Source organism: Haliotis asinina, chromosome 11 (genome assembly GCF_037392515.1).
Source record: "Haliotis asinina isolate JCU_RB_2024 chromosome 11, JCU_Hal_asi_v2, whole genome shotgun sequence".
Taxonomy (NCBI): domain Eukaryota; kingdom Metazoa; phylum Mollusca; class Gastropoda; order Lepetellida; family Haliotidae; genus Haliotis; species Haliotis asinina.
Genome location: NC_090290.1, coordinates 45,933,099 through 46,000,580, shown reverse-complemented (window position 1 = coordinate 46,000,580; position 67,482 = coordinate 45,933,099). Strand labels below are relative to the sequence as shown.

The window sequence follows — 67,482 nt, the reverse complement described above, 5'->3', positions numbered from 1 at the left end:
CGAAATGAGTATGTATGTAGAGGACCAACATGTGCCTCAGCTGACTTTACCTAGAGACCAGCAGTCAGGGATGGTATTCCCATCCAGGATAACAACCTTCGTTTGTTTTGGAAGCTCAACCACTATTGCATAAAAGTAAACGTTACCATCATTCCCTTTGGTGCCAGAATAGTACTACTATATCATCAGATGAATTACTGTGCTACCTGAAAGGCTAACAAATATAACATTAAACATAAACACAAAACAAAAATCATGTGTTGCAAAATATTGGTATATTGTCATTTTCCCCTGACCGGGCATTACCCAAACACTGACATTAGGATAAATGTAATACGGGACGTTTACTGTTTCAAGTGTATTTACACCTCTAACCAATTACAGACATTTTCAATAAATTCCCGGGTTATACAAACATAAACACAACGGTCACAATACGGAACAATTCTGGCGGACAAATGATACGTACATTACAAAGGTTGGTCATAGTGAGTGAGTTAATATTTATCGTCACATCAGCAATAATTCAGCCCTATTCGTGACGAAAATAATTAATTATCAATAAAGATCAATAACATTAGAAGCTACAAAACTGTTGCCGCTGAACAGTAAAACTACTTTTGTACCAAGTACAAGAAATGCAACTTATACTGTAATGCAAGACAATGCAATATGAAAGTATACTGTAATGCGAGACAATACAATATGAAAGTATACTGTAATGCAAAACAATACAATATGAAAGTATGCTTGAAGTCCCATAGGTTCATTGCTTAAAGTTCGTCTCTTGCACGACGAAGACCTTGGTCAACTGCCACATGCTGCCAAACATATTTTACGGGTCAGTGAGTCCCACGGCTCACACTGACCCATGGAGAAATCACTCATGCGGGGTTAGACAATCCATGTCTAATCAGGTAAATTACTTTTGCTACCTCATGGCCCCTGAATGGATTTGCGTCATCCCTTCAACGGCTGGCGATTGTAAGAAATATTAGCCAAAATTAAAAGAACAAGAATTCTACGTTTATACACCGTAATCGAAAGATTTGGGACTTACGTACACGCTTACGTACACACATGGACAATATGCTTATTTCCTACTTGGCTATAAATAGGACTGCACGGTATTTCCGGTATATCACAATGCGCTTTTTAAACGATACGTATTGCAATATTTGTTCAGAGAAGCGGGGTACTGGGTAAAGAGTATATAGTTTTTAGTGATCACGTTTGTGGTATGAGTTAAAATCTGTGCAGACTTGTATTCACAACATATGTTTTCCTTCATATTGTAATACTATAAATTGTATTGAAAGAAGAAAATAGAATATCTGCCTATGCAATTTTGAGATTACTGTTATCAGAACCAAAGCTAATATATTTTAGGGACCTATAATGCCGAAATGAGGACTGACATGCACAGTGAGTTTCACACTGTCAAACGCTTAAGTTCCTAATATGTCACAATATATTGCGATACAATATATTAGCCAATACACACCCCTAGTTAGGAAATACTGTTCCTTCCGTGCTGACAACTTTACACCTGAAGAGGAACACCTTATTTGTGGATAAACAACTTCTTTATTGCGACATGCGACGTTTCTGGGCTGCGCCTAACACCGTTATCAAGCAGGTCTTTGTTGTCTATCCATAAAATCAAGTGTTCTTCTTCATCATACCAGTTTCTATATGTCGCTTAAACAAACAAACGCTACACGTGTTAATGATATTCAAATGATTAGTGACATCCGATAGTGTGGATACAGGTGGTAGATGTTCTGATTATTCACTTATTTCAGCTATGAGAAGAACTCATTTAAACACCTGTTACGTGATGATTCTCATGTTAAAACAACCGCAAAACAAAGCTATGTGAGGTAAGTAGAAATTGTATTCAAATTACATGTCAACACAATGTTTCGTAAGTCCGCAAACATTCAAAGTAAATTTGAAATAACTTCCAGGTTTTTAATCGTAGAATAAGTGTCTTTTTATTGTATGGCTAGATTTCTGAGGGGGATGATGTCAATCCATGGTCCCTAGTATGGTGATCTACCTGCAGGTGTTAGCAATCTATAAGCCCATTTATATATTGTGTTGTCCTCTATTGATAAATTGTTTTAGGTATAGTTACTAGTTTTACATTCTTTACTGCGATATTCTGGTTGTCTTACTGCCCTTTGTTGACAGGTTTTTATACTACACATGTATTCCATTTCAGTGTTTTGTTCCCGTAACGATATGGCTGACATATTGCCGATGTGACGTTAAATATTAACTCACTCACTCAACACAATGTTTACATGTCACCACAATTCAATTCAACAGAATCAGAAATGAATGACAAAACACAGTTGTTGTACAAATTAATGGCAAGATAATATACAATCACTGATTAACTATGAAAAAGGAAATACCCACCTTACTGCACCGGTGCTCAAGCTCCTAAACAAACCTGCACAACACAGGCTGCATGCAACAAGAGATTTACAATGAGATGGCAAAGTTGCCGGAATTTCTGTCTCGAACTATTTGAGTCATACTACAAGCTTGTATGTTTCAGTTATGAACGAGATCAGTGTCTGAGAAAACGTAATGAACCAGTCACACTGCATGTTTAACGCTTAATCCAGGTCTGATTTGATGATGTGTGCCTGGTATGTAAGATGCACGTGGCAGCACCATGTGAAGGTTAGGTTTACAAAAAAAATAGAACATCAAAGGATACGTACACACCGAAAGGAGTGACTGAGTGAATGAGCTTATTTTACGCCGCTTTCAGCGGACGCCAGATATGGGCTTTACCAATTTGCATGAGTGGGTAGTCGAAACCCTGCTCTCTGGCGTGAAGGATGAACGCTTTAGTCACAATGCTGCCCCACCACCACACGATAAGACATTTGGTGTTTATCACTGATATGTTTTACAGACTAGATTTGTCACAGGTGCTTCACTTGATATCGGTAAATGTAAGAACCACAAACTCTAACAGATTTGTCGATAAATTTTATTGAATACTCGTTATCACCAGTCTGATCTATATTACATAGCAATACTAATATTTGTGAAAAGTACACAAGACATGGAATTGCTCTTGATGTACAGCTGCAGTTGTTAGAGCATTGTTCTTTCATGTGGGTATTGCCGGATACGTTGTGTTTCAATACAAGACTTCATTTCAAGGAACTGTTTCATATGTGTGGGAAAACACACACCTTTTGCAATTACGGAAATGCATTTTGTGAACATTCATTTGTCGTATTTGCATTTGTTGTTTGCATGGCTGTGAATTGATTGAAGATGTGCAGTAAAACTGAAACTAAAATAACTCCGTATTAGAAGGACGCCCTTTTTGTTTTATAACAAAGTTGCATACAAGAGCATTTGTTAAAACTATTATTCTGTATTAAATAATTATCAAACATTATCAAATGCAGTTACTTCTGTGTTCTTTCGGTAGATGTCAGGACCTTGCATGGATTGCACCAAATCTGAAACACATTTGGAATTCTCCCTGTGTGTGTTGACGTACTTTTTCAGTCATATTATCTTATGCTCTGTCAGCTGATATGGACCGAAGCTTGGACAGAATATGTATGTAATGTAAATTGGCATTGGCTTGAACAGCAAGGGTACTATTACTGAACCTTGAACAACACAGAGGGTAACCCAGAAAACTTAATGTAAGCGAAATGCTTGTTGGGTTCTTATATTTGTCCATATAGTCAATGATAGAACATAGAATAATGTTAATGTCATACTATGTGTGTAAACCCAGTCAAAGTGCAAACACGGCAAAACTTTTCAGTTTTGTAATTTTGAATTTTTTCACTATGCTAAATCCAATCCAGTGAGCAACAGCAAGAGCATCGATCTGCGCCGTATCTGTCAACCAAGTCATTAAGCCTGACCCTCTGATCCAGTTAGTCGGCTCTTACGACAAGCATAGGCTACTTAAGATCAATTTTACCCGGAACTTCACATGTTTTGTCGAATAGCGAACCGCGGGTTGTGTTTGTTACAAGAAATAAAGCCCCGCCACACCAGAATTCTTTTTGTGTGGTGTTACTTTGTTGTTGTTTTTTTGTTTTTTGTTTTTGTTTTGCTTTTTTTTTGTTTCATTTGCAGAGGAATGTTTTTGGGTCCAGGATGACATGCACGCTCACACCTCACATAAGTGTAGAAAAAATGGGAGAAGATGCAGAAACTGATATGTAGCAACGGTTAACGTACACATTGCTGACACCATTTACCAATGTAATGCATACCATGATACAACTCAGTTCGCTATAGCCGGTAAGTTCGTTATAGAGAGTTCGTTATTCACGATTTTTTTATATGACAACATATAGTGGTATATTCGGGACTTATAAAACAGTTCGCTATAGCCGTCAGTTCGTTATATCCGTGTTCGTTATAAAAGTATTCTACTGTATTTGGAATGCATGGATATGTGGAGTACCACATGTATGTGTTGCTTTCTTATCAACATTAAATATGGTGCAGAACTGATGCAGGGCCTAATAATAATTTGAAGACTAAAGTACTGTGTTTGGAAATTAGATGAATGCTAGATCAAACTGATAGTCTCAAGATTTCATTTGAAGCCGCACGCGTAGCGTGACGTTGCAAATGATTAAGGCACAGACTATCAATTTGGTTAACATTCATCTAATTTCACTTTATGTTTATCTCCATTCCACAATGACCAATTTTTAAATCGAACTTCCTCGTTCTGCGCAAAACACTGCACAGGACGAGAGGCAAGTTGCAACATAAACTACTGACGAATGTTTATTCAGTGCAGTAATGTAATACCTACATGTAGGGAGTGTGAGTGAGTGAGTTTAGTTTTACACCGCACTCAGCAATATTCCAGCTATATGGCGACAGTCTGTAAATAATCGAGTCTGGACCAGACAATCCAGTGACCAACAACATGAGCATCGATCTGCGCAATTGTGAACCGATGACATGTGTCACCCAAGTCAGCGAGTCTGACCACCCGTTAGCCGCCTCTTACGACAAGCATAATCGCCTTTAATGGCAAGCATGGGTTGCTGAAGGCCTATTCTACCCCGGGAGCTTCACGGGTCACATACCTGTAAGAGATTGGTTATTATAATCCCAACTAGACCGAAACCAATCTATTGGTTTGTGTGCAATGTTACTTAGCCACAATACAATGGAATTGTCTTACGTACTTATTTTCTTGGACGAACAGTGTAGTTGCTGACAGTTATGCAACAGTTTGAAATGGCGGACGAGCTAGCGTTTACATTTTTCGAAATGTTGAAAGTTGAAGTGACAGTGGAAACTACTCGACTGATTGCACCCTGCAAAATAGAAGGACAGTCCCTTTTCTGATCGACCTGCGACCAATAACTCATCCAAGACTCTTGAATTTCATGACCATCGAGTGTTAGCCATGATTTCACGTATGAGCCTCTCCACCCGCATGCGACGAAAGATTTGCAGTGCTGCTCGTGTGCGATTCCTTGGAACATTGACTTCACCATTTGGGACTTGATTGTGGCCAAGTCTTCTTCAAAGTGTGCGAACAAAGCATTGACTGGTTTGCGGGGAGGATGGCACAGACCAAAATTTTGGTGGTTGAGTTTTTTAACGATGCAGCTGGCCAAATGGGATTATGAGTGACATACAGTTGGTGTTTCGTCTGACCGTAACCTATTTCCCATTCTTAGCGGAACCAAACATACAATTTATCAGGTAGGTAAATGTTTACTAATGTTTTGCTGTACATTTTGTATAGGCAGAGATGTATTTTTACAAGGCTTTACCATTTACGTGGTAGATACATTTCTATGTGGTTGTGTATTCTAATTGAGTTTGAATGGTTTTTTAATAGAAGGCACTATGATAGTGAGGATCCTTAATAATTGTGGAAGAAATGTCATATTTGTATTTTGTTTATTTATCTATATTTCTATCACGTCTGTTGATATTAGCCATGTTGGTGGTCAAGCTGAAGTAGTGCGGCAGTGTTGAATCCATGCGCAGTGAAGCGGCTGTGAAATCAGACGCATTTTCAATCCAAAATTGATAGCGTCTAATTTTATAAATTTACCAATAAAATTAGAGCATTTCACGTAGCAATGGTAGAATTAGTACCACTCGATATCTACACCATTCCGGTTGACAGTCGTGAACAAACTTCCTTGTTTACCTCATATGAAGTGTTTTCTTCTGATAATCATTTTGTTTGCTCCTTTGTTTTTAGGCCGCACCCAGTAATACTCGTACATTGCGGTAGTCTGTAAATAACTGAGTCTTGACCAGACAATCTAGTGATCAACATCATGAGCATCGATCTTCATCATTGGGAACAGATGATATGTGTCAACCAAGTCAGTGAGCCTGACCACCAGATCTGTTCGTCGCCTCAACATGTGTTCCTGACGTACCATTCTTCAGGGAAATACTTGTCGTCCTTTCACATCAATATTACCATAACATAAACAAGCAGTGGCGCAAAATGCAATCGGAACCACGTCTGTACCCGTGTGATGTTTTCAAAATGTAGGAGCGTTAGGTATGGCAAATGAAATCCAACATTCCACACTGTACTGCTGTCTTGGTTATTATTTAGAGGATGATATATATGAAAGATTAATTAGAACACCAAATATTACTATTTGGACTTAGATGTTGCATTTTACAAGTTCATGGTATTAGCGAGAAAAAAATATATAACATACATTGTATATATATTAGACAATATATATATGTATGCATAAGCGATCCAAACATTCTAAATATAAGATTTTATTAAAGTGGCTGTTGTGCCACAAAAAGTAAGTCAATGTGTCTTACAAGATATCAATGTCAAATAATTCATCAAATAGATACAACGAATAAGCATTCTGGTAAAAGTTTTGTTGAGGGGTTTGTGAATCTGAAAGGAGAAACAAAGGACAAGAACGTGATTGTTTTGATTGAACCATTAGCCGACACAACATAAGACACGCAAGACAATATATGAATGATCATATGAGTACTGATAACTGCTCAAAACGCTGTAGTATTGATGTCAGTGACAACGTGTTCTAGTCGATTTCACTCACCTAACCATACAGATTGCCTATTAACATTCCAACAAACAGATCACGCCTATTCACGTAATGACGAAGGCGTGGAAACGTGTAGTGGTAAGAGAGATGTTGTACATAAATTCTTCTAAAACACAAGCTTCGGGACGGGACTATCGCTCCAAATGTTTCATGCACACTTACGTCCCTTGGGAGGTCAGAATCTTTGTATTCTTAGCCCAAGACCAGTTATGCGGCTTCAGTCTAGTATACTGGACAAAATACGTTTGGGATATTGGTATTTTTATGATTCATATCTTATCAGTGTGTCAATAAAAAAAATATATCACTGTTAGTGATTTCAAAATTTACGAAACAATTTTGTCCAGTATGGACATGTTAACGTATTCCTGAGATCTGAACGTATACTTGAGATATTAACGTATCCCTAAGAAATGCAAGATATAACTAGAATACCGTTAAAAGATTGGCAATCAAAATAACTCTTTTACTAATTCCTTAACAACATGAAATACTTACAGTAACAACTTCGATACAAATAGGTGGCCTCGAAGGGTGGATAACACAAGCAGAAGTATGATCCATTGGTGTTTACGCATGCACCGGTCGGGCCGTACTGGCCGTACGTAGGGTTGTAGCCGTAGCCACAGATGTACGGGTTGGCGGCACACTCGTCAATATCTGTAGCGAAACAAAACGGACACTTGGGTGTAAAAGGATGTTCACTTGGCTTATAAAACTAACGGTTTATTTTCCCACATACCTCAATAGACGTACCCATACTTTGATCTACTTATTCCTCAAATGGTCAAACATGTCCGGAAAGCGTGATTCTCACGTACCTGATGCGTGAGTTCAAATTTAATATCGCATCGGCAGTATTACAGCCATGCAACGATGAAAACAAGGTAATAATTTTAAAGTATGCGTCGACATAGGACAGTAAAATTAACTAGACAATCACAGATAAATATTTTTTTTAAACTAAAATGAAATCTAAAATACTTTAAGTATAAAGCATGATACAACAGAAAGACAAGCTACAGGTCGCCAACAACTGAAGCTAGAGAACCCGATGAGTATCGAAGTAGATTCCTGAACCAGTTATACCAAGCCTTGAAGGGACAACATATGTTGTGCTCATTGTCTGATACATGGAAATCAGGTTGAAGCTCCTATTCTAAACTAAGGCATGAAATAATTCTGACCCGTGACTCTGTTCTGTGTAAATACAAGATTGATTTACCATTCAGTTGCCTTTATTTTGAATAACCACCCAAACAGAATATAATCTTGAATATCTCATATACCATAATGACTGAAAGAAATCTGAAAGTTAACATGTAAGTTGAAATCAGGGCATTTGTTTATGATAATTTAACACTTTCATTACTGACATCTAAAGGTTTGTGTTCATGTTGTCGATCTACACCACATGATATGGAATAGCAGTGGGTACATACATATAAATATTTAAGGTAAATGTTGTTGATGATCAGTTGATGAGGAACCGGGTTCGTGTACCATTATGGGAAGTCTCTTTCAGGTTGCTCTCAATGATATACCAGTATTGGTTGAATACTGCGAAATGCGCGGTGAAAAAATCCCAAAACATACTCACTCGTCAAGAGTGAATGAGAATGATTTAACGCAGCATGTATATTCCGTTAGTATTCCGTCAGTATCACGGCGGGGGAGACCAGAAATAGGTTTCACACACTGCACCTATATGGGGAATCGAACCTGGGTCTTCTGTGTGACGTGCGGACACACTAATTATACCGCCCCCATGAAGACCGTCTTTGTGACACTACATGAACACGCAGTACCGACACAAGCCTTCCATTAAATAAGTTCTTACGTCCTACTCATTTGAAGGAAGAGGCCTGTCTATCGTCTGCTACTCATTATCTTTTCCAGATCTTTTGAAAGGCGTCTGACGAAACTGCTGTCATCAGATAGAATCTAATTTAGAATCAAGGTTCACCAAACCTTCACAAATACAGTGAACACCAACCTAAACTGTAAAATGGTTAAGGACAACGTTACGCTTTAGATACAAAGCTCTGTAAAGATTATTTGTTCAGAACATTTGTGTCTTCGTTTAAAGCCCAGACATACCATATGAACAACATACATATTCATGTACACGGACACATGTTGTATACCTACCTTGAGCTTGGGTGTGTTGTACATGGATCCCAATCACAAAGACGAGGAGGGCAATCACCAACGGGGTAATGTAGATCTGCATTGTACGAGTTGCAGCACTGAATACTGGGTAGGTATACACAGATCTTATATAGCATGCATCCTGTACATCGAGGGACGCAAACAACTTGCTCTTCGGTTGAACAAAGAAACAAATCGATCAATCTCTAGGGTCACTGTTATAGCTTCTGAAATATACAAATACAAATATGTCCTGAACAAGTGATACCGGAGTGTAAATATGCTTTATGGGATTATGGTGTATGATGATGGTGGTTTGTTTTGATGTTTTTGTATGCCGGAGGCAGCTGCCGTCAAGATATAAACCTACGGTCTCTGGCCGCATACTTGAGATGCACGGCAAACCATCGCCCGTGGCTGATAAGGCTGGACATGTCCAGCATAGCCATGTGTTGATATTGACATGGCTATGCTGGACATGTATATATATATATATTGTTTTGGTGTTTCCTTAGTATAGATATCGTTATTATCCTATGTGGAATCGTTAATCTGTACAAGTTATTAGATCCGTGTTCTCTACAATAGCGTTGACGTCAGCTTTATCTTCATTCTTGCAAATACACACGCACGAGCAATAAGGCAGCCTGAAAGCACTGCAGGACGGTTCCACTGAGCCGGACTTATTTTGCCTGTTTTGGAAATCAAACCAGGCTCTCTATTTTTACAGACGTATGTGTTACCAATGTAGGAAACTCAACATCCATGAATAGACTAAAGAATACAAAAAAGTTGCTGACAAAAGAAACAAACAATATCACAGCAGGGAACACCAGAAATGTGCTTCACACATTCTACCTGTGTGGGAAAGGGAACACGCGTCTTCAGCCTGACGAGCAAACGCTTTAGCCGTTTGACTTCTCCACCACTGTAAGCAACAATGAAGACGGGTCAGACAAAGCATTCTCACATTCATTTAGAAATTACTGCTTAAACTATAACCAGTTGCACAATTTGTTGCACAATAACAAATAGTAACAACGCGGGTTAATACCTCAAAGGTAAGAATATTCCGCTTCACCGGGATAACCTCCACAAACCCAATAACCAAGTCAGTTGTTCACCCGAAAGGAAAGCTCAGTTTGATGCAGATCTCATACGCCAACGGCCTTGGTGCAACTCGTTAATACCAACATAAAAATGGTGGTAAGACAATGTACATAGCGTTGTCGGATCGATCCTGTCCACAAAAAGCCGCAATAAATTACGTCCGTATTGCATCTTTGGTCAGCGGTCAACGTCAGACATTGAATCCATAAGGAGGAATCTAATCCGGATCTTCACCATGACATGCGCTCGTTGTACCACAGGGCCGCCTCAGCATTTTCCATAAACGTTGATGCAAGAAATGAAGTTTCCTTTCACAAATAACACATACAGTATTACACTTACGTTATATATATATAAAACACACATGTTCTTTACCTGTAGTTCATGTCAGACGAGAGATTTATGGGGAATGATATCTTTTTTCGACTGATAAGACGGGTTTCAGGAACGTAAGTGTAATATGTTTTATTTGTGAAAGGAAACTTCTGATTTCATTTAATTATCTCTCTCTTTCTCTGTGTGTGTGCGTGCGTGCGTGCGTGTGTTTCCCAGGTTGTGAGACACATTAATTAATGGTTAAGTGCATATAGATGGTGCTTCCACATCCCTGCAATGAAAGTGGGAACAGCTCTGTTGCTGAGTACTCACAGGAGGCATAGTTCATTATTGAGTTTGTTGAAGAGCCTGTATTGTTTTCAACGAAGAAAATCAATAGATACAGAAATAAAGAAATAGACTATCAAGAATACAGAGCGACCAGGTCGACATCGGTACTTGCTCTCATATAATGGTGATCGAAAAGAGCAGTCAAAGATTGATAAAGACATTTACATAAATTATGGTTACACAGTTATTGCAGTCACATTTTATGATTTACGATGAATTGGTTACATACCCCATCAGTATATCCGTAATAGTAAGAGTTATATCAAACTGGACTAAAATGTTATGTGACATAATGTCATGTACAATAAATACCATGTGACATAATGTCATGTACAATAAATACCATGTGACAAAATGTTATGTACAATATGTATTATTCAAATGTTGCTTTTAATTTTCCGTTGTTATCAAGTTTCGAGGGTATCGTATCATTTGCTTTTTCAGAATCTTATTTGTTACAAAATTACCTTATTACTATAGACTCTGGTTAATTAAGTTTAGACCTTCAAACCATAGGTTGCCCATTAAAAGAAGATGTTGTTACGGGATGGAAAGATGAAGCTGATATATATTATCTGTCTGTGATGAAATCCACATTAAATTAAACTGTCCATTAATAAATGCCCCCAGACATCAGTTTCTTTCCCAGTTGCTGTAAAGCTACAAAATCTATCAAAACAGGGCTTTGTTCATTGTTTTGATTTGATTTGGAAGAATAAAAGAATAAAAAGAGTAAAATCTATTCTGTCAGAAAATGGGGTGAGATGTGTTTTCTTTGCTAATTACCTTCTCAACTGTTTCAAAGCTGTGAGTCCCACAAATGGGAGTTTTCACAAACGGAGGTTGACCATATACATATGCCGACCTTATCTTGTACTTCGTGCAAGTATTTCTTCATCTTGAATAACATTGATGTACGGAAATTACCGATGTTTTGTGAATGCAAATCGATGGAAGTTCGATAAGTCTAAGTCAGTTTTCCTGCAAACAAAATCTAGCGATGGTTAGAACATTATTTGTACCCGTGCTTCTAACAATTCAAAATTGACATTGAGGCGTTCGGAAAGAAAAATACGTTCTTCAATGGTCCCTCGGGGCCAATGGGTTGATGTACCATCAATGTTTGTTTATGTTCACAAGTATAAACATCGAGAGTACATTAGCCAATGACACTTTCGAGACCAGTAAACAAGTTGTAATGTATGTTTTATGATTTATGTCGTGTAATTTAGTCTTATAAGCACAGGCTATGGTAAGCGTGAAAACTGTTTAAATGAGGTTTACATTGAATTTCAAATTTCCATCACATCCCCCCTGACACCTTCTACTTGAAGCTATTTTCTGAAATATAAGAGCAGGTAAGGAAACGTACGTAACAATTAGACAATCAGTAAACGCGTTTAATCGTTTAGTGGTTTACCATCATTTTCAGTCATGATTTACATGCGTGATTTACATGCATGTCAAATAAGCAATAACAATGAGATGTATAACTGAGGTCTACATTCACATTTGTATCGTACCCCCACCGAGGCTTTGTTCTTCAAGCTGAATGAACGTCCTTTTCTACATATTACACTACAATTAATATAGCATTTTATACCTTCTCCAGCATTCTTGGGTGAATCTTAATCTTTGGGGACATGGTGGGCGAGCTGGCTAAAGCGCCAGGCTAGTGATGCAGACAGGTTGAGGTGTCGGGATCGAGCCCACCTGTGATCGGGTGTAAAAATCTTGGAGTCAACTTTGTGTGCACACTCTTTCAGTGTTGTCACAACCCCTAGCGTGCAGTACACAGCCATGTGCACCCCACGAATCCGTTGGTATATGACCAGATATGGCCACATGAATACGTGCATACACCTAGCTGCGGGTACAGCGACGTGCAGCAAACTTTGACAAAGTGCTCTGACTATGTGTCCCAGTCCATCAAGCTGTCAATCGGGTACCTCGTTAGGATGTGAGAGCTACAATAAACTCGGTGCGCCTACTGGCAGCAAGAGTTGTATACTCCCCAGGGAGTTGAGATTGAAATGCGATGTGCTGTTGAGATTGACATCCAGTGAGAAACAAAGAAAATACCAGCGCCTTGAGCATGCACTAGTGCGTGGACATGTGCGCTATATAAATATCCTATATCTAACCTATCCTCGGCCTTTTGACGAACAGGCAAAAATACCCGAGCAATGTAAATGTAAAACATATGCTCACTCAATATCTCATAAGCTGTGGATCATTTATTCACGTGTTTCGATGGTGCCTAGTATATTGAGGTAAGGATATGATACATTATGAGTGAGCTGAAGTACGTGCACTATAGGCTTGTACACAGTACAATATAGTATAGGCTTGTAGGTACCTGTACACTTTCCATAGAAGTCGTGTGTGAGTAATGTGTGATCCCTGACATAGGACGATGCCGCAGTCTGCACAAGGACAGGTAACGAACCGATTGTTACAAAAATCAGGTCGCGCCACAAAGTGCTACTTTCTGTCTTGTGTTACATTCAGGACCTAGTTTTGTGCAATCGGATCTCAATATGTATGGATGTACCCTGACATGCACACACACACGACGGTTCCTGCTCAGGACGTCAACCTTTGTTGAGATGTCACGGTTCAGTTAAGAACAGAGGTCAACGTTCTGTACATTTGACCTTATACAAATCAACAGAGGATAAAAACAGACAAAGAAATAACAGCAAAGTTTTCCGCGGATGGACATCGTGTCCGCAGCGAAATTTCAAAAGGTGGACTTCTTGTCCTTAATGAGTGAGGTTAGGTTTGTGCCGCTCTCAGCAATGTTTCATCTATACACTAGCGGTCTGTAAATAATCAAGTGTGGACCAGACAATGCAATGATCAACAGCATGAGCATCGATCTGCGCAACATTATCCGTTCGATGAATACAATTAATATAATTCTGACAGTGGGTGAATTACTTTATTTGTAGCCTCCACGGGTGCATGGGCATGAAAATACATGCACTTGACGATGTCATACACCTGAGGATAAAAGGTAAATATACATGAGCATACATGATACATATCCATGAACATATACAGTACTAGGTAACTGTATTACATGACAATAAAACAAAGAACTCCCATCTCTGCATGTAACTGACGGTTCCATACATACTCAAGACACAATTGCAAGAGTGGATGTCCTATCAATACTTTCTTAAAAAAGGTCGAAGTCAAACAATTCATCAAAAAGAAACAACGAATAAAGATCCTGGAAGATGTTCTGTTGAGTTGGTTGATAATCTGAAAAAGAAATCGGACATTTTAATTCATGTTCTGCCTTGAATGTCAGCCATAGTTTCAACATGGGAATGAATAATTTCTCCACAAGCGATAACTGTTTAAACTCGTAGCACTGATGACATTATATATAGTTCCTCTCACTTTCATTAACTCAACCAAGCATGAACCGTATCCATCTTTTGGAGATCCAGATCACGATAGTTACAAAGCATATCTTACATAATGTCTCCCTTCCGTATTTACAATACTACAAGGGCAAACAAATAGCAGATACTCTTCAAATATCCATCTTAAAACGTGGCTTACATAATTCTCCTATTCCTTTTATGACACCTGCATTGACTAGTTGGATCATACGCTCTTTTAAATGTGTTACTATAATAGATCATGTGCATATTTACAAACTGGACGTTGTGTCCGTTTCATTTGCCAGAAACGATTGTCATCACACTAAACTGACACGCCGTTATTAAGCGTTCAGAATCGTAAAGCTATTAACTTGCTGAGTCAAATTACGGACATGAAATACTTACAGGAGCAACTTCTATTCAGATGTGTACCCACGAAGGGTGGATAACACACGCAGTAGTATGATCCATTGGTGTTTACGCATGCGCCGGTCGGGCCGTTCTGGCCGTACGTAGGGTTGTAGCCATAGCCACAGATGTACGGGTTGACGACACACTCGTTAATATCTGCAGCGAAACAAAACGGACACCTGGTAGTAGAAGCATATTCGCTCGCCTTAGAAATGTTTATCGTTAAACATTAACCAGTACACGTACCCATAATCTTTACGCGTGAGCTGTCAGTCGACTTACACGTTTAGCATTAGGGCTCAAAACGTATGCTCACGTCATGCCCACGAACCTAAGGATTATGAATGTTCGCAGTTACTACATGGTATAAACCTTCAAGGTACAGGGTCTACTCTAACCTTGGGTGTCTTCTGTTCACTTGAAAGTTCCATTATACTATTCAGTTGATATTATTATTCATAGCATGGTCCCTGGTATGATAATCTACCTTCAGCTGTTGGTGGTGTTTTACATATTTTTTTCAAATAGTGCTATTGGTTCTAACTTTCTACACTATTTTGAGTTGTAACTGAAATATTCTCGTTCTTTTTACTGTCCTTTGTCGACAGGTTGTATAACATACACACATTTTATTTCAATATCAAACATAGTCTCACCACATGGCTGTATTTATGACTATTATTTATAGGGGTAGTGAGATAGCGCTTAAAGAGTTCGCTAATTTCAGGATTCTCAGTGATATCGCGTACCAGACTCACTTGCCAGGGCGATCTATGTGAAGCTACACCTTCTCCAACTTGATGTTGTATACTTACCTTGAGCATGGGTGTGTGGTAGATGTATCACAACCACTAAGACGAGGACAGCAATTACCAACGGGGTTGTGTAGATCTGCATTGTGCAAGGTATGGCAATGAATACTGCAAGATAGGTCTACACAGGTCTTATATAGCATACATCCTGTACCTTGAGGGACGGAAACAACATGAACTTTGGTACAACAAAGAAACAAACAGATCAGTCTCTAAGGTCAATGTTATGGCTTCTGAAATATATAAATACGCACATGTTCTAAACAAGTGACACTGGAATGTAAATATGATTTATGGTATTATTATTATTTACGTATGATGCTGCTGGTCTGATGGTTTTTTTTTTGTTTTTTGCGGAGGGGTTGTGCCCGAGGAAGAAGCCGGCCAAAAATAAACGTACGATCTCTGACCACATACTTGCGAGGCACGGCAAACAATCGGGTGGGCTGATCAGGCCGGACCGGACATTTCCAGCACAGCTTTGTGTTGGTAATGACAAGCATAGTCTTGGAATCTACTCATTGTGGATATCGTCATTACTCTAAGCAGAATCTATATAAACAGTTATTTGATGCATACTCCCAGTTATGTCTAAATGTTGTAACCACCAGGTGATCTGACTGTTTTGCATAGTCTTTCGTCAACAATGAACTACAGTTGACTATTTTGATGTTGATGTTGTTGTCTAGGTGATGATATGTAATCATATTTGGAACTATATGTTTTTCGTTAAAAATTATTACTCAAACTGGCAAATAAAGAATCATCAGTCAATTTGTAAAGTGACTGAAATATTTACGTTTGCTTTGAATATGACCGTACCATTTATACAATAATACATGCCTGTATTAAAGTGCCGTTTGCTTTTCCTTATATTAATAATTTAGTGATGCAATTTTATATTTCAATAATGATTTTTTATGTGCCATCTAATCGAATAAGCGCAGAAAATGTTAAAGGTTCCAACTGAGCTCTGTGATTGGCATTTTTGAAGTTGATGACCAGTACAGTATAATAAAGTACAGTTCTTAATGGATAACAAGTTCTTTATTTATATAATATGATGCGACCTTTCGGAGATTCTTCTTAACGTTGTGAAACATGAGTGAAGTACTACGGCACAGCACGAATTTAAATACATGAACAGGGATAAAGTAATACCAAGAAGTAGGTTTCAGTCAGGGGGATTAACAACAACAACGGATGGTGGTACTGATATTGTGACAATAAGAGAAAGTCAATGGTAATAGAGACGTGCTGTGTTGTGGTACTTTACTCATGCTTGACATAAAGGAACGTCGCATCATGCCATAATAAAGAAGTTGTTATCCATATAGAATTGTACTCCATCATTGCCAGCTGAGGTTTACTTTCACATTTCTAGTGTATGACCTCTGAGATGGTCTTCTTGCCTTTTCTAAAATATAACGACACAATTTCCATGGCATTTTGGATCCTCTCAAGCAGCCATAAGTTAAAGTGAAGGTTTTCTCAGCCGTTTCTTTATTTTCGTATTATACACATGATACTTAAGCTTTAGCCTGGTAAATTAATTTCAGCATAAGGCGTTGATAAGAGGGTGGGTGATTTCAAACAGTCGGTGTGTCATTAAATAAGGAACAACTGAAAAGATATTCAGCGCATTAATACTAGATACAAACATAAACATTATTATAAAAACAATATCCAGATAATTTCAAATGTAAAGAGGTTGCTTATAAGACAAACATAAATAATGTAAATTTTCCTGAATTTACCTGAATTACTCGATTGACAGTCGGATGTGTTTTATATCAGTAACCGAATAATTTGTCCAATTATCGCAAACCGATTTCAATAATCTTATTACTGATATTTCATAAGTATCTGACTTTACTTTCGTACAGTTGTATCGGCAAATATCCGCGCGACGACAAATTATAAACTAATTCTGCAAAAAAATAATCGAAAGCGTTCGTCGTAAACAAATCATATTTTCGATGTCATCACAGGTCTTACTGAAAAGGCACTATTACGTATATTTAACCGTGTCATGTCATGAAATTAGCTGAATAACATTACATGACTTATAAACATTCATGAGTGCCAATTTCAAGTGTTATGGTTCATTATTGTTTGTACAAACCCGTAAAAAGCCGGTGTTAGATCGTGTTACACGTACGAAAAACAAAAACTGGCGCGCTTCGTTCAACTTCTACATAAAATATAGTTATATTGGTCTGACGAAAGTATACAGAACTCTTCTAAGTAAGACATGGCGAAAGAGAGAGAATTTCTCATTCTACATGTGTTTCATTTATCATTTTCCGTTTAGTATGACGAGAGACAGACGAAAATTAAAATCGTGAAACTTGTTTTCTAGTAAGTGCAAAGGTCACCGGATGTGATACCACAGACAGGGATTGCCTGATGAAATTCATTCGTTATTGAATATCAACAGAAAAGTTGAAGATATTTCGTCTGGCAAACCCAAATTTAGCACGAATAACTGTTTGAAATGATTAGTAAGAGCTCGTAGCAATTTCTTGGTGTATTTTGTACTATATAATTCGCACACAGCCGAACCAGTTTGACGTTGTGTGCTCCCATGACCCGGAAATAGACGTCGATCAACACTGCAGATGCAAGTTTTTCAGTATCTTTTATTTGAATTTTTGTTCATATCAAGCACATTACTTTGTTGTCCACTGAATATCAAGATAACAAAGATATAATTGTGATGCATGTTGATCCTAGTTTATTCTTTTTTTTCTTCACATGCTCCCACACAAAAACGTTTAACAAACATCATTCTCAACAACAGGTGCGCGGATATGGGCGTGGTATTTGTGTTTCATGCTTTTCTTTTTGTGACGATGTAGTGTAGTAGCAACTGCAGTATACATGTTTTATAAACTAAAATATATTTTCAGTTCTAAGATGCTTCGGTAAAAGATCAAAGGCGCCGACAATACAATCAGACGATAATGTGCACTTTTTGCATTACGTCACAATGTGTTGACGTCGCTGCGCCATTCCAGTCATAATCGAACGTTTTTTGTATTACGTCACAATGTTACCGACGTCACGATGGATGTCGGTTGCCATCGCCTCGTACAGCCTCCCACAGTAAACTGCTTCGTCGCATCCCGTTTCATGTTTTGCACTTGCATCAAACAGCTAACTTCACCGGTGGAAACATTACGTTTATGTTTTCCAAAGGACAGAATGTCTCATAGTTCGACTCAAAACTTTACAGAGACACGGTAATGTTTGCAATGTATACATTCCCACAATGCAATCGTTGAATGTCACATGACTAGTCAGCTTCAGCTGAATGTACTGATCTAAACTTTCGTTGGTAGAAGAAATGAGACGGTCATTTTGCCATGTATGGTTTAAGAGAATCACAGATGTAATTAAAATGATCTAGTGAACATATTTAACCCGAACATAAACGCAAGCGTCCTTGTGCTATAACTATATTAGTTCAGGGCGAAAGTGTGCTTCATTACAAAATATATGGTGGGAGAACGAACTGTATTTCTTAACTATAGTTTCACATGAAATCGGGGGTCATTGGATAAATATTGCCTTCAGATTACATGAATGCAAAAATTATATGTCTCACTGCAGAACAAGTTGAATTACGTTCATAATTTTATGCAATAAATGAACGTTCTTCCTGAATAATTATGATAGATTTGTCAATGCTTTATGTTTCATAACTTGTTACAACTTTAAACCTTTTCATATATTTTCATATGCCAATTGATATCAATAATATCACAATAATATTCTCTCCCAAATAGTCATGGGCAAAGACACTCAGGATCTATCGATGCATTAGTAATATGTAAATCAACAAATTTTAATTAATGTCTTTCAGTGATGTGGAAAACTGACAATTTTACACAATTCTTTAATCAAATACAAATGGGTTATGAGCTATTTTTGTTTTCAACAATACCTCTTTGTTTGGTGAATTATTTTGAATCACACATGACTAATGTCATTTAAGTTGTTGCAGCAACAGTATATTTATCACAAAATGTTATCATTTGATAACAAAAGGAAACCATGTACATGTAATAGGTTATATTGTCTCTGGTGAAAGTAAACAGGTCTCATATTTTGTAAATAGAAATTATTCTACCTTATTGTCTTTTCCTCGGTTTAGGAGCAATGCCACAATATGAAATCAGTCTATTGAACTTTCAAGGATTGTTTCTGTTTGCTGAAGTGTCTGATGATGATATACGCCAATTATTTAGTGTTCAATAGCCTAAACCATCATAAAACAAGAAATGTCAAGAACAGTCTTCTTTGAATAACAAAATGCCAACGACTGAGCAGTCTTTCGTTTAAGATCTGGAAGCATTTGATATATATGTCTTTGCCATATACATATGGCAATGAAAAAAATCCAAATTGAAATCTTAATGAAATAGCTCTAAACTGGACAACAAAAAACACTCACTGCAGAACTCTACTTGTCCCTGGTGCCACCGTACATGATTACCGTGATGCCACAGACTAACATAGGTTGCACCACGTGCTCAAAAATTAATTATCTGTCACTTGTAGTTTTGATATTCCACACTCAAACCATCACTACAACAAAATTATTCTAGGTCGGGTATGATAATTTCATATTACTTCATGAATTTGCATCACAAGAAAAAAAGGAGTCTGTCTTTCAATCACTGACATGACACGATTTGTTTATACAAATATGCACACATGTCAAACAATTTGATCTGAAACAATACCTGCATTATCGTAGGTAGAATTAACTCCGAAAGCTCTGCTGTTTGGAGTAACAGGATAATTTCAATTTTGCTCCAAATTCGTAAACAAAAGATTTGATGTTTAGCTGTTTAATGTCTAAAATAAATACTGATTCACAAAGACGATGACAGTTGTTTTCTGAGCAGTCATTATTTTTTATGAAATAGATTTGCGTTACATTCTCACACTAGCTCGTTCGTTCGTTTCTGCGAAAGGAAAAAATATTTCATTCATGTCATCTTCAATCATCAAAACTGTACATCTTGTGACGATATACACAGAACAATATATTGTTATTGTTACGACACACTGACAATTTATAAGTCAGAACATTCTTTGAAAAAAATAGACCGCGAAAATCATCGACTTTGGATTTTCTAAACTAAAGATCAACACATCGACGGTTAACTTGAGGACAAATACTACCACACAAGCAACAAATGACAACTGCTATTGAACACAACCGACAGTAAATAATTGAGGATGACTGACAGGTAATTCTGGTGTATAGTATGGATCTTACGGGAATTTGAATCAATTTAGAAAATGTATCAGTGGTCGTTTTCCAACTAGTTTATGTTTTACCACCACGAGTACCATGCCGTGTATGCGCGTCCGGTTTCATCAAGGGTGGGTACAATTACAAATATTGTGATATTGTTTCGTGATCTACATTAGATAGGTATTGAGTCGTTTTCTTTCAATGTATATGAGTCCAGATTCTGCTTATGAAAGCGTATTTTCAAACATCCTTCGTGTCTTGTCACTTAGAAAAACCGCAAGGTTGGCCACGCCTTTTCGGGTCACCCACGGCTGTCAACATTGTGAATGTTGGAAGGCTTATCAAACAAAATCAAAATAAACTCGCTAAATATGGCACTTCCTGTGCAGAGACAATAACATTTACCTATTCACACCATGTATTTAATTCCAGATAAAATAGCTGGATATATAAAAAAGATGGCACATTTCCCACGGCATCACGATGCATGTGGACTTGTTTGCCGCCGTTGCCATGATCGTTCTTGTTCGTCCAGTCGATGATGTAACATTGAGATTGGTTTTGTTTATATTAAATTATTAGAGAAAAGTATTTTTAGAAAATTGGAAACTTGTGAGCTTTCTCTTTGTCAAAGAACAAAAATATTGATTAAACTATCAAAACATATTTCATTATGAAGCAAATATTAGACTGGGTACCACTCGACGGGGTGTGCTTGAAAGTCAACAATGGCCATCATTGCCGAGAAATTTGGCGATCACATTTTTAATTAGCAGGCATTTCGTTTTAAGGTACATATACATGTTGAAGATTACGTATTTATAAAGTTGAGAATTAGTGCATTCCATACACAATTCATATGATATTATTGCAAATATTGCAAGTTTTATTTGGAGATGTAATTATCCTGCACTCCCGTCGAATGGGCTCAACAGTAGCATTGACAGGATTAATTAAGCACCACCAAGGCCCCAATCTCAAGGCTATTAAAACAGATCTTAGCACAAAACGTTTAGTTACAAATACCCGTGCAATACAATGTAACACGAGTGCCTAGCAAAATGTCCCAAATTTGTTTGTTTGCTTATTCACACTATGCCACCAAACACATCTTGTATAAATATTAACATGATTAATTATGCAATATTTGCAGTATACACACTAGGTTTCGTCACAGATCACATATCACATGTCCATAATGATTGTGTGTGAATCATGTGTGTCCTTGCACATTCAGTATGATCCTGAAACATTACGACAGTGCCTTAAACACACAAGAAGAAAGATGAGATTTTGACTTAATTCTGACATGGCCCTCTAGGGAGGTAAAGCTACACTGGATGTGACAATACCGGCCTCTCCACATGGTCGGGTAACGAACCGGACAGTATTTGCTATAAGCAATAAGGCCGAGGCATAACGTGTGCTTTTATTTTCTCTTGTGTTACACTGAGTAAGGATTAAGTTCGGGGGCAATAGGATCTTAGAAGGATCTACGCAGACATGAACATACACGACGGTCGCCAGTATAGAAACATATATTGGAGACGATGTTGAAACCGATACGTCTATCACAAAGATTTCTCACAACGTTAACGACAGCTACATAATTGTATGTGTTACAGTGATATCTACAAAGCGCTTTCCATGTGCAAACAAAATTCTCTTCCAAATGCTGAGCCATTTGTTGATTCGGAGCAAAATCTCGAATATCTGTGAACAATAAATTAGGAGATCAGATACTAAATGAAAGTACTCATATACTTCCTTGAGAAAATAAGTTTCTCTCTTCTGGCGTACGACTGCATGGGCCTGAGTTGAAAACCAGCAGCGACCGGAAACTCGTCATACCAGCCAATATTTCTGTTAAAAGTTATTTTCTCAGTCTTCAAAGATGTTTTCAACAGCTCGCTTGATACCAATGTTGTTCTGCCTTTACTCCCTCCAATAAAGTACACTACAGCTGTGATACATGTTATTATTACATATAAACAACGTTTCAGACGCCGGTGTCATAATGTTCGTTCTCTATGTGTTTTCAACTATGGTTAGATGTGTAAGTGTCTTATAAATGTTTATATTTTCATGCCATATGTACTATATATATATCGTAGTGCTAATCAGTTGTGCAATACAAATTTCTCCTGGGGTGTTATAATCTTGTCTTATCATAAATATGTTTGTATCAAATTGCTTCCTGTGAATGCTGATGGGTTGTTTGTTGGTTGTTGAACACCCCAACACTCAAGAAATACTTGACTGTTATGCAGTAGTTAATATGACTGATGTTGGCTACGATGAATTTCTTCAACGAAATCTGCGAGCGTGAGCAACGAATCGTGATTGTCGACACAGGACATCCACAATAACTTGGTGAGATCCAGTTTTCCAGGTATTGCAAATACAGCCTGAGTTAATTATATTGCCTTCTGGAAACATTTCCGTTTTTAGATAAATTCAGTCTGGCAAATGAATGGAACAGTCCACGCTTTACTGTCATCGTGTGTTTCCTACGACAGACAAATAAATATAATTCCGACTTTCTGTGAATTGCTTTATTTGTAACCTCCACAGGTGCATAGACAAAAACAGTACATGAACGCAACAATATATACATGAACGCAACAATATAAACATGAACGCAACAATATAAACAATACATATACCGAAGTATAAACGATACACGCAAAACGGCATAAACGATGACTGTACATGAGAATATACAATACTAGTCAGCTGTATTACACAACAAAAAGAGAACAAAAAACAAAACAGAAAACAAACAAAAGGCATAGGACCTCCTTCGGTGCATGTAACTGACGGTGCCATACACACTCAAGACACTAGAGTGCATGTCCTATTAATACTTTCTTAAAAGAGGTCGAAGTCAAACAATTCTTCAAAAAGAAACAATGAATAAGGATCCTGGAAGATGTTCTGTTGAGGTGGTTGATAATCTGAAAAAGAAATCGGACATTTTAATTCATGTTCTGCCTTGAATGTCAGCCATACTTCATAAACCAAACATTCCAACTATCTAGAGGAGAGATCCAGAGGAAAATAGCTATAAAAGATATCATATATAAGGTCTCCGGTCCATAGATACAGTATTATAATGACAAAAACAAATAGCGAATAGTTGAAAGTGTACATCTTAGGACGTGGCTCACATAATTCTCCTATTCCGTTTATGACAAATACATTGAAAAACCTAGTTTTTGTATCTGTTGCTATATACAAAGCTATATCATGTCCCTATTTACAAAGATGAATTTACGTCCCTTCCATTTGCCAGAAACGATTGTGGGTTCGACTCTCAGTTTCTAGGCTTGTCGGCACCATCTAACTCTGCTTTGGGGTTACAGCAAAATTCATTACACTAAACTGACTCGCCGTTATTAAGTGTTCAGAATTGTAAAGCTGTGATGTCAAGCTTTTAACTTGATGACTCACATTAAGGGCATGAAATACTTACAGGAACAACTTCTATTCAGATGTGTACCCACGAAGGGTGGATAACACACACAGTAGTATGACCCAATGGTGTTTACACATGCGCCGGTCGGGCCGTTCTGGCCGTACGCAGGGTTGTAGGCATAGCCACAGATGTACGGGTTGAGGACACACTCGTTAATATCTACAATGAAACAAAACGGACAACTGTGAGTAAAACCATGTTCATTTGCCTTAGAAAATGTTCATCCTTAAACATTAACCAGTACACGTACCCATAATGCTTACATATGGGATGGCAATCTACTTAGTCGTTTGGCACTTGGACGTAAATGTGTGACGAAGGTCATGCCTTATGAATTTAAGGATTGTGAATGTTCGCAGTTATTACATGGTATAAACCTTCAAGGTACAGGTTCTGTATTAACCTAGGGTGTCAAATGTTGGCTTGTGAGGGAATACAAGGTTTATCTTACCATTTAGTTGATATTATTATTTATAGCATCGTCCCTAGTATGGTAATATACCTTCATGTGTTGGTGATGTATAGCCCGTGTTTTATATTTAGTGATACAATAGTACTGTTAGTTTAACTTTCTACTCCGTTTTAATTGTAACTGTAATATTCTTGTTATTTTTACTATCAGTTGATGATAGGTTTTACAGCATACACATATTCCATTTCAATATCAAACATGATCTCGTCACGACATGGTTGTAATACGGATGATGTAACGTTAAATATTACCTCTCTCACACACACACATACACACACATGCACACATACACTGTTATTTATAGGGGTACTGAGATAGTCTTGCATGTGGTTAAAGCGTTCAATAATTTCAGGATTCTCAGTGATATTGCATACAATACTCACTCACGAGGACGATCTATGTGAAGCTACACCTTCTCCAACTTCATGTTGTATACTTACCTTGAGCATGGGTGTGTGGTAGATGGATCACAACAACAATGACGAGGACAGCAATCACCAACGGGGTTGTGTAGATCTGCATTGTACAAGGTATGGCAATGAATACTGCAAGATAGATCTACACAGGTCTTTTATAGCATACATTCTCTACCTTGAGGGACGCAGACAACTTGAACTTTGATACAACAAAGCAACAAATAGATCAGTCTCTAATTAAGGTCAGTGCTATAGCTTCTCAAATATATAAATACACACATATTCTAAACAGGTGATACCGGAGTGTAAAAACGGTTTATGGGATTGTGGTGTATGATGATGGTGGTTTGATGTTTTTGTGCCTGAGGAAGAAGCCGGCAAAAAAATAAACGTACGATCTCTGACCACATACTTGCGAGGCACGGCAAACAATCGCCCGTGGCTGATTAGGCCGGGCATTTCCAGCATGGCTTTGTGTTAGTACTGACAAAAATATTCTTGGAATCTCCCCATTGTACATGTTGTTACATTAATCTCTAATCTATATGAACAGAGTTATTTGACGTATATTTCCCGTTCTACCAGGTCATATCACTGATTTGTGTAAACTTCGGTGCATACAAGAAAATAGACGTTTCTTGACAAATAAAAATAAACCTTATTACACTACGTGAACAAATATTGAAATTCATTTCGTTTTATCAGTCGAGAATATACTATCCAATTTCCTTTAAGTCTTTCGTCCACCATGAAATACGGTTGGCGATTTTGATGTTGATATTGATCTGTAGGTGATCATATGTAATCATATTTGGACCTATATGTACTTTAAATTTGTTACTCAAACTGCCAAATAAAGAAATAAAGTCATCAGTCAATTTGTAAACTGAATGAAATATTTAGGTATATAAATACTCACACTGGCCGTACCGTTTATACAATATGTAACAAATACATATACATGTAGTAAAGTGCGTTTTTTTTTTTTTTCGATTTAACTTTATATTTCAATAATGAATTTTTGTGTCATTTAATCTAATAAGTACAGAAAATGTTAAAGGTGCCAATTTCAAGTACAATTTTTAATGGATAACAAGTTCTTAATAACTATATGATGCGAGTTTTCGGTGAATATTATACCGCTATCAAGTATAAGAGAAGCACTACAGGTTTTTATTCCCATTTCCAGTGTACACCCTCTCTGAGACCCTCTTCTTGACATTTCCAAACAATGCAATCTGATCTTTTCTGAAATATTACGGCACAATTTACATAGCATTTTGGATCCTCTCAAACTGTCTGAAGAGGGGTTTTTCTCAGCCGTTACTCTATTGCCGTACTATACACATGAGACTTAATTAAGCACTACCTGAAACTTAAGGCTATCTTAAAAGTTTTTATCACAAACGTTTAAGACCAAAATACTCGAGCAATGCACATGTAAAACATGTGCTTATCACAATGTCTCTGAAGCTGTGGGTCACGTATTCACACGATGGCACCACGCACATCTAGTATAAATTATAATATGATTAATTACATTTTTGTGCATTATAGTTTTGTCCACATATGGTTGCTAATTGTATAGCATCCATGATGACTGTGTGTGAATCATGTGGGTCTTTGGTCGTTTAGCACAATCCTGAAAACTTACGACAGTGGCCTTAAACACAAAATAAGAAAGATGAGATTTTGACTTTAAGTTAAATTCTGACATGGCTCTTTGGTGAGATAAAGCCACTTCGGCCTAGCCTATAACGACCTTCTGAAGAAAGCCGAAACCACGAATAATGATGAAAGGAAGACCTTTGACAATACTGTCTCTTACATGGTCGGGTAACAAATCGCGGACAGAATGTGCTACAAGCAAGAAGGCCGAACCATAACGTGTACTCCTATTTTGTCTTGGTTACACTGAGTAATTTGGACCTGGTTCGGGGGCAATAGGATCTTAGAAGTATCTACAGGTTGTTCCGCTTGACTTGAGCTACTTTACATATTCATGACCCGGGAGGTCAAATGGCACACGAAGGGCTGGTCGAGTTAATTTCATTGAATAGGGGAGCAGATAATGATGTTATTCTTGCTTTCGTGCTAAACATGCACATATGGATTCGTTACAGAACTTGTCCCGGAAACAGCTCTTCTGAATGAAACCCCAATCATTTCACAATTTAACTCAATTGTTTTTACCGATATAAGATATGTACTTTGTTAACTTCAAAGTCAGTTACTCGCAGAATTCAATTCAATGCTCCTCCTTCCCAAAGGCCCGAATAGGAAACATTAAGTCATCTGTAGCTAATTGTTTAAGGAAAGATAGGACATAGCTGACGATTTCTGACACTCAGATGTCAAACGGCGACATTGTCTCGGCTGTCCGAACATGTTGACAATCAGCTGACAAAGGCGTGCCAGTTCACAATAATAGAACCAGTTGTGACACTGTCACGCAACGTATTAGTATGTCAAGCTCTCTCTCTCTCTCTGAACAGTCATCAGTGTAGAAACATATATTGTAGAAGATGTTGAAACCGACACGTCTGTCACAAACGTTTAGCATGACGTTAACGACAGCGGCACGATACACACAATAGGTATCATGATAGTTACATGAAGTACAGAAAATCAGTCACTATTTATACATATAGAAATATGTATTAATCTTATATCTCTTTACTGTTTACAGATTTAATATCTTACTGATCTAGGGTCTAGTGACAATCAGTGTTAGATCCATATAGACATCGTTCGAGTTAAGAAGATCAAACAGAGATTACATTTTTAACACCCATATTCTAGTATTTGCTTCAACTTCACAACAAAACCATTTTGTTTGTTTGTTTATTGTTTGCACTCCGCACTCAGCAATACTCCAGTTATATGGCGGTGGTGTTTAGATAAATAACTATAAGCAAGACAATCCAGTGATTAAGACAATCCATAAACATCGATCTACCCAATTGGTATACGCCCTATTTCAAAGAAGCTATCTATCTTCACCAATAACGACAAAGTTCAAAATAACAGTGCAGGAAACGAATGGCGTGATTTTTACGATTCTTAAGATTCAGATTGTAAAACTTTTTAATCATAATATGCATGTATCTACAATATTTAATTCTATGTGTTACAGCTATTTTCATGTGCAAACAAAGCTCTCTGCGAATCTCAAATATCTGTGAACAGTATATTAGCAGATCAGATACTAAACGAACGAACTCATATACTTGATTGAGAAAATAAATTTCTCTCTTCTGGCCTAGGACTGTGTGTGATAAACAGTCGCGGTCGGAAATCCTTTATACTAGTCAGTATTTGTGCTCAAAGTGATTTTCCCTTCAAGGATGTTTTTAACAGCTCGCTTGATACCAATTTTGTTCTGCCTTTACTTCCTCCAATAAAGTACACTGCAGCTGTGATGCATGTTATTATTACATATAAATAACTTTTCAGACACCAGTGTGATAATGTTCGTTCTCTATGTGTTTTCAACTATGGTTAGATGTGTAAGTGTCTTATAAATGTTTATGTTTTCATGCCATATGTTCTATTTATGTATCGCAGTGCTAATCAGTTGTGCAATACAAATTTCTCGTGGGATGTTATAATCTTGTCTTATCTTATGTTATAAGTATGTTTGTACTAAATTGCTTCTTGTAAATGTTGATGGGTTGTTTGTGGGGGGTTGAACACCTCCAAACTCAAGACTCAATTAATCTGTCTCTCTGGACCAGATGATCCAGTGACAGATGTTGGCTTCGATGACTCTTCAACGAAATCTGCCAGCGTAGCCAAAGAATTCTGTTTGTCGACTCGACTCTAGATAACTTCTGCACTCTGACTGCATTCACTTGATGAAGGAGGAAGAATTGGTTCTGAAACGTCTGTGACAGCCAACATTGGTTGTTAAAGACAAGCTCTAAGCTGGACCTTAATGGGTTTATTTAATCAATTACGTCATTTTTTTACGTGAAATGTTTTCAAAATGTGGGAGTGGTTGGTGTAGGTAGAGCAAATGAATGGAACATTCCAAGCTTTACTGTCATCTAGCGTTTCTTAACATGATGATATACTGGAGTCAACAGACGAATAAATAATAATACCGACAATGAGTGAATTGCTTTATTTGTAACCTCCACACGTGCATGACTTAAACAATACATGAAAGCGATAATAAACGATACATATACCTGAGGATAAAGGATACATGCATACACGATGCAGCATGTGCATGAGAATGTACAATACTAGCTAACTGTATTACACAACAAACAATAAACATAGGACCTCCTTCTGTGCATGTAACTGACGGCGCCATACATACTCAAGGCACAAGAGTGGATGTTCTATCAATACTTTCTCAAAAGAGGTCGAAGTCAAACAATTCTTCAAAAAGAAACAATGAATAAGGATCCTGGAAGATGTTCTGTTGAGGTGGTTGATAATCTGAAAAGGAAATCGGACATATTAATTCATGTTTTGCCTTGAATGTCAGGCATAGTTTCAACAGGGGGATGAATAATGTCTCCACAAGCGATAACTGTTTAAACTGATGGTCTTATAGTTCTCCTTACTTTCATTAACCAAACATTCCAACTATCTAGAGCAGAGATCCAGAGCAAAATAGCTATAAAAGATATCTTATATAAGGTCTCCGGTCCATAGATACAGTATTATAATGACAAAAACAAATAGCAAATAGTTGAAAGTATCCATCTTAGGACGTGGCTTACATAATTCTTCTATTCCGTTTATGACAAATGCATTGAAGTGTTGGGTTATTAACTAAGAAACTAAGTTTTTATATCTGATGCTATAGTAGATCATGTCCCTATTTACAAAGTGGAAGTTACGTCCCTTCCATTTGCCAAAACGATTGTGGGTTCGACTCTCAGTTTCTAGGCTTGTCGGCACCATCTAACTCTGCTTTGGGGTTTCAGCAAAATTCATTACACTAAACTGACTCGCCGTTATTAAGTGTTCAGAATTGTAAAGCTGTGATATCAAGCTTTTAACTTGATGACTCACATTAAGGGCATGAAATACTTACAGGAACAACTTCTATTCAGATGTGTACCCACGAAGGGTGGATAACACACGCAGTAGTATGATCCAATGGTGTTTACACATGCGCCGGTCGGGCCGTTCTGGCCGTACGCAGGGTTGTAGGCATAACCACAGATGTACGGGTTGAGGACACACTCGTTAATATCTACAATGAAACAAAACGGACAACTGTGAGTAAAAGCATGTTCATTTGCCTTAGAAAATGTTTATCCTTAAACATTAACCAGTACACGTACCCATAATGCTTACATGTGAGATGGCAATCGACTTAGTCGTTTGGCTTTGGGACGTAAATGTGTGACTGACGTCATGCCTCATGAATGTAAGAATTATGAAAGTTCGCAGTTATTACACGATATAAACCTTCAAGGTACAGGTTCTGTATTACCCTAGGATATTTAATGTTGGCGTGTGAGGTAATACAAAGTTTGTCTTACCATTTAGTTGATATTATTATTTTTAGCATCGTCCCTAGTATGGTAATATACCTTCAGTTGTTGGTGATGTATAGCCCGTGTTTTATATTTTTTGTTCAAAAAGTGCTGTTAGTTTTATTACCTCTCTCTTTCACACACACATGCACACACATACACTGTTATTTATAGGGGTACTGAGATGGTCTTGCATGTGGTTAAATAATTTCAGGATTGTCTGTGATTTTGCATATTATACTCATCACTCACGAGGACGATCTATGTGAAGCTACACCTTCTCCTACTTGATGTTGTATACTTACCTTGAGCATGGGTGTGTGGTAGATGGATCACAACAACAATGACGAGGACAGCAATCACCAACGGGGTTGTGTAGATCTGCATTGTGCAAGGTATGGCAATGAATACTGCAAGGTAGATCTACACAGGTCTTATATAGCATGCATTCTCTACCTTGAGGGACGCAGACAACTTGAACTTTGATACAACAAAGAAACAAATAAATCAGTCTCTAAGGTCAATGCTGTAGCTTCTGAAATATATAAATACACACATATTCTAAACAGGTGATACCGGAGTGTAAAAACGGTTTATGGGATTATGGCGTATGATGATGGTGGTTTGATGTTTTTGTGCCTGAGGAAGAAGCCGGCAAAAAAATAAACGTACGATCTCTGACCACATACTTGCGAGGCACGGCAAACAATCGCCCGTGGCTGATTAGGCCGGACATTTCCAGCATGGCTTTGTGTAATTAGTGACAAAAATATTCTTGGAATCTCCTCATTGTACACGTTGTCATTACATTAATCTCTAATCTATATGAACAGAGTTATTTGACGTATATTTCCCGTTCTACCAGGTCATATCACTGATTTGTGTAAACTTCGGTGCATACAAGAAAATAGACGTTTCTTGACAAATAAAAATAAACCTTATTACACTACGTGAACAAATATTGAAATGCATTTCGTTTTATCAGTCGAGAATATACTATCCAATTTCCTTTAAGTCTTTCGTCCACCATGAAATACGGTTGGCGATTTTGATGTTGATATTGATCTGTAGGTGATCATATGTAATCATATTTGGACCTATATGTATTTTAAATTTGTTACTCAAACTGCCAAATAAAGAAATAAAGTCATCAGTCAATTTGTAAACTGAATGAAATATTTAGGTATATAAATACTCACACTGGCCGTACCGTTTATACAATATGTAACAAATACATATACATGTAGTAAAGTGCGTTTGTTTTTTTTTCGATTTAACTTTATATTTCAATAATGAATTTTTGTGTCATTTAATCTAATAAGTACAGAAAATGTTAAAGGTGCCAATTTCAAGTACAATTTTTAATGGATAACAAGTTCTTAATAACTATATGATGCGAGTTTTCGGTGAATATTATACCGCTATCAAGTATAAGAGAAGCACTACAGGTTTTTATTCCCATTTCCAGTGTACACCCTCTCTGAGACCCTCTTCTTGACATTTCCAAATAATGCAATCTGATCTTTTCTGAAATATTACGGCACAATTTACATAGCATTTTGGATCCTCTCAAACTGTCTGAAGAGGGGTTTTTCTCAGCCGTTACTCTATTGCCGTACTATACACATGAGACTTAATTAAGCACTACCTGAAACTTAAGGCTATTTTAAAAGTTTTTATCACAAACGTTTTAGACCAAAATACTCGAGCAATGCACATGTAAAACATGTGCTTATCACAATGTCTCTGAAGCTGTGGGTCACTTATTCACACGATGGCACCAAACACATCTAGTATAAATAATAATATGATTAATTACATTTTTGTGCATTATAGTTTTGTCCACAGATGGTTGCTAATTGTATAGCATCCATGATGACTGTGTGTGAATCATGTGGGTCTTTGCTCGTTTAGCACAATGCTGAAAACTCACGACAATGACCTTAAACACAAAATAAGAAAGATGAGACTTTGACTTTAAGTTAAATTCTGACATGGCTCTTTGGTGAGATAAAGCCACTTCGGCCTAGCCTATAACGACCTTCTGAAGAAAGCCGAAACCACGACTAATGATGAAGGGAAGACCTTTGACAATACTGTCTCTTATATGGTCGGGTAACAAATCGCGGACAGAATTTGCTACAAGCAAGAAGGCCGAACCATAACGTGTACTCCTATTTTGTCTTGGTTACACTGAGTAATTTGGACCTGGTTCGGGGGCAATAGGATCTTAGAAGTATCTACAGGTTGTACCGCTTGACCTGAGCTACTGTACATATTCATGACCCGGGAGGTCAAATGGCACACGAAGGGCTGGTCGAGTTAATTTCATTGAATAGGGGAGCAGATAATGATGTTATTCTTGCTTTCGTGCTAAACATGCACATATGGATTCGTTACAGAACTTGTCCCGGAAACAGCTCTTCTGAATGAAACCCCAATCATTTCACAATTTAACTGAATTAACTGAATTGTAAGATATGTACTTTGTTAACTTCAAAGTCAGTTACTCGCAGAATTCAATTCAATGCTCCTCCTTCCCAAAGGCCCGAATAGGAAACATTAAGTCATCTGTAGCTAATTGTTTAAGGAAAGATAGGACATAGCTGACGATTTCTGACACTCAGATGTCAAACGGCGACATTGTCTCGGCTGTCCGAACATGTTGACAATCAGCTGACAAAGGCGTGCCAGTTCACAATAATAGAACCAGTTGTGACACGGTCACGCAACGCATTAGTATGTCAAGCTCTCTCTCTCTCTCTGAACAGTCATCAGTGTAGAAACATATATTGTAGAAGATGTTGAAACCGACACGTCTGTCACAAACGTTTAGCACGACGTTAACGACAGTGGCACGATACACACAATAGGTATCATGATAGTTACATGAAGTACAGAAAATCAGTCACTATTTATACATATAGAAATATGTATTAATGTTATATCTCTTTGCTGTTTTCAGATTTAATATCTTACTGATCTAGGGTCTAGTGACAATCAGTGTTAGATCCATATAGACATCGTTCGAGTTAAGAAGATCAAACAGAGATTACATTTTCAACACCCACATTCTCGTATTTGCTTTAACCTCACAACAAAACCATTTTGTTTGTTTGCTTATCGTTTGCACGCCGCACTCGGCAATACTCCAGTTATATGGCGGTGGTGTTTAGATAACAGACTATAGAGCAGACAATCCAGTGATCCAGAAAGTCCATGAACGTCGATATACCCTATTGGGATACGTCATGTTTCAAACAATTTAGCTATCCTCACTAATAACGAGAAAGTTCAAAACAACAATGCAAGGAACGAATGGCATGGTATTTCCGATTCTGAAGAGTCATACTGAAAAACAGTTTAATCATAATATAAATGTATCACAATATTTAATTGTATCTGTTACAATTAAATCTACAAAGCGCTTTTCATTTCCACGCGAAACTATCTTCCAAATGCTGAACGATTTGTTGATTTGGAGCAAAATCTAGAACATCCGTGAACAGTATATTAGGAGATCAGATACTAAATACAGCACTCATATACTTCATTGAGAAGATAAGTTTCTCTCTTCTGGCCTACGACTGTATGGGCCTGGATTGAAAACCAGTAGCGACCGGAAACTCGTCATGCCAACCAATATTTCTGTTCAAAGTTATTCTCCCTTCAAGGATGTTTTTAACAGCTCGCTTGATACCAATTTTGTTCTGCCTTTACTCACTCCAATAAAGTACACTACAGCTGGGATACATGTTATTACTACACATAAATAACGTTTCAGACGCCAGTGTGATAATGTTCGTTCTCTATGTGTTTTCAACTATGGTTAGATGTGTAAGCGGCTTATAAATGTTAATGATTTCATGCCATATATCGTAGTGCTAATCAGTTGTGCAATACACATTTCTCCTGGGATGTTATAATCTTGTCTTATCATAAATATGTTTGTACTAAATTGCTTCCTGTGAATGCATACGGGTTGTTTGTTGGTTGCTGAACACCCCAAAGTCAAGAAATACTTGACTGCTATGTAATTAATATGTCTGGACCAGATGATCCAGTATCTGATGTTGGCTACCATGATTTTCTTCAACGAAATCTGCGAGCGTGAGCAATGAATGCAGATTGTCGACTTTGGAAATCCACAATAACTTGGTGAGATCCAGTTTTCCAGGTATTACAAATGCAGCCTGAGTTAATTATATTGCCTTCTGGAAACACTTTCGTTTTTAGATAAATTCAGTCTGCACTCTGATTGCATCCACTTCATGAAGGAGCAAGAATTGGTTCTGAAACGTCTCTGACGGCAAACATTGCTTGTTAAAGACAAGCTGTAAACCGGATCTTAAAGGACTTAGGTACCCAAGTATGTCACTTCTCTTTCACGTAAGTTCTTTTAAAAATATAGGAGTGGTGGGTGTAGGTAAGGCAGGTGAATGGGACATTCCACGCTTTACTGTCATCTAGCGTTCCTTAACATGATGATATATTGGAGACGACGGACAAATACACATAATTCCGACTTCGAGTGAATTGCTTTATTTGTAACTCCACTGGTGCATAGACAAAAACAATACATGAACGCAACAATATAAACGATACATATAGCTGAGTATAAGGGATACACGCAAAACGGCATACACGATGCATGTACATGAGAATATACAACACTAGCCATCTGTATTACAAATGGCCTCCAAAAACCCACAAAAAACCGGAAAACTAACAAAAAAAACTGAAGACTTCATTCTGTGCATGTAACTGACGGTGTCATATATACTCAAGACACTAGAGTGGATGTTCTATCAATACTTTCTCAAAAGAGGTCGAAGTCAAACAATTCTTCAAAAAGAAACAATGAATAAGGATCCTGGAAGATGTTCTGTTGAGGTGGTTGATAATCTAAAAACGAAATCGGACATTTTAGTTCATGTTCTGCCTTGAATGTCAGCCATAGTCTCAACATGGGGATGAATAATGTCTCCACAAGCGTTAACTGTTTAAACTGATGGTATTATAGTTCTCCTTACTTTCATTAACCAAACATTCCAACTATCTAGAGCAGAGATCCAGAGCAAAATAGTTATAAAAGATATCTTATATAAGGCCCCCTGTCCATAGATACAGTATTATGATGACAAAAACAAATAGCGAATAGTTGAAAGTATCCATTTTAGGACGTGGTTTACATAATTCTCCTATTCCGTTTATGACAAATGCATTGAAGTGTTGAGTTATTAACTAAGAAACTAAGTTTTTATATCTGTTGCTATAGTAGATCATGTCCCTATTTACAAAGTGGACGTTAAGTCCCTTACATTTGCCAGAAACGATTGTGGGTTCAACTCTCAGTTTCTAGCCTTGTTCGCACCATATAACTACTCTGCTTTGGGGTTTCAGCAAAAGTCATTACACTAAACTGACTCGCCGTTATGAAGTGTTCAGAATTGTAAAACTGTGATGTCAAGCTTTTAACTTGATGACTCAAATTAAGGGCATGAAATACTTACAGGAACAACTTCTATTCAGATGTGTACCCACGAAGGGTGGATAACACACGCAGTAGTATGATCCAATGGTGTTTACACATGCACCGGTCGGGCCGTTCTGGCCATACGCAGGGTTGTAGGCATAACCACAGATGTACGGGTTGAGGACACACTCGTTAATATCTGCAATGAAACAAAACGGACACCTGTGAGTAAAATCATGTTCCTTTGCCTTAGAAAATGTTTATTCTTCAACATTAACCAGTACACGTACCCATAATGCTTACATGTGAGATGGCAATCGACTTAGTCGTTTGGCACTCGGACGTAAAGGTGTGCTCACGTCATGCCTCATGAATGTAAGAATTATGAAAGTTCGCAGTTATTACATGGTATAAACCTTCAAGGTACAGGTTCTGCATTAACCTAGGATGTCTAATGTTGCCTTGTAAGGTAATACAAGGTTTGTCTTCCCATTTAGTTGATATTATTATTGATAGTATCGTCCCTAGTATGGTAATATACCTTCAGTTGTTGGTGATGTATAGCCCGTGTTTTATATTTTATGTTCAAATAGTGCTGTTAGTTTTAACTTTCTACTCTAGTTTTAATTGTAACTGTAATATTCTCGTTCTTTTAACTATCAGTTGACGATAAGTTTAACAGCATACACATATTCCATTTCAATATGAAACATGATCTCGTCACGACATGGTTGTAATACGGACGATGTAACGTTAAATATTACCTTTATCTCTCTCTCTCTCTCTCTCTCTCTCTCTCTCTCTCTCACACACACACACACACACACATACACTATTACTTGTAGGAGTACTGAGATGGTCTTGTAGTTAAATAATTTTAGGATTCTCAGTGATATTGCGTATCATTCTCACTCACGAGGACGATCTATGTGAAGCTACACCTTCTCCAACTTCATGTTGTATACTTACCTTGAGCATGGGTGTGTGGTAGATGGATCACAACAACAATGACGAGGACAGCAATCATCAACGTGGTTGTGTAGATCTGCATTGTGCAAGGTATGGCAATGAATACTGCAAGGTAGATCTACACTGGTCTTATATAGCATACATTCTCTACCTTGAGGCACGCCGCCAAGTTGAACTTTGGTACAACAAAGAAACAAATAGATCAGTCTCTAAGGTCAATGTTATGGCTTCTCAAATATATAAATACACACGTATTCCAAACAAGTGACACGGGAATATAAATATGATTTATGGGATTATGGCGTATGATGATGCTGATTTGATGTTTTTGTGCCCGAGGAAGACGTCGGTAAAAAATACACGTACGATCTCTGACCACATACTTGCAAGGCACGGCAAACAATCACCCGTGGCTGATTAGGCCGGACATTTCGAGCACAGCTTTGTGTTGGTAATAATAAGCAGTCTTGGAACCTACTCATTGTAGAGATCGTCATTACTCTAAACAGAGTTACTTGATGCATACACCCTGTTATGTCTCGATGTTGTAACCACCAGGTAATCTGATTGTTTTGCATAAAACAATTATACTTTTCTTTAGACAAATAAAGCTAATCCTGATTACACTGCGTGAACAAGTATTGAAGCTGGTTTCATTTCATCAGTCTGGAAAATAATTTCAATTTCCTTTAAGTCTTTCGTCAACAATAAACTACAGTTGACAATTTTGATGTTGATGTTGTTGTCTAGGTGATGATATGTAATCATATTTGGAACTATATGTATTTTCGTAAAAAACTATTACTCAAACTGGCATGTAAAGACATCGAGTCATCAGTCAGTTTGTAAAGTGACTCAGAAATGTTTACGTTTGCTCTGAATATTTAACACCGACCATACCTTTTATACAATATGTAACAAATACATGCATGTTTTGTTTTTTCTTACATTGATAACTTAGTGATTTAACTTTATATTTCAATAATGAATTTTTGTGTCATCTAATATAATAAGTACAGAAAATGTTAAAGGTGCCAACTGATTGGCATTTTAGAAGTTGATGAGCAATAATAAAGTACAATTCTTAATGGGTAACAAGTTCTTAATAATTTTATTGCCGTACTATACACATGAGACTTAATTAAGCACCACCTGAAACTTAAGGCTATCTTAAAAGTTTTTATCACACACGTTTTAGACCAAAATGCCCGAGCAATGCACATGTAAAACATGTGCTTATCTCAGTGTCTCAAAAGCTGTGGGTCACTTACTCACACGATGGCACCAAACACATCTAGTATAAATAATAATATGATTAATTATATTTGTGTGCAGTATATACACTAGTTTTGTCCACAGATGATAGATAATTGTATAGCATCCATAATGACAGTGTGTGAATCATGTGGGCCTTTGCTCGTTTAGCACAATCCTGAAAACTTACGACAGTGGCCTTAAACACAAAAGAGGAAAGATGAGATTTTGACTTAAATTCTGACATGGCTCTCTGTTGAGATAAAGCCACTTCGGCCTTGCCTATAACGACCTTCTGAAGAAAGCCGAAACCAGGAATAATGATCAAGACAAGACCTTTGACAATAATGTCTTTTACATGGTCGGGTAACAAACCACGGGCAGTATTTGCTACAAGCAAGAAGACCGAGCCATAACGAGCAATCTTATTTTGTCTTGTGTCACACTGACTAAATGGCACACGAACGGATGGTCGAACTAATTTCTTTAAATAGGTGAACAGGCAATGATGTTATTCTTGCGTTCGGAATTTGTCCCGGAAACAGCTCGTCTGAATGAAACCCCAATCATTTCACAATTTAACTGAATTCTTTTTACCGATATAAGATATGTACTTTGTTAACTTCAAAGTCAGTTACTTGCAGAATTCGATTCAATGCTGCTCCTTCCCAAAGGCCCGAATAGGAAACATTAAGCCATCTGTAGCTAATTGTTTAAGGAAAGATAGGACATAACTGACGATTTCTGACACTCAGATGTCAAACGGCGACAATCAGCTGACTAAGGCGCACCCCTTCACAATAATAGAACCAACCAGTTGTGACACGGTCACGCAACGCATTAGTATGTCAAGCTCTCTCTCTCTCTCTCTCTCTCTCTCTCTCTCTCTCTCTCTCTCTCTCTCTGAACAGTCATCAGTGTAGAAACACACGTTGGAGAAGATGTTGAAACCAACAAGTCTGTCACAAACGTTTAGCACGACGTTAACGACAGCGGCACGAGACACCATGTATGTGGTGTTGCAGCTCTTGTCATGTGCAAACAAAGCTCTCTGCTAAATGCTGAGCCGTTTGTTGACTCGGAGCACAGTTTAAAAAATCTGTGAACAGTATTAGCAGATCAGATACTAAATGAACGAACTCATATACTTCATTGAGAAAATAATTTTCTCTCTTCTGGCCTACGACCGTGTGAGCCGGGGATGAAAACCAGTAGCTGTCGGAACAGTATTTGTGCTCAAAGTGATTTTCCCTTCAAGGATGTTTATAACAGCTCGCTTCATACCAATGTTGTTCTGCCTTTACTCGCCCCAATAAAGTACACTACAGCTATGATACATGTTATCATTACATATAAATAACGTTTCAGACGCCGGTGTGATAATGTTCGTTCTCTATGTGTTTTCAGCTACGGTTAGATGTGTAATAGTCTTATAAATATTTATGTTTTCATGCCATATGTTCTATTTATATATGCTAATCAGCTGTGCAATACAAATATCCCCTGGGATGTTATAATCTTGTCTTTTCTTATGTCATAAGTATGTTTGTATTAAACTGCTTCCTGTAAATGCTGATGGGTTGTTTGTGGGGGGTTGAACACCTCCAAACTCAAAGGGTTAGGTTTAGGCAAATGAATGGAACATTCGACGCTTTACTGTCATTTAGAATTTCCTAACATGGTGATGTCGACGTATTGGAGACAACAGACGAAGAAATATAATACCGACAATGAGTGAATTACTTTATTTGTAACCTCCACAGATGCATGACATATACAATACATACACCGGAGCATAAAGGATACACACACAACGGCATAAACGATGCATGTACGGCACTAGCTAACTGTATTACACGACAATAAAACAAAGGACAGCCATCTGTGCATGTTCCATATATCGTCAAGGCACACGAGTGTATGTTCTATCAATACGTTCTCAAAAGATGTCGAAGTCAAACAATTCATCGAAAAGAAACAACGAATAGGGATCCTGGAAGAAGTTCCGTTGAGGTGGTTGATAATCTGAAAAAGGAATCCGACATTTTAATTTTTTCATGTTTTGCTTTGAATATTAGCCTTAATGTTTACGCGTGAGTGAGTGAGTGAGTGAGTATGAATAACGTCCCTAGCAAGTGATAACTGTTTAAGCCGTAGCATCGATGACATTTTAGTTCTCTATCTCTACATATAATGTTCTCTCCACACAAACTATCCTTTTTTTCAAGAGATCAAGATACTTCATTGTACATAGGGCTTCCAGCCCTAGTGGGAAGTGTGGGGGGGATGGGGGTGAAGACACCTGATAAATAAAGGAATACTTAAGTTGTCATGTGATCATGTAGTTTTCTCTCACTGTATTATGACGGGGAAAGTATGGACAGTGTAGCAGTGCCTATAGTTGAAGGCAGACACCTTTCTTTGTGGTTTTCAGGCCCCTCAGTACATTAAACTGAAACTCTGTTATAAAGTTTTGATATTAAGGTGTGATGTCAAGCTGTTAGCTTGCTGACTCAAACTGAGGGCATGAAATACTTACAGTAACAGCTTCTATTCAGATATGTAACCACAAAGGGTGGATAACACACACAGTAGTATGATCCATTGGTGTTTATGCATGCGCCGGTCGGGCCGTTCTGGCCGTTCTGGTTGGGTTGGGTACGTAGGGTTGTACGCGTAGCCACAGATGTACGGATTGATGGCACACTCGTCAATATCTGCAGCGAAAGAAAGAGTGAGTGAGTGAGTTTTTGAGTTTTACACCGCTTTTAGCAATATTCCAGCAATATCACGGCGGGGGACACCAGAAAATGGGCTTCACGCATTGTACCCATGTGGGGAATCGAACCCGCGTGACGAGCGACGAGCTTTAACCACTAGGCTACCCCACTGCCCCGCAGCGAAACAATCGGGCACTGGTTGTAAAATCATGTCCATATCCTTTAGAGAGGGATTATCTTTTAACGTTAACCAATACACGTACCCATGATGTTTTTACATGTGAGCTGTCGATCTTACACATCTGACAGTAGGACTCAAACGTATGCGTAAAACGTGATGTCTCACGAATCTGAGCACTCTTATTGTTCACAGTTGTTACATGTTCCAACCTTGAGGGTCCATCATGCGAAGCTTATCTACAAGAAAGGAAATTAATTAGAAAGTTTCTATTCTCTTCTGTTGACGACACGTGAAATAGGTGTGGATCATTCCCTTTAGTGGGAATACAAAAACGTTTTCACCATTCAGCTGATAGACTTATTTATTTCGGCGGTGAACTGGTCTTCAGGTTACAGCGTTCTCTTATTTCAGGAGTCACAGTGATATTTCATACCATACTCACCCACCAGGGCGATCTATGTGCAGCCACAAAGTCTCCAGTTTGATGTTGTATACCTACCTTGAGCATGGATGTGCAGTAGATAGAGGGCAATCACCATCGGGGTTGTGTAGATCTGCATTATACGAGAAGTAGCACTGAATAATGCAAGGCAGGTCCCTCAAACTTGAGGGACGCAAACAACTTGAACTTAGGTACAACAAAGAAACGATTCAATAAATCGCCAAGATCACTGTAACAGCTTCCCAAACATATAAATACTCACATATTCTATACAAGTGATAGCGCCGTGTAAATATGGCTTATGGGGATTACGAGGTATTATGATGCTAGATTGTTTTTATGTTTTATTACCCTCAGCAGATGCCGTCAGAATATAAACGTACGATCTCTGGCCGCATACTTGCGAGACTAAATTACTATTCATACTTCAATACTATTCATGCATTTTCCCCGCCATCCATTATATTGCATCCTGAAAAATTGTTATGACTGATTGACTGTGGTAGGATGGTTCCAGCAGCCGCACACAGTTTACCTGTGTTGGAATCGAAACAGGCTCTCTATTTGCGCGCTCGTGTATGTGTGTGTGTGTGTGTGTGTGTGTGTGTGTGTGTGTGTGTGTGTGTGTGTGTGTGTGTGTTTGTGAGGAGGGTGTGTGTGTGTGCGGTGGGGGGTGGGGGTGGGGGGGTGGGGGTGAGGATATATTACCTCTGCTCTAAAGAATATAGACCGTTCATTGACACAAGCTACTACAATGAAGGCATGGGGTCTGAATGAACCAATTCGTCAAATTATTCTTCACATTCATAAGAAAGATGCATAGTCAGTTGTACACTTTTGGCTTCAGGATGTGCTTATGAGTCACTGTCACATAGTGACGATACCACGTGTGTCCTGATATGTGAGAGTGTCGTGGTTCACTGGTGGTACCCGAGGCAAACTAATATACACCAAGTAAGTTGTTCATTTGAAAGGAAATTCCATTTAATGCAGATCTTAAATACGCTCACAGAATCGGTGAAACTAATCATCAGCAGCAATATTCAAACACATAATCATGATGGTGTCGAATTTGGAATTGAAAACATTAACAAATCTGCACGACAGCAATATTTGTATATATGGAACGTTTGACATGCTTTTGAGGGGATGATTTAACGCTTCTTTCCTTTTAAGGGGGGTGGGTGTGGGGGGTTCAAGGGGGTTCAGCTTCACTCATTCTACCCATGTGTGAAACATTAGAAACATTACCCAGACAATTAATCGAGTCTGGATCAGACCAGTGATCTAGTCTGGTTCTAGTGATCAACAAGATCAGCAAGTCTGACCACCCGATCCTGTAAGTCGTGTTTACGACTGAGTTACTGAAGATCAATTCTAATTCGGATCTTTGGAGTTCAACTGTGTGAGGATGCAATATACGAGGATCTTCGTAATTTCGCTATGTTACGTAAACCAACAGTGAAACCTGTAAATCTGGTTTTTGTATCAGCTGAGGAAACGGTATACTTACTTTCGTGTGTTTGCCACAGTCTGTGACAATGAAACTACTATTCTTGCTGTGCATTCGGTAACAAGGCCGTAATGCGGTGATAGACAGTAGGCGGTTGATGTTGACACTGACGGATGAGACAGGGGTAACGGAGGGGTCGGGAAGAGGAACAATGAACATCACAATACAACATGTTTGTGTGCTACACGAATATCGAAGGTACAATTGTAATTGAAATGAGTGAATCAGAATATACTACGCTCGTTTCAATGTTCCAAATGGTTTGTAATTGCATGCTGCAATGGTATTTTCGGTGACTACTTTTTGACCTTCTCAGATGTACTGATATTGAAAGAAGTAATCATAAAATCTCCGTTTGAAACTTTGTTAAGTATAACTAAAATGGACAAGTGTTGGGAATCGAACCACGGTCTTCGGTGTGACGAGTGAACGCTTTATCCACTAGGCTGCCGTAAAGACCCTTCACCCACCGAACACAGATCCTTGACCTGGTTAGTGTTTCTATACTACTCGCACATCATCAACGCTGTGTACTATATATTGACCCTGTGCGATGCTAAAATTAGTTTGAAACACATCTTTCCCATGGTTGTCACCATGTGAGGCCATGACAGTGATACCTGGCGTTCGAGAAAAGGTGGTCCTGCCCCACCGGTGGCAAACATCATAAACTTAAGCAACTCCTGGTCAGTTGTTCCCCTGAAATAAAACCGAAATAAGGAATTTCATCCGACATCATGTTTATTACTGGTTCGTCATGTTTGGAAAATATTAGAAAAACACTTTTGATTTCTGTGATTATTTTCTGTGTGACTATATAGAAACAGAAGGTAAAAGAAAGGTCAATGTTGCAGTGAAATCAGCTTTTCACAAACTGTTATCACTAAGTACTGCTAATAGCGTTTACACGCAAACTTGGCAACGTAGGTTTCCAACAAAGTTTGTTGGTTGTTTGGTTAGTGTTTAACTCCTCATTCAAGCTATATGTCGGCGATCTCTAAATAATCGAGTCTGGACCAAACAAGCCAAAGATCAACAACATGAGTATCGATCTACGAAACTGGGATGCGATGACAGTATCAAGCAAATCGGCGAGTCTGACCACCCGATTCCGTCAGTTACGACGAGAATGGTTAGCTGAAGACGAGTTCTAACCCGAACCTCCAAGGGTCTGCACATGATGAGATCAGTTTGCAGTGAGGATCTCACTTTACGTTGCCTAACGGGAAACGGTTTGTAGTATACCGTATTTGATTACACAATGACATTTAGACAGTGGACAAATGTAACTTGCTACACAACTGACCACTTTCCAGCTGAGATTTTTAATTATAGCTTTCGGCCGTGGGAGCCGAGTCAGTCAACACTTATCAGAGGGGTACACAAAGTCCGCAGTCTAGACTACATGTTGTCCAACGTTTTCGATTTTTCATCGAAGTTGCATTGGCTTAGTGGGTTATGCCTCTGACTTTGTGTGCTGGCGATAAGGTGCCTGACACTGAGAGTGCGGATTCGAATCCCGAATGGGACCTAACAAAAAAAAAGTACTACGATTTGTACTTTACTAAGAAAGTGTGATCCTAAATATAACATAAGTTATACCGTATTTAGAAATATGGCAGTTTTTATTATGTCATGTTTACACATTTTTGTTGTCTTTTTGTGTTACTTTGATCTTGAATGATAACATTCATCGGTTATTCCTGTATCGTAAACAATGCAGTTATAGTAATGCGAATTCTGCGAATTCTGCTGCAGATTCGAAGAGGAACCCAGGTACTGTGAGTCCTTTTGACCTCTTACATGTAGGCCGGATTTTCATTAATGGCGATCTATAGTCCCTTTATATATTTTAAGGGTATTAGTAGTCATATTTTATGGCCATCTGTGACTTTAATGCTTTTATTGTTCTTTGTTGATAGACAATGTTTTTGCTTTGTTTATTTTTTGTATAACTAGTTAGTCACACTATGACTGACATATTGCCAATGTGACATGAAACATTAACTCGCGCGCCCCGTGGTTTCAAGTGAAAAACACTAGCTGTTGGATTGCTGGTTGGTTATGTCTGTTGTTATAAAAAACGTTCTAAAACGTACTGTTCAGCAAAAAGTGTGATGTGGTTACAGATATGATTCTAGGCGTGATGGACCTATTTATATTCATAAAAGTCTCATCACTATATGACTGAAACGTCGTCGATTCGACGTTAGATTTTAACTCACACCTTTCTCGATGAATGCAAGGGCTGCTGTCTCAGGGCAAATCTATTAGAGATATCGGCATCCTAGGAAATGATGAGTCAATAGTGAAGAACTACAAGCATGATAATCAACGTACTCCTTACTGTAGAGACTGTACAACGAAAAGCTACACTGTGCAGTAAGCTAAACGTTTTCTCTGTAACGGTGCGTGTTTAAACCTACTGATATTAGGCAGCAGCTGGAGAGATAGTTACATCTCCTGGGGTATCATGGCCCCATGGTCATTTTATGGTAACATATCATTTTTTTCTGATGATCTTTAACACGTTTTCATATCATTTATTGTCTTGTGCTAGAATATGTTTTGAGTGAGTGAGTTTAGTTTTACGCCGCACTCAGCAGTATTCCAGCTATATGGCGGCGCTCTGTAAATAATCGAGTCTGGACCAGACAATCCAGTGATCAACAACATGAGCATCGATCTGCGCAACTGGGAACCGATGACATGTGTCAACCAAGTCAGAGAGCCTGACCACCCGATCCCGTAAGTCGCCTCTTACGACAAGCATAGTCGCCTTTTATGACAAGCATGGTTTGCTGAAGACCTATTTTATCCCGGACCTTTAATCGTTGCTGTATGAATCATAATCAACCTTTTACAACAGATAACTAAATCAGATAACTCCACGTGTCAACCGATTACACTTGGTGATTAAATGATATTAATAACAAGAGTCACGGTATAAAAAAATAATGAACCAGACGCTTTTCATTATCGAGACATGTGTCTGGTAACAATTCAATATACAAATATTGTCTACTAAGAGAAATTATGTACTCGTTACCTTGATAAATCTCCATGTTGAAAAATATTAACATCATTTTGTGTCGGCCACACATTCATTCCAATGTGCACTAAACCTAAAACGTACGATATCTAATCTGTGTTTTCAAGTACACTTTCAGTGTTTACAATGATCATCAATTTAAATTTCAAAATAGAAAATGATTGATATTGATTTTATCGGCAATAAAATAATGCACACTGTTGGTAGATATTTGCCTCTGAGATGACCGTTAGGCAATCAAAAATTATGGTTGTGTCTTAATTTGATTTGGACGGTGAGGTAGCCCGGTGGTTAAAGCTGTCCCTCGATTTCCTCATTGGTACAATGTGTGGAGCTGATTTCTGGTGTCGCCCGCCATGATAAAGCTGTACATGTACTACTATTTAAACCTAGGTAAAGCTAAACTCACTCATTCACTCTTAATCGACTAGTTTGTTTTTAGTGTAATACATTTTAGTCCTTAACTTACACTACTAATGCACTTTTAATGACACTTCATTGAACTGGGAAAGGGACAGGGCAAATAATGTAAGGACAAATAACGACAGTTCATATTGTTCCATTGATGCCAATGTCATGCGCCATTGTGAAGCAACAACGTTCCAGCTTCCCGAGTCAGATAACCGCTGTTTCAGTTTCAGACAAGAACACAACAAGGGACTGTACTGGACCAACGATCATAGCTCTGTAGTTGGCATTGTGAAAATTGGCGATATATTCCACAGAAACCTTGATAGATTAAGAAACATACTTCTCGTCAATATCATGTCGAGTTACCCGACTTCAAAGTACATAGCTAACATCTCTCTGGATATTGTAATATTAATTTAAAACCAATTTCTTGGAAGCTTTCTTATGAGTGAATGAGTATGGTTTTATGCCGCAGTTAACAATATTCCAGCAATATCGGGGGACACAAGAAATGGTCTTCACAACTTAAACCCATATGGGGAATCAAAGTTTTCCCATGAACGTATTCGTAAGTACTGATAGAATCTACTGCAAAGTTGACCGATCCTCCAACACATTCCAGAACGGAATAATATCCCAGCCAGATTTTTTGCAGACATGCATATATAGAAGGTCAGACAATGCATACCATTCTATGTCATACTGTTGATGAGTATGTGACATTTTTCAACCCCTTTTTTCACATCAGAGGTATCTCATGTATCCAAATGGAAGGAGTTTACTGAGTACACCACGTTGCCTCTCACAACGCTGTTCCATCACTAACCTACTTGACCCTAGCATGTGAAACTGTTGTTTAACAAGCCCTGTTGTTATCAGGGCACTGTCAGAGTTTGAAGTAATTCTGTCAACACAGTTTCACCGGAGGGTGGTAGAAACGAGAGTGTCGAAGGTAGTCTAAGAAAATTTGAGTACCTCGACATGATGTTTCTGTTATTTTCCATTGCTGCATCATTTTTATAAATCGTTTTTATTGAAAACATCATTTTTATACGTTGTCGATTTTTAATTTCCACTCATTTTTTCTTGTAAATAACCAAATTTCGAAAATGTTAGCACATGATCCCGAAAAGTAATGTTGTCACAAAATAATGATCGCATGTGACACAATCTGTATAACTCGAAATCTTTGTGCATACCAAACATGTCCACGCTATGCATAAGTTGTATTTACGTCCATGTCATTTAGTGAAGTTGGTGAGAAACGCCAGTATGGTCTAACATGTTGCAATCCGCTCATGCGAACTCTTCGTTGAGTTCATCCCTGTCCCCAAAAATGTCTGCTGTGATCTGACCCGTCACATAGTCTCCCGAGCGCTCCAGTGGCTCTCAATGAGGTCTCTGCTTGAGTGATGTTCTTGGAGGTGGCTTTGGTCTCTTGCCGATGTCATCTCAAAGAGATATAGTGGGAAAGAGGAGGTTTAAGCTTCGTTTTCTTTTTTCACTATATACACTCGAATGCCCCAGTTTGGCTATCTGCATGCGGAGCCCCATTCCAGATGTCAGACAGCTGGTGCATTTCCATAAATAATCTTCGCTAGCATACAGTCTTCAGCACTTGCATAATGCTTCGAAAAGCTAGACCCATGTTCACTACCACTGACAAGCCGTGTATAATGTATCTGCTGTTCTTTCAGGGAATTGTCATGAATACTAAATAAGATGGAATGGAATAATATCATCGGTATTTCAATACATATCAGGGAGAGAAAAAATGCTATGTGATGTGGAACTATAAATGAACCGTTGTTAAAAAGAGAAGATTTAAATAATAAAAGCCCAGTCAATCAGTGAACTTAGCAGTAATCTCAGCCAAATGCTAAACAAATAATGACTCGTGGGTTTCTGGATGGGAGTGCCATGAAGTGCAACAACATGCCATGTGGAATTAAATACATGAACACATGTGGCAAAGAAGTGTCATGTCGTGATAAACATACGGCCGATTTGAGGCAGTAACATATTAATTCTCAACATGCAACGGGGCGATGAGGTAGCATGGTGGTTAAAGCGTCCGATCGTCACTCTGAGGACCCGGGTTCGAATAGTCACGTGTGTGCAATGTGTGGAGCCGGTTCGTGGTATCCCCCGGGGTTATTTATTGCTAAAAGATGCCTTAAACCTAACTCACTCACTCACACAACCTGATTCAGATTCAGTAGAGGCCACTCATTGGCCAAATGTGGAGGTGATCACATTCGTGTGAAATGACGGTTTAGTCAACAACGTTGCCATGCATCTTGACCATTAAACCAGGGAGGTTTAATTTCGCTGGTCTGTGGACGTGGTGACGGTGTGATCAGACAGTGGGGTGAACCTTGTCTTTTCGTGACCTTATGTATTCTGTGGTTGGTTCCATGCCGAGCAAGCGAGGTTCTCCATATTGTCAATTGGGCACTCACACACGTCATGTCTTTGAAAATTAATGAACGTCCTGATGTGAGCTTTTTTCCGTATCGTGCTTAAAGTAGTTTACCACATGAGCACCACGACTCAAGGGCCTAGATTTTCGAAGCTCTGTTAACGTTAAGATTGTCGTAAGTTAATATTATGTATGACACGCGCGACTGTCTTGGCGCTAATAGAACTTCGACAATCGGGGCTAATGGCTATTTCACGGAAGTTTTGTATACATCGACTGCTCCAAAAGGACCGAGGATGAAGAACACTTAGCTCAATAATGCCGTAAGGGAAAAATGCCGCCGAAGCACTTCAAAACAAAGCCCGAGGCTTGAATGACATCCAGTACTGCGACCTCCTGATCACCTGATGAGGCAGTGTCACCAGTGTGCATGGATGTCATAGAGGACACACTACCCTGCTCAGCAGCGGAATGCAATAGTCAGATATAACTGTAAGGAAGACTCAGCCCCAAAACGATAAAAACAAAACGGAGGACGAAGTATCAGACGTATATGCTATACAACGGTATTACTGAAGATTCAGTTTCAGATACATATATATGCAAAATTATTGAGGAGGCAAACATTACAACAAACCTGAATGATAAATATGAAGTACAAGAGGATGACCCTAATCAAACTTATGAAACATATTCAGCATATATATATGATATATGTAAGTTAACATATATCACATTTATATTGAAATTACGCGAGTCCAACACTAAAGAATATGCGGTCCGGGTGACCGGTTCTCTAACATGATATGTGAAGACCATGGGCAACGGTGGTCATCTGACTTTGCCAACAAGGGGAACTTGCAGGGTTTGGATTTAAGGACAGATATTCACATTACATCGACTAAGACTAAAACTGTGTCCACAGAGTGCGCTCGTATTTCTCAACATGAATCAGTCAGGGGATATTCATTTTTTCCCATGGTAATTACTTCATTAACAACGTTTGTTTTATCTTTGTTGATGTTTGTTGCCGTGGTAACGTGCAACGAGAGCATCCTGTTGGATTTACTGCATCACTGAGGCTCGTTGATCCAGTATACGTGCTTAATACCAGATAACATCAGTATGCATGTCCATTCTGTTACAGATCAGTTCAACCGCAGTGTCGTTATTGTGTCCCAGCTATGGTACCTGAACGATGGCGGCATCACTTGGACTACCTCATCACCCTCCTCGGTGGCAGCATTGGTTCCGGGTCGCTCATCAAGTTCCCATACTTATGCATGCGGAACGGTGGAGGTACGTATGCTTTCCTGCGAAACAGGCGTAACAATTTAAGAAACTGTCCATAAGGATACAAGTACTTTTCGTGTATGTTCTCTGGAAAAGACGTACAATTCACCCGAACGTCAAGCTTCGCTGCCATTTGTCTAAAATGCTTAAACGTGTGCTGGTGACTAAAAGTGTAGCAGATGTAATGATTTTGACTTTTTGAACTCGGCATTATTTGCACTCAGAGTATATACGTAGGGAGAGGCACACCTTATGTATGTATCACACGTTGCTCAGTTGTGTGTCACATCATTTCCAAGTCACGATCAACCATACAGAAATGTTAATCTTTAAACGCTTATAATCGTAATACATATAAATCATCTTATTTATAAATATCAGTCTGGATTTTCCAGGTATTTTGCTATCTCCACATTGATTAAAGTTAGCAAAGCTATCGTCTTGTTAGTCGATAAGCAGGAATACTTCTGTATGGTATTCAGTGACGTATGCAAAGATTTTGGAGTTTGTCGTAAAGGATTACTTCTTACGAGTCGACAGTACGTGACGTAGGACGTCTCTGTGACTAGGCTAACAGATGACCAGTTAAATTTAACCCAGACCAAACATAATTTAACTTGTTCAGGCAATGAGAAAAGTGCATTGTTGTCATTAATTATAACAACACTGCTCCTAAATATGATTTTGATAACTGTAGTCACCAGAACTCCGAACCATCTCGGATAGCACGAGGTAGGGTCTGTAGGGTCCAGTTTATATTTAGGTTTCGTGAGGGTAATACTAATCCCTATCTGATACAACAAAAAGGAACAGTCGCAAAAATAACGATCGCACATACTTACAATTTCGCTACTTTCAATTTCACGAATTGTCGGACAATGTGTTCAGATTATCATTATTAAACGTCAGCATGTCAAAAGGACCATACGAGTTCCGAAAGCTGAGTAACATATGGTAATAGAGCCAGTATTATATGCGTCACTGTAGTATTAGTATGTATAGCGGGCAGTAATACTGTTATGAATACATATTGCATATTATCATTCAATGGATCACGCTCGCAAGACTCGCTAAATGCCATGTTAATTCCTAATACATTACATACTGAGGGCAAAAAATAAGGGATCACACGAAAGCACAAGTGTTCCATTATTCCTTTCCAGGTTTCTGCACGAGGCATAAGAAACACAGCTTGTGGAGGAACAAATAAAGGAACTCTTGTCCTTTCATACGATCGATCATTTTTCCCTCAGTCTGAGCAAACTTAGTCTCAGTGTTATTAGTTACAATCCACCACTGAGACTAACAAACCCTAGTAGAAGGTCGCGTCAGGTAGCCCTTGGCGACCTGTGACCGTTCAGTCAAACGCGAGACGGTTAAATAGATTTAACCAATCAGAAAACGGATACTAGTTATGGATCGGAGGAACTTACAAAATATTCAGGTGACTGACACAGATCTTTCCACAAACAAATATCCGCATACAACACCGTTATTTTACGACTGTTTACATACCGATGTCATGGTTGTAACGTGCGCCGTCTGTATCACCCGGAAGCGATCGTACAGAAAACAGCATTCGGAATCGTTTGAGTACCAACCTTTTCGAAATAAAAAGCTGAAAAGTTACGTGCGAATGTCCGCTTTGTTCTGATTGGTCAATTTCAGATGTTACCTGACGCGGCCTCCCGTAAGGTTTTGCTAGAGTCAGTAGTGGAGGGTAACGAAATGTCTGCCCGACATGTCTGTTTATGCAGCCTTAGTAGTCTGGATATGGCTGAAACACCGACGATGTGACCATGCAATTTGTAAATCACTCACTCCTACTGTCCCTCAATGGATTGTCTTTCAAACAGTTAAAGGGAGGTGATAAAGATGAGTGATAGGAATGTGAGTGAGTGAGTGAGTGAGTTTAGCTCTGCGCTCCACTCACCAGTAGTTAAGCTAGACGGCGGCGGTCTGTTTATAATCGATTCTGAACCAGACAATCCAGTGATAGACAGCATGAGCATCAATCTACACTACTGGGATACGAGGGCTTGTGTCCCGTTATTCGCCTCTTACGACAAGCTTAGGTCACTGTAACCTAATTCTAACCCGGATCTTCACAGGGCCGCATACAGGGTATGAAGCAACTTTGGTGCATCGTGTTTCAGAAAGTGAAAACGTCCCTTGAAAAGGTTCATTACAAACGTATGTCCTCGTTTGTAAAGGTGCGGTGGGGTAGTCTAGACTTAGTGGTTAGGACTCAGGTTCGGCAAACAGATGTCCCGGGTTCGATGTTCACATAAGAACAATTTGTGAAGTCTATTTTGGTGTCCACCGCCGTGATATTGCTCGAATGTTGCTAAAGAGTAAAACCTTACTCACTCACCCCTTCTTTGTTGAATGTGTCAGTCATTTGCCTCTATCTGCAGTGAGATCTATTTTCTTACAGGTGCTTTCCTGATACCGTACATTATCTTCACGTTCCTCGGCGCTATTCCTTGTGTGTTTTTAGAGATGGTGATTGGCCAACTCTCTCAAAGTGGACCTATTAACGTCTGGAACTTATGTCCACCATTTAAAGGTAAACTAGAATTGAAAATGTAATATACTGGACAAAAGTAGTTATGGATATACCAGTATGTAAAATGTAAAATTATGGATAATGACCTATTTGTTCATTGACCATCTAATGAAATATCAATTATAAAAATACCACTATCCCTAAATTGTTTTGTCCAGTATACATTAACATCCACGGACATATCGTGACATCGCTACCAATACAAGTAAGTCCCAAACTCGCCTGAAATCATTTTTATTTTGACAAAATCGCTATTGCACGACTTACGGGAGATCAGAAGAACCACCTCTCTTGGTCCCAAAGTTGGCCAGACTCTACTAATGGTAACCAGTCATTTTAAAGTTCACGTTAGAACAATGTAGGTCACTAATAGCATCCAAGACCGTCCACGCAGTGTGCGACCTTCAGTAACATCACAACACCAAGACAGACACCATCAAGATCACTTCCCCAAGAGAGACGGATACAGCACGCCAGACCAATTGGTCTCACAACAGCATAAGTGCCGATACATAAGCAGGGAAGAAACTTCTGCAGTCACAGACCATGTCGTAGTCCTGTCCTCACCGCCAAAACCAATTGTCATAGACAATTCAACATCGAGTTTTCGACGTTTTCGACTATGAAGAACTGTGTTTCAACATTCGATGGCAGAGTAAGAGTATGATGAAAGCGTGGGGCATTGTTTCCCAATTCACCCGAAGAATCGGCAAATAATAGATCGGCAGACTGACATTCAATCAAATAGAAGTTGTCATCCATATTATGTCTTTTACTTTGTTTTTTACTTTATAAAGAATGAGTGAGAGAGTATCGTTTTAGCAATATTCCATTAATATCACGACGGATGGATAAATATAAGGGAACATAACTTCTCGTTTACTATTTTCACAGGCATTGGTTTCGGGATTGCTACAGTGATGTGGCTGTATGTGACATACTACATGGCCATTTTCGCCTGGTTCATGTATTACTTCTACCATTCGTTCATCGGCAAGCTTCCCTGGGCCAGCTGTGACAACTCCTGGAACACCCCTGCCTGCATAACAAACACTGACAGTAGCATCCTAAACAGTACATCGGCTAATGTTACTGACATCACTCCCAGTGCTCCTTCCGCCATGACTTCAGTTAACGTCACAAACGTCACAATAAAAAATATGTCTGCTGCGGAAGAATTTTGGAGGTATTTACAGTGATAAAACCGTTACATTTTTTTACATAATTGTCATTACAGTAAACACCCACAAGCAAGAAACTGAACACAACAACATTGAACATGCAGACAATTTACGGGGCTTTTGTTAAATAAAGCACCGTAAGTCCCCATGGTCCCTAGTATGGTCGTTTTATTTCCTGATACTGTGATAGTTATTATTAATAAGTTGTTTTATTGTTGACATGTCATTGTAATTTCCTTTTTAATTATTATAATTCTAAATATAACTCAAATGGCTGAAATACTGCCAATGTTACTAAATCTTGACTCACTTACTCTCTTGATTGTTAATCACAGTGATTCCGCATGACATATGTGTGATTTCTAATCCTGCCCAGAACTTGTGACGTAATAGAATTGGCTGCATTAATGTGTCTCAAAGTTCAAGTATATTTCAAACACCATTTTTAATTTAACGATGTGAGACCAGCCGGGACCACAGTATACATTCATGAGAATCGAAAACACCGTATTCTTGAGAGCACATACTGGGTGATGCTGAGGCACCTGGGTCAGACCATGCTTGGCCCTCGTCATTATAGATCCTATGCTTATAGAACCTTAACTGCATTCCAATTGAAACTATAGTCTCTGTTTTATGGTGATGGAGTGAGGATATAAGCTGTGTTCTTCCTGATAGAGAAGCTGACATCCATAAAATACTCCCTTCCATATGTGCAAAAATATTCGTTTTCTCATGAGTGTGTGTGTGTGTGTGTGTAGCTTTTACCTGACGCTTACACTGCTTCGATGGTCGTTTCGTTAGTTAACTTTGACTGCTGACTAAGTTCAAGATATCCAAATTATACTTTGAAATTCTTTTTCCCCTACAGTTTTGTGCATTTAAGATTTCAGGTGCTACAGATGACAGGTGGTATTGAACATCTCGGTGGTGTCCGCTGGCCCCTCGTTGGCTTAATGGCACTTACCTGTGTGATCTTGTTCTTGTTCATCTTTCAAGGGATCAGAGTGTCAGGGAAGGCAAGTAACTGTTAGCCACGAAATTCTGAACATGGATTGTTCGGGGGGAAAATATCTAAAAAAATAAAATTATAATTGTAGAACAATGCTCGTCATGCAATTAGTGCAATTCGTATTACAAGTATTCGCGTCCTTTGCACTTGACAAGACTGACAGTTTAGAAAGGTAAACATTTTATGTGAGAAAGAGGTACGTTTTAGCTTCGAGTCGGCAGTGTTGGAGTGATATATGTTTTTTTATTAATGGGTGGAGGTCCACTGTATTTGACGTGAGTATTTTCAATAAAACAGTTATCACAGAGACCCTAAATTAAAGACTTACCTCAAAGAGCTATACTTGTGTCCATTGTTGAGGTTGGTCCATGGTTCATTATAAGTCTTTCTCTGATTTCTCAGCAGTAAAGTAGTGTCCTTCCAGAATGAGGCAGACCTCTGCTGTGACTTTGCACCAGCTTTTAAAGTACATATTTCGAAACCTCAACCCATGGTCCCTAATATGGTGATCTGCCTTCTGTCGTTGCCGATGTATAGCTGATTTATATATTTTTATATTCCATTGTCTTCTCTGTGACGCTAAATATCAACTCACTCCCTCACTAGAAACATCATATCAGGTTAACTTTCATAATCTAAGTTTTGAAATGATCGTTGTTCTGCACAGTATGTGTACACGAAACATTTGCACAAGTATAATGCACATGTTTTGCATTCATGGCGGTTCATAGGTGGGATAAAACAATCCGTCTCGGTGTAAACCCTTGGAATCGGGAAAATTCCTCCTCTGAGGGTTTTACATATGTTTCCCAAACCTCGGGGTCTTGTTTTACCCTTTACTTCCATGGTAAGTAACTGTTTTACAATTCAATATGTTGTACAGGTCGTGTACGTCACAGTGGGCGTTCCCATCATCCTCGTTATCGTCTTCCTCGTCCAGGGATGCCTACTTCCGGGTTCTGCTGATGGAATTTACTTCTATGTATATCCAAAATTTGAGAAACTTTTGGAACCAGGAGTAAGTGAATGATTTCAAAAATCCACATATTGCTTTAGTTCAACTTGGAAAGTCATTAGTATTTTGTACAACTTGAAAGCATTGAAAATAGCAAAAAATTGCATGGGTTGGTGTCACTTTAGTTTCTGAAGAAACGTATTATTACTACCATAATATTCTGCCGTCTCTGTGTCTTCATGTTGGCGATATAAAGCGACAGCTATACTGTACTATATTGTTGCTAATATAAAGCGACAGCTATACTGTTCTATATTGTTGCTAATATGAAGCGACAGCTATACTGTTCTATATTGTTGCTAATAGAAAGCGACAGCTATACTGTTCTATATTGTTGCTAATATAAAGCGACAGCTATACTGTTCTATATTGTTGCTAATATAAAGCGACAGCTATACTGTTCTATATTGTTGCTAATATAAAGGGACACCTGTACTGTTCTGTGAAGTTGCTAACATAATTGGACCGCTATATCATTCTATATTGTTACTAATATATAGGGACAGCTATACTGCTCTTTAGAGGTGCTAATATACCGTGAATAAGAATTTAAGCGCCACCCAGTGGCTGAGCGGGCTAGGCGGCTGACGGTGTGTGCTGGCGATTAGGTGCCTGACTCTGAGGGTGCGGGTTGGAATCACGGATGGAACTCATCCAAAACAGAACTAGAATTGTACTTTACTAATAAAGTGATATCCCAATTCTGACACATGTTGCATTTGACCACTTCTTAAATGGCATTGTGTAATCATAAAATATAGGTTGGCACATAGGACATCTTTCAGAAAAAACGAGCTATCATAATTTGGTTTAGTACTTTTAGTTTAAAAACAAAACCATAAAGGAAATTATCTTTTGCTTTCAACAGGATGCATGCGCTTTTGGAAAACATGCATTTTCTTTTCCTGAAAAAAGTTACCTTTCTTTGAAATGTAAAGATCAGAAATAACTGTTATATGGTCACATGATTGTCACTTTTAACAAGTTAAAACTAAATTTCATAGTCTTGTATAAGCACAACAGGAATAGCTATTTTGATATAAAAGGCAGTGTCATCATGTCTGTAACAATATTTCCTTTAATTGTGAAAACAAATGATTGTGACGGCCCTAAAACAGTTACCAGATGCACCTTCTCTAAATATGGATTGGTCTTCCCAGTTAGTTCAGTCTAACATTTCCACAGCTTCATATCTTAGTTTTGAAACAGGCTGGCGCTTAACGTTCTATTCTCGGTATATATTGTTGCTAATATACATGGACAGCCATACTGTTCTGTATGGTTGCTAATATAATGTGAGAGCTATACTTTGTGATATTAGTCCATTCTTTCGACCATGTTTGACAGATTCAGCGGTCAAGCTATTCATAGTTCACGTTTTTAATGTTTGTATAATTTGTACAGATGTGGATTGAAGCATGTAGTCTGGCCCTGTACTCTTTAAATATAGCCATGGGAAACATCATCACTATGGCTGGACACAACAGAGTAAACAACAACTGTTTCAGGTAGGTGGATGCCCACCAACGTCACAGTCAGATGCTTTAGGTATTGAAAAACAAGGCATATCAAGAACCTGCTGCGTTAGGTGTGATACCAAAGAACGAACACCAACCTCTTCATATACGGGGAAATACAACAACGTTACGATGAACAGACGAATTTATGCAGACAAAACGCAAACCTAGAAACCCACCCTTTAGGTGTGATAATGTAACCATTAACGTTTCCGAATGTTTAGACATGACACAAGCTAACAAAGTGTGCTTCAAGAGTGTAAACACAACACAGAGTGGCGTAATGGGATAGCATACTGCTAAGAGCGCTGGCTCGGCACGCCGAAGAATCGGGATCAGTTCCCCACATTGGTACATGTGTGATGCCCATACCTGGTGTACACGCCGTGATATCTCTAGAATATTGCTAAACGGGACACAAAGCTAAACACACTCCCCGTTCAGGGTAACAAAATGTGATTTAGGTGCATAAAGACCACTCAAAGTAACCATTAACCTTTCAAACATATGAGAACAACACAGTGTAACAAACAACATCCATATGTGTGTTACGATCAACCGCTTTGAACGTGACTGCACCATAAACGACATTGTCTTTTTCAGGGATGTTCTGATAGTCAGCATTGCCGACATGCTAAGCCTAATCTTAGTTGGGTTTGCCTTCTTTGCTATAATTGGACATGTTGCCTACTTACGTGGGGTTCCAGTAGAAGCTTACGAATCGTCAGGTAATTGTGAAAAATTCCGGTATGAGTGAATTGTAGCTGACAAGTAATAATTTGAGATAACAGGACGTGATGTCCAGCGGCTGTCATTTGACTGAAGTTGTGCTCTACGTACGGCATTTATCGAAAACGGGCATTGCTATGGACGAGAAAAACTCTACTTGTAACTGTACAAATATACCTAGTTGCAATCTGCTGTTCTATGATTATGTCAAACTCTGAAAGCTTTGGTGTGTTCATTAATCTTTATTACGACCGGCCATAAGGTTGCACAAACAACAGGCATTAAAACTGTACATTCTGAGTGGTTCATGAAGCAGACCAAAAAAAAAGAACATAGTCGGCATCAGAACGATACCAGTAGTCATTCTCTACGCAACGCATATCACTTGCCACATATTACAGTTAAGGATTAATCTGTTGTAGGCTTTAATTTGGCCTTCATTGTTTACCCCGAAGTAATGACGTATCTACCCCTGCCACATGTTTGGTCAGCGTTGACTTTCCTTGCCCTGATGACTCTTGAAGTGGACTCGATGGTAAATAATACCAACACATGTTGTTTGTAGTTTCTGTGCATACCCGAAGAGGCGACTAACGGGATCGGGTGGTCAGGCATGCTGCCTTTGGTGATACATCTTCGGGACCCCATTGCGTAGATTACTGCTCATGTTGTTGGTTACTGTATTATCTGGTCCAGACTCGACTATTTACAGCCCTCCGCCATAAAGCTGGAATATTGCCGAGTGCGGCGTTAAACTAACCTCACTCACTCACTCATTCTGTGGATACACAATGCCATTACGAAAGTGATCAAATGCACCGTATGTTTTGTTTGGGATTACACTTTCTTAGCAAAGTGGAGATTCTATCATTTTTGCCGGGTTGACTTTCATCCAGGGTTCGAACCCACTCCCTCAGAGTCTTACACCAAATCGCCAGCAAACAAAGTCAGATGCCTAATCAGCTCAAATTATCAGATGCCTAATCCGATCAAATTATCAAGCAACTTTCCACTATATTTTTACGGCAATATGAGACGATGTTGATTAGTTTTATTTCTTGACTTACAATGATGATCTATCTTCGGTTGTTGGCGATCTATAGCCCGTGTTTTATATTGCATTGTATTCTTTACTTACTTTTAGTTTTTATAGTATGTTTGAAATTAACACATTTATGGATTCACAACTTCCTCATTGCAATAAGTGCGATGTACAAGTTGTCTTGATCATATTCGTTTCTCTGTAATGCTTTGTAATACTAAGATACCGTGACATATTCTCCATTGACCTGAGTTTCCTGAAACATTTGCTTCATAGTTGCCTGGTCTGGAGATAATGATTGCAGCTGTTGAAGACGTATTTCATGGACTTGCTAAGCGACGATGGCTTGTCATTTGTATGATCCTCTTGAGCAACTTCCTGTTTGCTCTTCCCTGCACTACACAGGTAGGAGAAACTGGAACAATATACACAAAACGACCCATTGTTTGGTCAGTGTCAGCAAGTAATGGAACTATCAACGTTTATGCTTACTTTATTATAATATATTATAATATGTGCTTTATTAATATGAATCAGAATTAAAAACGTGAAGACACCAATATGGTTCTGTACCACCTCCTATGAATATTGTAATACTATCCATCGTATCATGTGTCATGACTATAGCATGTTGTCAGCCTTCATGGGGCACCAGAAAGGTCTTCAGAACCCCATGCTTGTCGGAAAAAGCAACTAAAGGGATCGGCCATCGTGTTCCAGTTGTATAGACCGATGATAAATTAATGCTGGTCATCACTGGACTGTCGGGTTAATTTAGAGACCGCCGTCACATACAGTGACGTGTAAACAATATTGCAATAAGTATGTTTGCTCTGTACCGCTCGGGGGCATTCACTGTAAACAAAAGCCTCTACCAAAAGAACGCCTGCATGGTATAGAGTTCAGAGCGTCCTCATGGAGAGCGATCCCTGGCTGCGTCATACCAAAAGACGTTCAAATATGGTAATTGGAGGTCCCTGTCTGGCGCTCGGCAATAATGTCTCCAACAAGGACTGATTAGCTCAAAGTCAGTATAATGTGCCAGTGGGATATTCATGCTTAAAATGAAATATCAGAATATGTGATAGCTGCGGTACAGATAATCTGGGCCATTCCCCCATAAGTCTGTATTCGGAGTTTATCCCAAACAATTCTTCAGTGAATCCGAAGTTTTTGATAAGTCAATACATTTATGCTTCGTATTTAGAGCACTATTGATACAACACTGTTGACGTCATCATGTTTGTTGCAATACCTTGGGCACGTCACTGTAGCTTGACTATTGCTGCATGCGGCATTATACAACTACAACCAATCAGCAATATTCGGCATTATACAACAACAACCAATCAGCATAGCAAGCAATGTCAAGATGAACGTTTTATTCTTAGGGTGGAATCTACGTTGTGACTCTGGTCGACTGGTACACCTATTTTCCTGCAGTAGCTGTTTTTGCAATGCTGGAATGTTTTGTTGTGAGTTGGTGTTATGGTGAGTGTTATTGTTTTCTTACGGTATTTAGATAGTTTGAGAATGTTAACTGGAACGCTTGATCAATTAAACGTGTCATTTAAATAACTCCGTAGAAATGTCTTTGAAACCTTTATAAAGAGTCGTTCTTAAATGTATCTGACCTTTACGCAGTCACAATGGTAACTATGTATACTCTTTAAAAAAAGGGGGGAACCTGAAGTTTGAACCCACTGAGGAACTTTACAAAGACATTAATGTTGTGTATGTATCAGCATCATCCCACGTTATCACGACACGCAACCACAATGCATGAAGAGCACGTGCACAACGTGGGGGCCTCCTACACGTGCATGGGGTGTCATTAGGAATCTTGACGTTTTTCAGGCAGGTCGATAAATCACTGTAGAAACGTTTTTCCGATAACTTTCTTGCATCTGGTCACGAGTTTCAGGGTCAAATCACACACTACTGACTGAAAATGGTAGCCTAAAATGTTCATGTCATACTCCAGTCACCTAACAAACCCATGTGGTGATGCATTCTCAAATCATCCATTATTGTTGTATCAACATTGATTCAATCCCATATATCCCCCAATTTCGACAATCGTACATTGAAGGTACAGTTCCCTTACTTTTTTTAAAGAGTATAACTAACAATGTCCACGAACAACGTAACACACTTGCTGCATGTAATGCATGACCTGTGTAGTCTCTCATCACCAACGCTCTGTTCACATCACCCTTGTCCCTTGTCCCTTGTCCTTTGTCTGGCAAAAGGTGGGATCCTTGGACTATTTGCATTTCACTAGCTTTTCAATACATGTAATTACGATACCATGGTTTTCAAACGATTCGCGAGTTCTATCCATCTATCATACCTTGCAAGCTCCATATTAAACGAAAATCTGGTAACATAAATATGTAATATTGCTGCTAACAGCGTCAAGGACAAATATACAATGAATGTTTAGACAGTCTTATTTGTATCCGTTTGTTTCAGGTTTGGATAGATTGGAACGAGACATCACTGTCATGTGGGGCAAGGCAGTCCCCAGAACCATGATGTTGTCTATCAAGTATGTGTGTCCAGTCCTTCTGTTGGTAAGGTTTAATAATACGTCAGCCACAAGTTAGATACAAGTTGCTTGTCTTTGCGTGTGCGTGTGCGTGTGCGTGTGCGTGTGCGTGTGTATCTGTCGTTATATTTGTGCGCGACTTCATTATAAGGTAACATAAATGCAATGCTTTGTGCTATACCTCAGTATTCTCCGTAAGACAAATTGACGAGAGTAAGTCAAGCTGATGATGTGCAGCTTTCCCAGAAATTATTGAGAAAATTTTTGTTTACTGGTATTAGAATGTTTGATAGATGTTACATTAAGTACTAAGGTACTTAATATGGGAGGCAACTCTTGGCAGACATGAATTCCTCTGTCCATAGTATACAGGCCTTCGAATATTATTCAGCCAGGAGTTTTCACTGAGCACAAGAAAGGCAGGAAAGAGCATGGGAGATCCATGGAAACCTCCTTCCAACTGCCTGAACATATATGATGATAATTAGATCCAACAATATAACGACCCTAAACACACCGAAGGCTACAGTGGTTGTGGGACAAAAATGTGGAAGTTTCGGCTACAATTCAGATCTTAACCCTGCTTAAAATGTTTGGGGACAAAAGGACAGAATAATTAAAAAATGACTTAGAATTGTTGAGGATATGAAGAATAAGTGGTCGAATATTGGGGAGCGCTGTTACACGATTTCCTACAAACGTTGATTGGAAGTGTACCTCGGCGCATTCAGTCGTGTATTGCAGGGCAGTGCGGTCTCACAACCTACTGAAAAGACACTTAGACTGTAAGTGAATCATATCTCAATATATTCATTTGAATAATACTTCTAGTTGATACATGGGTCAGATATTTGCCGAAAGAACTTTCTCAATAAGTTCTGGGAATACTATACCATGTATGATGGTTTATTATTTTCACAAAACAAATGGAATAAGGTTATTATCACCATATTATGCCCCAGTTCATTAGTTTAACAGCACAAATGGAAGAATCGTGCAATGACCAGGTGCATAATTGCATGAATGATTCCTTCTTTCATCAGGCCATCTTCAGCTACTCCATCTACTCCTACCGACCCCCCAAGTACGGAGACTACGACTTCCCTGCCTGGGCCGCAGGTGTCGGGTGGCTCATATCAAGTATTTCCATAATACAGTTCCCCATTATTTTCATCTGGACCTTGTACCACACACCGGGATCTACGTTCAAGGAGGTAGGTAATTGTTTCCTAACTGTTAATAACAGCTGTGCACAATTTTGTTAAAAATTCGACCCGTGAGGATCCAGGTTAGAACTGATCTTCGGCAACTCATGTTTGTCATAAGAGGCGACTAACGGGATCGGTGGACAGGCTCGTTGACTTGGTTCACACGTGTCATCGTAAACCAGTTGCGTAGATCGATACTCATGCTGTTGATCAGTGGATTGTCTGGACCAGACTCCATTATTTACAGAACACAGCCATAAAGCTGGAATATTACTGATTATGGCGTGAACCTACACTCTCTATCAAATACATGCTAGCGTTGCATGTTTGTGAAATCATAAACTGAGTTTGCTTACGTCAAGTGTATCCTTCCAGAGGGGGATGTGGGGTACATAGCATTCGCTCGTCACGTTCGCTGTGATATTATGTTTCTAAATGCGCCGTACAACTAAGCTCGCTCACTCCTTTCAGAGACTGTATTCATCGCTTCAACCTAACGACGACTGGTGTAAACAAAGAAACTGCGAGGATACTCATCAACCAATGCAACCTCAAGAAGCATTATGAAAAACACTTTTCATACGAAGAAAAACCCCTCTTCACATTCTCCCAGCGGAACAGATTATGGACTATAAGAACAGAACAATACATTCAAAGAAAATGATACCTTAATTTATCTTTTAGATTTATGAATTTGACAAGATTTTAATATCATCTAACAAGCACCGACATACCGTGACTTACCTGGAACCAGATCTGTGAAATCTGGTAATGACAAAAGGTTTACTCCATTTCTCACTGCACGTTGCTGTACCGGTAACTGGGTGTTTGCACACATTCATGTGGCCACCATCTGGTCATTTACCAACGGATTCGTGGGTTCTTTCAAAGTGCACAGATTTGTGTACTGTACACTAGGGGTTGTGCCAACACTGAAAGAATCTGAAGACAAAGCTGACTGTTGAGGTTGTTACACCCGGTCACAGGTGGCCTCGACCACGACACCTGAAGGCCGCTGGATCTCTAGCCTGGTACCTTAGCCAGCTCGCCCACCACATCCTAGTAGATGTGTGTCACTTTCAGTCTAAATTAATATACGGCTTACCGGTTTGCAATCTGAGTCTTTGTCGGGATTCCACTTGTTTTATAGTAAATCCACACTTACAGTTGCAAAATAGCACAGCCTGTTACAAGCTTTTTCAGTAAATGGGCACATTTTGAATATTCCGCTATACTTGATTTTGACCATCGCCTCTACACTTTGTTTTTGAATTCACGTCGTGCGTGGTGATCTCCAAAATATCATATCAGGTATGTTTCATTTACAGCCTCAGACATTACGTGAACCAACGATTGAAACAGCATAACCGACAAGATATGCGATGGTAAAGTAGTTACAAACAGAGAAATGTATATTACCTTCATATAAAATACTTTAATTTCATTGGCCAATGACACGTTTCCATGTCACCCCTCCCAGGAGTTGACAACTGGAACAAAATATTACCCGCTGCGGTGACCGCCAAATTCTCCTCCGAGCGTATCGCTAATTAACATGTTATGACGCCATAATTTGACGCATGCAGTGCCAGTAGTTTGACACCCTTTCGATTAGCTGTATTTCAGTTGACTACGTACGTATTTATTTTACCTTTCACTGCTTTATTTACGTTTTATATATTGAATCGTTTGCACGTGCAACTTAAACATAATTAACTATTCTTATAGCAGTTTTAAAGTCCACGTAATATGCTTAACTGATTCTAAATATCCACTTTATAGAGAGACGTCATTTTGTTTATATGTCATATAGTCGGTAGCGAGCTCATCGATATTCAAAATAAAATAAAATTATGTTTCCTACATTTCACACTGCGGTTAGATAAATACGTCGTAAGCTTCATCCTGGGGTAATACGGTCTTATGTATTCCTTTTTGTGGCAGTGTCATCCCTACCAGTATGGGTGACACCCCAATAAACAGGTGTACGTCAGACCGTATTTCCCTTGAGAGAAGCATACAACTTTTAAACCTGTCTGCCAGTGACGTGTATGTGTTTATTTGGGAAGTTCATAACATATATAGAACTTTCTCGTTGACATAATAGGAATCGCAAATGATGGAAATGGATGCGATTCTAACATTCTTATAATGGCAGCTACATGAATTTGACATTCTATCTCAAAGTCTTACTGGATGTAGTACCGAATATCTTCGAGATTGATCTAAGCCGAGTTGAGTCACAATTTTTGGAAATTCTACGTAATATACGAAAGAGCCTGTTTTCAATGCAGCATGTAATACACACCTGTTGTTTATTAAAACTTTAGTAAAAGACATAACGATTTATGTGCAGTATGTAGTGTATTGGTCAGCATTCACGAAAAAATGTACTGAGAGTTTAAACGTTTTCCAGGAATATGTCAGATCATCATTATTATTGTATCTTAATTTGTTACTGGAGACTGTTGGGGAATAAAATATTGAAAGTTTGGATATACTTTTATGTCCTGCATCGGGGTCTGCGTGTGGTAATAGTGATGTTACGTAAACCTCTCTCTTAGTTATGCTTAGAAACGTCTTTGGCCTTTCCATATTTTTTTTCAAAATGCACAGTGACTGAATATCAAACCGTATAATATACACACCATTCCCTCATTATCAACGCATGAATCACATTTTTCATAATCAACGCCTTCCCAGTAGTAACAATGCTAGGTTGCATGGGTGAGTGAGTAAGTGAATAAGTTTAGTTTAACGCAGCGTTTAGCACCTATGCTTCAGGTGGAAGAGTTACAGTACACGAGTCCGTTGGTATATGACCAGATGGTGGTCACATGAATACGTGCAAATTCCTAGTTGCAGGTACAGCAACGTGCAGTAAACTTGGACAAAGTACAGTGACTATGTGTTCCAGTCTACCCAGCTGTGAATGGATGAATGAGAGAGCCACAATAAAAGACAAATGAAGAAAAAAAGATGAGAAAGAAAAATATAAGTAGGTGCACCTAGTGGATGCAAGAGTTGCATGGTCCCCATAGAGTTCAGATTGATCACACTAATCAGCAGTATTTCAGCAATATGGCGGCGGTGAGTAATAATCCAGCCCGAACCAGTTAATCCAGTGATCAAAATCATGAGCATAAATCCATAGAAGACATGTTTCAACCAAGCTGATGCATCTAAGCACTTGTATATTGTGCTGAGGGACAACAGTGTAAAAATGAGAGCAGTACAAGTACAAACAGAACCGTGAAATCCGTCACTAGCTTGGTTGATACATGTCATCATATCCCAGTTGCGTAGATTTATGTTCATGATGACTGGCACTTGATAGTCTGCTTATCATTATCTTTTTGCATATTAATATTAAAATTACAGTGGAGAGTGGTCGGTTCATCTGGCACAATCAGGCGGAAAATGCTCATCGTCAGCTCAGGATATTTGTCCCTTCTACACACAGTCCAGCCAGCAAATGCATCGTCTCCAAGGAAGCGTTGTGTAATCGAACGTACTAAGAATTTTCTGATGAATTTGAAGGCGCCACAGGACTGCTGCCTTCTGCAGTACCGACAGTGTCAGAAGGCGTGTAAGAAGGGCTGTATTCTTGGTTATAACGCGGCACTCTCCTCCACTGATCAAGAGATCACGAGGTACCAAACGCAAGCCACGGAGAAGAATTAGATATCTGAAGACATTGTACTGAATAGTGTTCATCACCTTCCTGCCAAAAGGGACCAAATATCCAGTGATAAGTGTAAATACATTAGCTTTATGAGAAAGGAAAAGTTCAGGTCTGTTGGCAGGAATCTGTCTTTGCTTGTATCTGGTCCAAAGAAGTACAAAATAGTCATGAACAGTGATAATGTTCAGGGTTGTACTATGGACGGACGTCGGAGTCAAAGCCACAGGCATGACTGCTATGGAAACGATAATAGAGGCAACCAGCGATACTATGACGTCGTTTAAGATATGCATTTTGTGCCAAGGAAGGGCATCCACTGCATTATATGAGTAATTGTCCCGTTTTGCACCAAACAGCATGGAATGGCAATGCTGTTATCACATCGTGGAATGCCATACTTCTAGGCCACGGCGTTATACAATATTAAAACTATCACAACCTTGAGACACACAGTTG

General features: G+C 38.7%; 2 protein-coding genes across 2 annotated transcripts; one reads left to right on the top strand and one right to left on the bottom strand.

Annotated features, from left to right (window-relative positions):
- Positions 1–29,646: 29,646 nt before the first annotated feature.
- Positions 29,647–31,171, bottom strand: LOC137255472 (uncharacterized). Its single transcript, XM_067792908.1, has 3 exons — positions 31,090–31,171; positions 30,337–30,498; positions 29,647–29,732 (listed from the first exon to the last, which is right to left on the bottom strand). The coding sequence occupies exons 1-3, from the start codon at positions 31,169–31,171 to the stop codon at positions 29,647–29,649; spliced, it is 330 nt and encodes a 109-aa protein (XP_067649009.1).
- A 19,237-nt stretch (positions 31,172–50,408) lies between these two features.
- LOC137255471 (sodium- and chloride-dependent glycine transporter 2-like) lies at positions 50,409–63,908 on the top strand. The gene is made up of 13 exons (XM_067792907.1): positions 50,409–50,523; positions 52,955–53,086; positions 53,981–54,272; positions 55,154–55,286; positions 56,163–56,297; positions 57,699–57,802; positions 58,415–58,539; positions 58,963–59,075; positions 59,859–59,987; positions 60,974–61,073; positions 62,058–62,158; positions 63,177–63,347; positions 63,813–63,908. The coding sequence occupies exons 1-13, from the start codon at positions 50,409–50,411 to the stop codon at positions 63,906–63,908; spliced, it is 1,746 nt and encodes a 581-aa protein (XP_067649008.1).
- Positions 63,909–67,482: the final 3,574 nt, after the last annotated feature.

What these genes read in the sequence shown, in the direction of transcription:
- LOC137255472 (XM_067792908.1), bottom strand. Translation starts at nt 31,171, where the DNA reads ATGCAGATCTACACAACCCCGTTGGTGATTGCTGTCCTCGTCATTGTT. An exon ending in ACCACACACCCATGCTCAAG is followed by an intron (nt 30,499 to 31,089) that starts GTAAGTATACAA and finishes GTTTCATTGTAG; the next exon opens with ATATTAACGAGTGTGTCCTC. An exon ending in TCTGAATAGAAGTTGTTCCT is followed by an intron (nt 29,733 to 30,336) that starts GTAAGTATTTCA and finishes TTTCCTTTTCAG; the next exon opens with ATTATCAACCACCTCAACAG.
- LOC137255471 (XM_067792907.1), top strand. Translation starts at nt 50,409, where the DNA reads ATGGTACCTGAACGATGGCGGCATCACTTGGACTACCTCATCACCCTC. An exon ending in GTAAACAACAACTGTTTCAG is followed by an intron (nt 57,803 to 58,414) that starts GTAGGTGGATGC and finishes TGTCTTTTTCAG; the next exon opens with GGATGTTCTGATAGTCAGCA. An exon ending in CTCTTGAAGTGGACTCGATG is followed by an intron (nt 59,076 to 59,858) that starts GTAAATAATACC and finishes TTTGCTTCATAG; the next exon opens with TTGCCTGGTCTGGAGATAAT.